Source organism: Macaca mulatta, chromosome 8, assembly GCF_049350105.2.
Source record: "Macaca mulatta isolate MMU2019108-1 chromosome 8, T2T-MMU8v2.0, whole genome shotgun sequence".
In the NCBI taxonomy this organism is placed as follows: Eukaryota; Metazoa; Chordata; class Mammalia; order Primates; family Cercopithecidae; genus Macaca; species Macaca mulatta.
In genome coordinates this window covers 13,103,859-13,175,947 of record NC_133413.1, presented here as the reverse complement: position 1 = coordinate 13,175,947, position 72,089 = coordinate 13,103,859, and the positions used below count along the sequence as shown (strand labels likewise).

General features: G+C 41.8%; 1 long non-coding RNA gene across 1 annotated transcript; it reads right to left on the bottom strand.

Moving 5' to 3' along the window:
• Positions 1 to 43,632: 43,632 nt before the first annotated feature.
• LOC144330712 (uncharacterized) lies at positions 43,633 to 71,163 on the bottom strand. Its single transcript, XR_013397097.1, has 2 exons — positions 70,986 to 71,163; positions 43,633 to 43,971 (listed from the first exon to the last, which is right to left on the bottom strand). It is a non-coding gene; the product is annotated as an uncharacterized LOC144330712 (long non-coding RNA).
• Positions 71,164 to 72,089: the final 926 nt, after the last annotated feature.

Here is a 72,089-nt window from a genome sequence, read left to right as displayed (position 1 = left end):
CACCTTCCACCATGATTGTGAGGCCTCCCCAGCCACGTGGAACTGTGAGTCCATTAAACCTCTTTTTCTTTATAAATTGCCCAGTCTTGGGTATGTCTTTATCAGCAGTGTGAAAACAGACTAATACAACTACTACTTTTTTTGTTGATGCTAAAAGTAAGTGCTGCTTAAATTTAGCATTTTCATCCTTAAAAGAGAAAGCTAAATCAAATGTTCACCAAACAGAAGAAATTGCAGCTGTTAAGGCCTGGCAAATTATATCCAGAAGAGAATGGTTTAAAATAAATCTAGCAAACATCTTGTAGCTTGATTCAAAACAGCTAAATGGTTCTGAATATGTGAATGAACAGCTAATTCAAGGAATATCAGCTCCATTCTTCTGAGCCAGTGGTGATTTCTCTCAGATCCTCCATGGTAACCAATGGTTCATCTGTCCAACAAGATGGAAATCATCAAGACCCACTGGGCTTTTGAAACCCCAGTATTTCCCAAAACTCACCAGCTAGGACCTTTGAAAATGGGAATATGCTAAAAATATAGACAAGCTGTTATAGGTGTTTCTGTCCATGAATTGGGAACTTCTCAGTATGCTAAAGAGCTGGGAAGGACTTAGGCCATTGACAGGGCTACAGACTCTGTTGGTGATACTGAATTCCAGCTTACAAATCGACAGAATGAATTCCTTTCTCCACATCCTGGGAACCAGAGTGTAGCCATTCAACATTTCATGGGTGAAATTCAAGTAAAATAGGTCCTGATCTTGTACAACGATGGTTAGGGGTAGGAATATATGCATCAGAAGTTTTCAAACTGTTAAAAATAGCAGTTTGTTATTGGTGAACATAATGAAGATTAGTCCCTACCTCTCCTCTCAGAAGAGTTACAGTGACTCTTTTAGTCTACTAAAGTTAAGAGAAACAATGAGAAAAAAATTGGAGAGTGAGTTATATGTGTTTACAATCTACCTTATTCCTAGGTGATGCCGCCTGAACTTCACTTTGAGGAAATAAATCTATGTTTTAATACAACATTATTATATCCTCAAGCTCAGCTTCAATATGAGTTCTTAAGATTTTATGCATAGATTTAACTAAGAGATGTTGTGTTTTTAGAGAACTGATGGGGATGACTATAAAGTCAGATCATAGGCTGGGCACGGTGGTTCAAACCTGTAATCCCAGCACTTTGGGAGGCCGAGACAGGTGGATCACAAGGTCAGGAGATTGAGACCATCCTGGCTAACACGGTGAAACCCAGTCTGTACTAAAAAATACAAAAAACTAGCCGGGCGAGGTGGCGGGTGCCTATAGTCCCAGCTACTTGGGAGACTGAGGCAGGAGAATGGCGTAAACCTGGGAGGCGGAGCTTGCAATGAGCTGAGATCCGGCCACTGCACTCCAGCCTGGGCAACAGAGCAAGACTCCATCTCAAAAAAAAAAAAAAAAAATCAGATCATGAAGGGAACAGGAAGTTTTACTACTAGTGGGTGAATGTGACTCCCAAATTGTTTTCATGTTCAGAAATGCAAGGAGTTTAGCAGTATAAATTACATGTATGAAAACTATCATGCTATTTAAGGGTACAATAGAATGTGGCTGTGTATATTTTTTCTTTAACTGAAAATTACCAGTTTGCAAATGCCCCTGTTGTAAATCTATTTGTGAGTCAAAGAAACTATTGCTCATGACAAGGCCTAGGCAGTTAAGGGCAAGTTAGAAATCATGAAAGGAAACAGAATTATACTGTTAAATATTTCTCCTCTCAAAGACCCAAATGTGGTGGTTTGTGCTGTGCATGTTGAGAATGAATCCCCAAAGATGGTGGGCATTTCTGGACCCCATAGATTGTGACCCATAGAGAAATAAATAGTTTAGGACTTTAAATGTATGCAAGAAAAGGTTCTATACCACAAATTTCATTGATGCTGTATCATTAATCAAAATGGTCTTGAGGTAGAATTAGATAATGCAGAATGTGTTTCAGTGATCTGGATTCTCACAGCCACTGCATTGTGAACTTCTTGTGCATTGCCTATAATTTAAAACGTTGTGACAGCTATTTCATTGTGAGACTACCATTTCTTGTCACATTGATTATTTATATAGGTACGCAAATTTTAAATACTACTGTATGCACTCTTTAAATTTCCTTTAAATGAAAGTGATCAGTAGTAGAATGCAACAGGATTTTCTGAGAGTAAGCTTCATGTATTAGTTTACCAAGGCTGCCATAGCAAAATGCCTCAGACTGGGTGGCTTCAACAACAGAAACTGATTTTCCCCTGGTTCTGGAGGCTAGAAGTCCAAGATCAGGGTACTGGCAGGGTTGAGTTCTTCTGAGGCCTCTCTCCTTTGCTTGCAAATGACTGTTCTCTTGCTGCCTCTTCACCTGGTGGTCCCAATATGCACATGTGCCCCAGTGTCTCTCTGAATATCCCCATCTCCTCTTTTTAGAAAGACATCAGTCAGATTGGATTGGATTAGGACCCATCCATAGGACCTCATTTAACCTTAATTACCTCTTCAAAGCTCCTCTCTCCACATACGGTCACGTTCTAAGGACTTCAACATGAATTTTTTGTGGAGAGGACAGAATTCAGTCAACAACAGCACACTTCTTATATTTAAGCAAACCGTACAGGATAAGAATTCTGTGAGGCCCATGCTGTATCTGAATACAAGGGCTCTGATCACCTGATGCATGTCAACAGGAGTAACTTAGCCAAAAGGTACAAGGAGGAGACACGGAATGACTCTGATCTCCAGGGAGAGTCGCAGCCTTACTCTAAGCAGGTCAAGCATGTCTGGAAGTGCGGTTGTACTTGTACCGCTCAGAGGTTTTGACAGTGATCTCAAAGGTTGTTTTTAAAGAAGAAGAGGGTGACCATATCATGTTCGTGAGTCAAACATTGAACCATACCTGCACAGTACACAGTACACTGGTTTCCATCTACTGACTATACTTAGGTTTGAATCTTCTTTCTCTTTCTTTCTTCTTCTTCTTTTTTTTTTTTTTTTTTTTTTGACAAGGCTTTTCTCTTTTGCCCAGGCTGGAATATAATAGTGTGGTCATAGATCACTGCAAACTTGAACTCCGGGGTTCAAGCAATACTCCCACCTTAGCTTCCTGAGTAGCTGGGTCTACAAGTGCGTGCCACCATGCCTGGCTATTTTTTTTTTTTTTTAGTTTTTGTAGCGATGAGGTCTCACTATGTTGCCCAGGCTGGTCTTGAACCCCTGGGCTCAAATGATCCTCCTACCTCAGCCTCCCAAAATGCTGGGATTACAGGCATGAGCCACTACATCTGGGCTAGGTTCAACTCTTTATCAAATAGTCTGCCAGTTCATTTTTCATCATTGCCAGTGGCCTCATGCCATTCCTCTCTTCCAATGGTTGAGCAATATAGCTGGCCAAGAAGGGTTGTCTGAACAATACCCTGCCAATTGAGGAGAGGCTATGGGCCCCTATTTGGGGACTAAGCTTGCTATGATTGACAGTATGAAGGTCACCTTTGAGTTTATTTTGGTTTTTCCTCAGTTGCCCCATGAGCTACTATGAGAAGGAGCCAAAATCTGAGTCAGGGACTTGTGAGCAGCTTTGCAATAAAACCAAGATCCAATGACACCATCTCCAGAGGTACAAGTTATCTGGGAAGAGGAATGGAAAAGGCAGCTCATGCTACTCTCAGCTCTAGCCTTTTTGGGAATAAAGGACCTGCCAACTCTTGTGACCCCCAGAGATGTCCTTTTTGGCAGTTGTTCAAATGCTATATCTGCAGAAGGTGTCTCAGCCTGGGAAAAAATAGCACCTCTATGACTAGACAAGCTTGTACCTGTTAACAAGAATAGCTCTGTCTCATTGGCTATTGGAAGATTGTTTATAATGGATGTGGTTATATTTTTAACCTGTTTCTGGATGGAATAAAGAAAGCTGTATAAAACAAGGGGGATGTTTTTTTCCATCCTGTCATTCAGGTTTGACAGTAAGTTGAGGTCTTTTCTCTGGTGGGTCCTATTCAGAAAGCATCAGTAGAACTCTCCCTATGGTAGATGCAACAATATGAATCCAGCCTTAACAGGGACCCCAGATGGGAAGCAAAGGATTGCCAAGACATGATAAATAACAGTTTATAAAGTTTTGCATCACACTGTAACTACAACACAGACAGAAGCCTAAGACTCCCAGCTTGGGGTAAGACACCAAATCAGGAAGCCCAATGTATTGAGTTCCATCAACAGAATATACTCCTGTGCAATTGCCTGTATCCTGCCAGGAAGCAGATGGTCAAGTCTGTTTTGAGTTCACTACACAGTAAATTTGCATAACTTTGCAATGTTACCAGCACTACACTGATTAGGAATAGGCAGAGCTGTTTGTGTCTTTCACCTTCCTGAGAAGTTTGTACTGTGACTTCGTGGACAGCGATATAGAAGTCGTATGCTAAAGGTACACTCTCAAATGCTAAGAAAGACACATAGCACCTTCATACCAGCTTTGTCACTGCAGTGACCCCTTGAAACTTTAAAGATACTGTAAAGAGATCATCAACCTGATATTGACTCTAGTTTGCAGCAACAAAGAGAGGAACCTTGTTTCTTCTTTTGGAAAATACCAAAGAGAATTCACAAACAAACCGCCACCTGGGGGGCCCTTTCCAAAGACTGTATTTACTTGTCCCAAATCACACACCGGTAAAACCACAGATGACAAGATGGTGCAGGAAAGAGGCCAAAGCTCAGTTTTAAGAGTATAAACACACTTGTTTTACTACTGCTCAGAGAGGAAGTTAAACCATCTAAGATGGTGTACAGGTGGGGACGTCATTCCTAATACCTATGAGTAGATGTGAATTCCGCCATACCTGACAAACCCGCCTAAAAACTGCTCATTTCATACCAGAGAGGTCTTTTCTGTTCTTAGAAAACTTTGGAAGGTTCTAATAAAGCTAACATTGTGGCTGACTCCATTGGCCAAACACCTGTAACACTCCAGGCATGTGTGAACTTATGCAGAACAAACTAAATGCTTTGCAATCATCTCCAACAAAGGCAAACTGCCCTGTGTGGTGCTTCTGATGATTTTGTTTAGCAATAGCTAAGATCACTCTCAACACACTGAAGATGACACCCTGCTGTCTCCATAATGATGGATCTCCACATTGAAGAGAAGGCACAGGGAGATGGGAGTCACGGTGCCAAAAAGGTCATGCTTAAGATATTCAAGAGAGTGTTGACCAGGCGTGGTGGCTCACGCCTATAATCCCAGCACTTTGGGAGGCTGAGGCGGGTGGATCATGAGGTCAGGAGTTCCAGATCAGCCTGGCCAAGATGGTGAAACCCCATCTCTACTAAAAATACAAACAATTAGCTGGGCATGGTGGTGGGCGCCTGTAATCCCAGCTACTTGGGAGGCTGAGGCAGAAAATTGCTTGAACCTGGGAGGCGGAGGTTGCAGTGAGCTGAGATGAAGCCACTGTACTCCAGCCTGGGCGACAGAGTGAAAGTCTGCTTTTTTTTAAAAAAAAAAAGGAATGTCTGGAGTCTTTTTGAAAAAAAAAAAAACAGTTTCTCCAGTCATTCGACTTTTGGTCAGTTGTTAATGAAGTAAACAGAGAGGCTCTTGCAAGTCCTATGAAGAACATCCCTAATTTGCTGAATAGAACGTCACAGCCATGACTCAGCAATCAGATGCAAGCATGACAGTTGCCTTACACCATTTGGACTTCAAAGATGTTGAGATGATAACGAATTATGTGATTTTGCTTCAGGGATCTCACATATACATGGAAAGGACAGCATAAGGAGGAAGAAACCTCTTCTTCTTGAGGAGGATTGAGCCTGAGCTACTTCACTGGGACCCTAGGAATTATCCATGTGGGATCCTGTCAGCCAAGAAGTCTTGTTCCGTGGGAACCGACACTGTGGAAAGCTAACGAGCCCCCAAATTTGTCCCTAAGTTGAAACAGCTTAAAAATGTGACATCATGACCAGAGGATGGGTCACTTGTGGATAAGACTCTAACCTATCAAACCCAGGGTTTTGCCACCATACTGTTAAGCCCCAGTCTAAAAGACAGAGATCAATATTCCACGTTCTGTCCTCAGGAGACTAGCCCTTGAGTCCTGCTAAGTCAGATGATATTTGGGCTCCCTCAGGGTAAATAAAAGGGATTTTCCAGTCACTGTTTCCCCAGCTAATCCATTAATAAAAAGTGAAATATGGTATTATCTAAACTTACCATTTCAGCCGGGCATGGGGGCTCACGCCTGTAATCCCAGCACTCTGACAGGCCAAGGGGGTGTGGATCGCATGAGGTCAGGAGTTCAAGACCAGCCTGGCCAACATGGTAAAACCCTGTCTTTACTAAAAATACAAAAATTAGCTGGGTGTGGTGGCACATGCCTGTAGTCATAGCTACTTGAGAGGCTGAGGCAGGAGAATCACTTGAATCCAGGAGGCAGAGGTTACAGTGAGCCGAGATCCTACCACTGCATTCCAGCCTGGGCAACAGAGCAAGACTTCATCTCAAATAAACAAACAAACAAACAAACATTTCAGAAAAATGTAAGCTCTAATTGTAAACAAAGGCTAACTGTTCTATTTATTTATTTGCACTTTGGGTGTGGAGGGTTGAGTTAATCATGCCATACATTTTGCATTTCTATCACAATCTTTCAGCTGCTTAACTGGTTCTGAAACCTGTCACCACATCTGTATTGATAAATATTTCCTTGTTACTATTTGCTCATTCTCTTTTACAACTCTCTTCTCTCATTTAGATATTCTTACATGTCACCTAATTTCAATATACAAATTCTAAACCCCTAAAAAATGTGGAACAATTTCATCTATAGGACTTTTGGAGATTGCACAATGGTAGAAAAATTGAGGCTTTTGATTTAAAAAAATTATCAAAATATTCTATTTGTTGATTGTGGTGGTGGTTATATAATTGTACATAAAATGGTTTGTTTATTGTATGTAAATTATACCTCAATAAACCTGAATTTTAAAATAAAGTGAAAATAATTCCTAAATAGGATTATTTCTTGAAAAAATTTGTTATGGTCTAAATAGTCATAAAATTGAATACAGCCCTTAGAGGTGACTATATTTAATATTACCAACCAGTTCTACAAAGGTTAAAATTATCACGTAATCTAAACCTTATTATTATGTTTTGTATTAACATTTACATTTTTATAAATAATTTTTGGTTCAAAAAGGACATAATGTTCTTTGTAAATGTACCTAGCTAATGCACTGTCCCTGCCTATTTATACTAGCTATCCATCTATAGCCTTATTTAACAATTTAACATTTTAAATATTCTTTCGTAAATAAATTTAGTGAATAAAAATAATGGTTTTCACATTCCTCATTAACTTTCACCACATCTTACTCTTGTCATGATAAATACACCTTTATACATCAACTGTCTGATGCATATCAAACTCCGAGTTAGATCTAGAATATCTGCCTGTGTTTGAAGAGAAGAATGACTTGCCTGAATTACCAATGTTACACTATTTGGATATGGTGGTGACCTACATGATTGGCAGACCATGGGTCAGTGATCAGTACTGAAGTTCAGGGATATCAGATGTGATGTTGAAGCAGACATTCTGCTATTTGGTTTTCCAAAAGCCAGATCCAAGTCAAAGCCAAAAAGGCAGGTTTCTGATGCATATCATGGCCAAAGCTGAATTTGGGGCGCAATCCTATTTTATGTTCTTCGTATGTAACTACTGTCAGTACGCAGAGTAATCTTGGGAAGATTCGATGGATTTTTAAAATTCTCATGATGACCATCACCAATGCTAAGCAGGAGTAGGATGGGCCGCCATTTAATCAGCCATTGCACTGGTGATTTTTGGTCCACTAAGAAATCAAAACTAGAACAGCTCCCTGTAGCCATCCCCAAATAACCCTGAAGTGATGTGATGAATTTAGGCTTTCATGAAGCACTGAAACCATTCACTGTATGGCATTGGTCTTCAGGCACTTCAACCTATTCCAGACAGAAAAAAGCAACATGTTAAGGCCCATTTCTTTAAATACGTTTTGGAAAAGTTTGCATGTACATGTATGTGCACATTCATATACAAACTTTAAATTCATATTAAGGTGAAATTCACATAACAAAATGAACTATTTTAAAGTGTACTATTCATTGACATCTAGTACATTGACACTGTGCAAGCACCAGCTCCATCTAGTTCCAAAACATTCTAATCACCCTCAAAATCAGCTACTCGGGAGGCTAAGACACAAGAGACCTCATAACCCGTGAACCAGTCACTCACCATTCCCCTTCTCGGCCATGGCAACCACGAATCTGCTTTTTGTCTCGATGGATTTACCTATTCTGAATTTTTCATGGAAGTGGAGTCATACAATATGTAAACTTTTATCTGATCTTTCACTAAGCATAATGTTTTCAAGGTTCCATATAGGTGCTTTAAAAAAACTAAAGTGAAAACGGAGGACACTTCACTTTGCTGAAACGCACATGGGCTCTGAAGAGTTTTTAATTTTTTTTTTTTGTTTCTGTTTTTTTTTAATTGGCCCTTCAGCCAGACTTCAGGTGTGTTTTCAGACATAACCACATATTTTTGGCAAAAAAAAAATTCAGAAAGATCTCCATGGGTGTCCATTAGCCGTTCCATCACCCGGCTTCTCTGAAATGTCATCAGAAAATTGCAGGGAATGCTTTCAGGAAATGGAGAAAGCCTCACCAAACAGGCATAGGCCTGGTCTTCCGTAAGTTTACTTTTCTCACAACCTGAAACTCACAGAGTTGGTCGAAATATCTCTTTCTCCTCTAGTAACTGTGTGAGCCAGGAGTGGGTTTCCCAGATTCTTTTTCCTGGGAGGATTTCTTGCTGGAGAAGCCTATAGAACACTAAAATGGACTTACTTGTACACCCCAGCCAAGTTAGAAAACTTTTTTTTTTTTTTTTTGAGACAGAGTCTCACTCTCACGCAGACTGGAGTGCAATGGTGTGATCTCGGCTCACTGCAGCCTCCACCTCCCAGGTTCAAGTGACTCTCCTGCCTCAGCCTCCCAAGTAGCTGGGATTACAGGCACCTGCCATCACACCTGGCTAATTTTTGTATTTGTGTAAAGATGGGGTTTCATCATGTTGGCCAACCTATCTCAAACGCCTAACCTCAGGTGATCTGCCCGCCTCGGCCTCCCAAACTGCTAGGATTACAGGCATGAGCTTCATAGGATTTTGTTTTGCTTTTTTGTTTTTAAGAGATGGTATCTTGCTATGTTGTTCAGGCTGGTCTCGAACTCCTGACCTTAAGTGATTTTCCCACCTTGGCCTCCTAAAGTGCTGGAATTTCAGGCATGAACCACCAAGCCCAGGCTGGCCTGCTATTTTTGTGACTTATTTTATTTGAAAACATTGTTTAAAAACGGAGACTAGAGGACTTTAAACAAACGACATTTCTAAAAAGGCCCTCCTTTGTTTTACTCCCTGCTTCAAGCTCAGAAACTTGGTGGAAGGTTTTTGTAAAGAAAAATGTGTTGCTTTTGGACTTTAGTTGGTTAGTTTGTTTCTAACTGGAAACTGAGACTGAGGCTTTAAACATGATATTTTTTTTTAAGTCATGTCTAAATTTTACAGCAGAATCTTTTGCTTCTGATTTTATTCTTTCTTTGTAACAGAGGATTTTAGTTTTCTTAGCTTTTGCCTGTTACTTTGTTTTATATTGGAAACTGCACAAGGAACCTTGAAGCAGTAGCACATATTGGAAAACTTTTTTTTAAAAGCGACTTTAAAATTATATAGACAGGCTTCAGACTGCATATTTCTGCTAATTTTGTTTTACTTTAAAGCCGAAGCTTTTAATTGCTTCTTGTGTATTTATACCATACGGTATTTCAGTGTAGATAGTGGCTACATTCATTCATCCTTTATTTTATTCAAGACATATTTACTGAAATAAATTCTGTCCCAGACACTCCTCTAGGCTTTGGGAAAGAGCAGTGAGAAAACAAAGTTCCTGGCCTGCTGATATTTGGATTCAAGTGGAGTCTCGGTAGAATATTCTATTCGAAAGTAGAGGGCAGGGCCTGTGGCTGGACAGTAGATTTGGAGAATTAAGGGTATGAGAGTCCAGTTACGGGTCCAGCAGGAGCTGGGGGAGGGCACTATGGCTAGGAAGAATGGGCTAGAAACGGGACACTCAGACTGGGGGGAAAAATGGAGGCTGGATTTGGATCAGTGGATTGGAGGCTAATAGGATTAGAACGTTACTGTATGCCATCCAGGGGATGAGGGTGTTAAAAACTTCAGACAAATTAAATTTAACAGACTTTAATTGAACAAAGAACAATGCATGAATCTGGCAGTCCCCTGAACCAGAATAGGCTCAGGGACAGTTTGCTGCTGCTGTGTGGTCAGAGAGGACTTACGGACAGAAAGGGAAAAGTGATGAACAGAAACCGGAAATGAGGTACAGAAGCAGCCGGATGGGTTATGTCCCTGCCTTTGCCTTATTTGAGCATGAACAGTTGGCAGCCTTTGATTGGACAAAACTCTGTGATTGGCACAAGAGTAGGTTGCAGTCTGTTTACACATCCAGTTAGGTTGCAGTTCACTATGTATGGAGAAATCTTTAGGCCAAACTTAAATTATATAAGGAGGCAGCTTTAGGTTAAACTTCATTTAACAAAGGGATAGAATGCACCACCATTTTTCAGATAGTATGCCTGTAATGCTGACTAGACAATCTGAAAAGAGTAGCACTGTAAATATGTAGAAATGCCTTTCCTCCAATACACATATACACACACGCATATGTCAGGGGGTGGATTCTTTCACACATTTTTGTTTCATCTGGCAAATATTTACCCTGTCCCAGGCACTTATCTGGGCTTTGGGATATGGCAGTGAACAAATAACATCCTTGGCCTCATGATGTATTGGTTCAAGTGGGTGTATATCAAACTAAATACTTTAAAAAAATTCATAGGCTGGGCAACATAGAAAGACCCGGTCTCTACAAGAAAATGTTTAAAAATTAGCTGGGTATCGTGGTGTACACCTGTGGTCCCAGCTACTCGGGTGGCTGAGGTGGCAGGATCACTTGAGTGCAGGAGTTCAAGGTTGCAGAGAGCTGTGCTTTCACCACTGCAATCCAGCCTGGGCAATAGAGTGAGACTCCGTCTCTTAAAAAAAGTGCACAGCTGAGCTAGAATCGGGTCTAGACATTCGGACAGAATATTAAGCTAATACCATTGCTTTGCTGGGATGTCGGGCTCAATAGTATGGGGAGTTGATTTTAATGCTTGGGTCAGGGTAGAAGAGAAAACCCTGAGCCCGTGCAAGGAGAGAATTGTAACTGAGACTCCTCTGTAGAGTCATGCCACTTAAATTAGCCCAGAAAAAAATTCACACACTTGCCCAGAAAGACAACAAGGAAGTTTATCTGTCTCAGTGTACACAAAAAACTTTAGCTCTGTGGATTCAAAGCCACAGACCAGAACCTCACCTGAATTTGTGAATTGAAATTGCTACAGCCAAGTCTTCTGGAAAAACATTCAGAACCTTTAGTAGTAGCAAATGTAACTGCTCTAAAATTATGTTCCTACAACCCACACCACAGAAAATTCTCACAAAAAACCAATCCTGACAAAGATGAGCTCATTATATCTATATAATGTAACTTACATGACATGACAAAATGAGGGTGAGTAAACAGAAACAAAGAGTAAATGTACAACTCCCGTAACTAAGTTTAATGGAATATCAATCTGAGAACTGCTCCTTTAAAAAATTAAAGACATGAGAAGCAAACAAAACCCTTAGAAAGAAAAGACCCTGAGATACAAGACAGGCAGATTTGTAAAATCAACCAATCAGAAGTCCCAGAAATAAAGACAGACATTTAAGGTTAATTAAAAAAAAAAAAACAAAAAACAAAAAACGCGGAAAATGAGATTAGGCATAAGCAATGAAAGAACTAGAGAACTGGAAGATTAGTGTGAGGAAATTATCTATAATGCAGCAGAAAGAGAAAAATACATGGAAATATGAGAGGTTAAGAGATATGGCTGTTAAGAGAATGAAAATTAGAGACACAAATAAGTTTTAAGAAGAAATAATAGAATTAGGAGATAATGAGAGAGAATTAGGAGATAATATGCAAGAAGATAATGATTGGGTTCTTTCCAGAATTTAAGAAACATGTGACTCTTCAGATCAAAGAAATAAATGAATTTCTGCTTAGACAACAGTGTTGAAACAAAGACTAAGGGTTCTCATCATAGACAAAGAGTATTATTTCCTTTTTTTTTTTTTACTTTTAAGTTCACGGGTACATGTCCAGATTTATTATATAAACTGTAAACAGGTAAACTTGCGTCATGGGAGTTTGTTGAATACATTATTTTGTCACCCACGTACTAAGCCTAGTATCCACTAGTTATTTTTCCTGATCCTCTTTCTCCTCCCACCCTCCATCCTCAAGTAGACCCCAGTTTTTCCCCTCTATGTGTCCATGTGTTCTCATTATTTAGCTCCCACTTCTAAGTGAGAACATGTGGTATTTGGTTTTCTGTTTCTGCACTAGTTTGCTAAGGATAAAGGTTTCTAGCTCCATCCATATTCCTGTAAGGGACATGGTCTTGTTATTTTCTATGGGTGCATAGTATTCCTATGCAGGAAGTGAATATCATCTACAAAGGAGTGAAAATCAGAATGACAGACCTCTCAGTAACAACCATGGAAGCCAGAAGACAAGGCTTCCATGGTTGCTATATGTTCATCCTAATTCTCACTCAAGATTGAGGTCACAATTTTTTGTTTGTTTGTTTGTTTGTTTGAGACGGAGTCTCACTCTGTCATCCAGGCTGGAGTGCGGTGGTGTGATCTCGGTTCACTGCAAGCTCCGCCTCCCAGGTTCAAGCAAGATTCTCCTCTCTCAGCCATCTCGGTAGCTGGGATTACAGGTGCCCGCCACCATGCCCGGCTAATTTTTTGTATTTTTAGTAGAAATGGGGTTTCACCATGTTGGCCAGGATGGTCTTGATCTCCTGACCTTGTGATCTGCCCGTCACAATTTTTAAAAAATAAATAAACACAGAGATAATTACCAGCCACATCTTCCCAGTTGAAATCACTAAAGGAAACACTTCAGAAAGAACATTAAACACACACAAAAAAGAAAATGAGACACAGAAAAAGAATATTCCAAATGAAAAAGGAAGCATAACTATAAATACTGTAGCAAGTTTTTATCTTTAAAAGACATAAGAAAACACTATGAACAACTTTAGGGAAAATAAATTTTAAAAAGTAGACAAAATGGATTATTTCCCAGAAAGATATGACTTACAAAAATAACTCTAGAAAAAAAATAGCCTCAGTCCAGCTTTGCAGGTATGTTTTATTTAAATGTCTTAAGGAATATTATAATTCTTTAATGAAATGTTTAAGGAATATTATAATTCCAGTATTTTACAAACTGTTACACATCACATAGAAAATCAGATCTCATTTTCTACTCCTTTTATGAGGCAAAATAACCTTAGTGCCAAACTAGGCAAGCACATTAAGAAAGAAAAGTTATTAAGCCATCTCCCTCTTATACGTAGATACAAATAAAATATGTCACAAATCTAAGAATAAAACCATTATATATATTTTTTAAAACCCATCAGAACTAAGTAGATGTCTTCTAAGGAAAGCAACATAATATATCTTTATTTTTAAAAGACATAAGAAAACACTTTAGGGAAATAAAATTCATCATATTAATGAATATGGAGAAAAAAATAGATTCAAAATAATTATTCTGCCGAACTTCAACACCCATTTTGATACAATCTTTAGCACACCAAGAATAGAGGAATATGCCTTAACTTGTTAAAGCATATCTATTAAAAAAAAAAAAAAACCTACAACAAACATCCAAATTAATGCTGAAATTTTTTAAATATTTGCTTTAATGGAAACAAGATGCTCCATCTCTGCTTTTAGTTAACATTTTATTTTAGTTTGTTAGCATGATAAGACAAGGAAAAAAATAAAAGGATAAAGACAAAGAAAAAAACGAAATTATTTTCAAATGCGTATGTTTGGCTACTTAGAAATTCCAAGTGACTATGTTGAAATGAGTTGGAATTTATGAGTTCACCAATGATGACAGAAACAAGATAAATGCACAAATAATTAATAGCATTTTAAAAATACCAACAGCTTGCAGTTATAAAATATAACTCAAAACAGAGTTACAATTTATAATAGGAACAAAAAGTAAAGTATAGAATAAATCTAGCAATATATGTTTTTTAAAAAAGAAAATTGTAAAGATTTTTAAATGCCATAAACACACTAAAAATAAATGAAATTGAAGATTTATTATATAGATCACAGTTGTCCTTACATGAACCCCAGTGACACTCAATAAATTCAGTGAAATTTCCATCATAATCCAACCAGTATTGCTTTTACTTGTTTATTTTGTAGAATTTGATGAGCTGATCCAAAAATTCACATAAAAAATAAAGAAGCAAGACATTAAAGAAAAATAAGAATAGAAAATTCACACTGCCAGACATCTGGATTAACAAATAAGGTTTTTATTTATTACAGCCATGTGATATTGTCATGGGAATAAACATGTAGACCATTGAAAGACAGCGGAGAAACAGAACTCTAATGCTCCTTTGCAAGTGTCTGTAATGACATAGGATATACTATATGAATCAATTGGGAAAGGATGCAACGTTGAATAAATGATGCTAGCCAAATGGAGAAAGCTAAATTAGATACTTACTATAACCCAATCACCAAAACAAAGACAGAGTGAAAAATCATGAAAAACAAAACTGTGAAACTTTCAGAAAAAAAAACATAGAACATCTTCATGACATCAGAGTGTAGAAAGATTCCTTAATACCTCAAAATCACCAGAGTTTCTGTGCAGAGGACCCAGGCTCCAACTGTGGCTACAACATAAGAGTTTCCACACCAAAAATGTAAGGTGAATTAAACCTGCTTAAAAAAAAAAAAAAGAAAAAGGACCTCAAAAGCCCAAGCATAAAAGAAAAGATTTAAAGTTAAACTTCTGATGACAAAAGGTGTTCAAAAGTGAAAAGTCAAAGCATGAACTTGGAGAAGCTATGTGCAATCTAATGACTAACAATAGATTATAGAGGTTGCAAATCACCTTACGTAGCTTTGTCAAAATGTCATCTTCTCAACGCAGTCTTAACTGACCACCCTGTTTAAAATTGTAACCTTCTCACTTTGCTATTTCCTAGTTCCCTTCCTTGCATTATTATTATTATTCGGTTTTTGTTTTTTTTGTTTTTTTTTTTTTGAGACGAAATCTTGTTCTGTCACCAGGCTGAAGTGCAGTGGTGTGATCTCAGCTCACTGCAACCTGGGACTCCCAGAGTTCAAACGAATCTCCTGCCTCAGCCTCCTGAGTAGCTGGGACTACAGACATGTGTCACCACGCCCAGCTAATTTTTGTATTTTTAGTAGAGAGGGGGTTTCACCATGTTGGCCTGGATGGTCTCGATGATCTCAACCTTGTGATCTGCCCAGCTCGACCTCCCAAAGTGTTGGGATTACAGGCGTGAGCCACTGCACCCAGCTTCTTGCACTATTTTTTTCTGTGCTATACAGTTTACTTGTTTATTTATTGTTTCTTTCTCCCTACCAGAACATAAACTCCATGAGGGTAGAGATATTTGTCTGTTTGGTTTACTGCTGTATTCCTGGCCCCCTATGATGGTTTCAGGACCATATACATTCTTAACACATATGTTTTTAAATAAAAAGATGTATTTGTATTTGTATTCAGCAAATTTTTTAAAGTCCTACTAATAAGTAAGAAAAAGTCAAGCAACAACATAAACACACACAAAATACATGAGTAGAAATTCAGAGAAGGAAACCCAAATAGTCAGTAAACATGAAATATTCAGCTTCACTAGAAATTAGAAATTAAACTAGTAAGTAAGAAAATTAGATTCACCAAAAGTAACGCATAAGTTCACATGTTATGCCAATGATGTTAAGGAATAGGAACCCTTAGTACTCGATAGAAGTTTGAACCGATACCACTTTAGGAGATAGCTTGGCAATATCTGATAAACTGAAGATTACACACTAGGCGTTCCAGTAATTTCACTCCTGAGTGTATACTCTAGAGCAGTGATTCTCAGATGGGTAAATTTTACCCCCTAGAAAACATTTGGCAATGTTTGGTGACGTTTTTAACTATCACTCTGCAGGAGTTGGGGATGTTACTCGCATCTAGTGGGCAGAGGCCAAGGATGTTGCCAAACACCCTACTATGCACAAGACAGACCCACAAGAGAGAATTACCTAGTCCAGGCCAGGCTCAATGGCTCATACCTGTAATCCGAGTGCTTTGGGAGGCCGAGGCAGAAGGATCACTTGAGGCCAGGAGTTCAAGACCAGCCTGGAAAACATGGTGAAACCCCAACTCTACCAAAAATTAGCCAGGCATCATGGCACATACCTGTAGTCCCAGCTACCTGGGAGGCCAAGGTGGGAGGATGACCCGAGCCCAGGAGATTGAGGCTGCAGTGAGTTGTGATCACGCCACTGCATTCCAGCCTGGGCAATGGAGTGAGATCCTTTCTGAAAGGAAAAAAAAAAAAGAAAAGTCCAAAATGTCAATAGTGCTGAGGGTGAGAAATCTTCCCCCAGAAGCACGATCAAAAATGTTCATCACAGCACTATTTGTCATAATAATAATAAAACAGAAACAGACATAATTCTTAAGATGGAGTATCATGCAAGATTCAGTTGAACAAATTACAAATTAAGTATCAACATAATACACCTCAAAATAAGATAGGATGGAGAAAAGACAAATTGCTAATGGATATGTACAAACACAATTTTTATAAATTTATAAGCCAATCAATGCCATAGGCAACTCTCACAACAACTTGGCCCATGATCGAATACAATCGGCCATAGACACCTGTCCTTCTCAACAGGCCCTCTTGGTTTCACTAACGTTATGGCAATAAGGCCTCATGTTTTATCCAGATTCATTTTGTTTTTGAGAAATAAAACATGACAAATAAAGTCAGAGAACAATCCATGTTTTTCCATTCCATCCCTCCCAGAAATAACCATACTACTGATGTTGAAGCATATCATTTCCATGTATTTTTCTTTTTTACTCTTATCATATATGTATGTAACAAAAACCAAACCTTGTTTTTTCTTATATTTTTTCATATATTTCTCTGTACTTTAAATTTTTCTCCCACAGTCTTATTTATAGCATTACTCTTTATAATGATAATTTTTTTTCAATTATAAGAAAATGAACGTAGCTTGAAAGATTTTGTTGAATAGTGACTTTTGGGTATTCCGGAGGTGAGAGATAAGATGCCCTGACCTTCTCACTCCATCCCTTCCCTAGCTTCTGGCCCCTGAGTGATCATTCTTTGGCAGCAAAAGCTTTGACAGATAAATAAGCAGTGTCACACACGATGATTCCATCTGTAAATCAAAGAACCATTTTTCTTTTTTTTTTTTTTTTTTTTTTTTGAGACGGAGTCTCACGCTGCTGCCCAGGCTGGAGTGCAGTGGCGCGATCTCGGCTCACTGCAAGCTCCGCCTCCCGGGTTCCCGCCATTCTCCTGCCTCAGCCTCCTGAGTAGCTGGGACTACAGGCACCCGCCACCGCGCCCGGCTAATTTTTGTATTTTTAGTAGAGACGGGGTTTCACTGTGGTCTCGATCTCCTGACCTTGTGATCCGCCCGTCTCGGCCTCCCAAAGTGCTGGGATTACAGGCTTGAGCCACCGCGCCCAGCCCAAAGAACCATTTTTCAATCCTAACTACTAGGGAGGCTGAGGCAGGAGACTGTCTTGAGTCCAGGAACTGGAAATCAGTCTGGGCAACACAGTGAAAACTCCATCTCAAAAAACATTTCTTTAAAAAATTCTTATTAGTTTTTAAAAGAATCATCTTCCCACTGAACACAAATTTCAAAAAAGAAGTAGTTAAATAGAGGCCATGTCAGCCACATCCACAGAAATAAGTACAAAAGGCCTAACACTAGCAGGACAGCCTGGAGCCCAGGTTACAGGATGGCTGTCCTGCCTTGAGCCACTTACTGTAGGATGAGGTCCTTTTGCTCATGGTCTTCCTTGGATGGGCTCCAACCTAGAGCCCTGTTGGACTAAAGTTTTCACTTTGGGCCTAGTGTGTCTTCAGAGAGGCAGTCATGAGAGAGATCATTTAAAATCCCAGGCACAAGTCTGCATTTTAAAGAATGACAAGGAATTTAATCTAAAATCATCTCTTTCTCTTTAAAGAGGGAAACACCCCTTTAAAAGTTTGGTGGGAGGAGGGGGTTGAGAACTGGAGAATGTCTAAAGGCTAAATCATCCAGTTACCCCTGTTCATCGACAAAAAGAATAAATGAAGAGTCAGCACCACGTAGCAGCACAGCTCAATCAAAAACTGTTTTAAGAGTTTACGACGTATAAGATATCATACTAGGAGCTTTGAGACATATACAGAAGAACTAGCTGTGGCACCTGATCTCACAGAGTTTACTCTGTTAGAGAGAAAGACATGTGAAGGTAAAATACCAGTAGCATGCACTAGAGAGAATCAGAAATCGATTTCAACACTTTAAGAGACATCATAGAACAGCTACATACATGATCCATTCTTGACTAACTGGCAGTGATAATAGCTCGATAGTGACCTACTTATTATTTTGATCACTCTTCAATGCTTACTTTGTCCTAGGCATCATATGAAGTGTTTTTCTTCTTCTTTTTTTTTTTTTTTTTTTTCCTTCTTGAGATAGAGTCTCACTCTGTTGCCCAGGCTGGAGTGCAATGGCGTAGTCTCAGCCCACTGTAACCTCCACCTCCTGGATTCAAGCAATTCTCCTGCCTCAGCCTCCCGAGTAGCTGGGATTACAGGTACACATCACCACACCCGACTAACTTTTGTATTTTTAGTAGAGACAGGGTTTCACCATGTTGGCCAGGCTGGTCTCGAACTCCTGACCTCAGGTGATCCACCTGCCTCGGCCTCCCAAAGTGCTGGGATTACAAGCATGAGCCACTACACCTGGCTTGAAGCACTTTTCTAATGTAACCCAGGGGTGTCCAAGTCCTTCAGCTTGCTGTAGGTCTGTTTCCTTTAATATTGACATAAAATATCATGAGCCTCTATTCCTCATGACGTGCAAAGGCCAACATGTCCTACAGTATTTGGGGAGTTTTCTGTGTATGTGCATGAAGGGTTAAACATGGGAGGTGGGTGTTACACTCTCCCCATCTCCTCTCTCCTCTTAAAAAAATTAGTGTACCAAATTCATCTAGTTGGTAAATGACAAAGCTGGAATCCAGACCTATATATACTGACTCTAAAGTCTTATCCACTTGACCACCCTAATTATCTCTGGTACAGAAAGCAAGGGCTATAGGCATTCAAGAAAGGGAAGATGCTGGAAGGGTGGAGAGAAAAGATTTCAGTTGGAAGGAAATACACTTAAATGAAAACTAGTCCAGACAGGAAGAGATAAAGATTCATAATGAGGAGGTAGAGAACTGTGGCTATTTGGTGAGGTGTAAAGAGAATATTAAAAATGACTTCAAGGCTTCTTGTTTGGGTAGCAAGCCTTGTTCATTCAACCAACTGATAGTTATTGATATGTCAGGGACTGTATATGTCAGGTGTTGTGCCAAGTGCTTGCAATAGTAGCAGGAATAGAAAAGTCGGGGATGAGAAGATGGGGAGTCTACAGTCAGACTTAAAGGAGTTGCAGTTCGGAGATGCTTTCCAATGCAATGTCCAACAGGCAGCAGGAAATACCAAACTCATTTACCTGAAAGAGGGAGGCACTCAGAGAACACCAGGGGGCAGCACGTGCCCAGCAACAAAAGTGAAGCAGGCCTAGCTAGTATCAATTAATATTTTGCATCTGAAACATATTAAAACAAAACATCATTTTCTTAGGCCAGTACTTTTAAAAACTGAGAAGTAATGTTAACTCACTAAATGCTTTTTTAAGCACAAACTTTCCCTTTTCTTGGTTTGTTTTGGTAGAAGGTTAAATGTATTAATATTGCTTAGCTTTTACATAACATAATTTATTAAAATAGTGCAAAAATACGCATATGAGTTGGGCAACAGTCTTCCAACTGGACACATATTTCTAACATTATTAAATTGTACCAGCTGGGTGCGATGGCTCACGCCTGTAATCCCAACATTTTGGGAGGCCAAGTCCGGTGTATCACCTGAGGTCAGGAGTTCGAGACCAGCCTGGCCAACATAAAGAAACCCCATCTCTACTAAAAATACAAAAGTTAGCTGGGCGTGGTGGTGTATGCCTGTAGTCCCAGCTACTTGGGAGGCTGAAGCAAGAGAATACTTGAATTTGGGAGGCAGAGGCTGCAGTGAGCCAAGATCATGCCACTGAACTCCAGTCTGGGTGACAGATCAAGACTCCGTCTCAAAAAAAAAAAAAAAAAAAAAAAAGGAAGGAGGAAGGAAGGAAGGGAAAAAAGAAGAAAGAGAAAGAAAGAAGAAAGAGAACGAGAGAGAGAAAGAAAGAGAAAGAAAGAAGAAAGAAAAAGAAAGAAAGAGAAAGAAAGAAAGAAAGAAAGAAAGAAAGAAAGAAAGAAAGAAAGAAAGAAAGAAAGAAAGAAAGAAAGAAGAAAAGAAAAGAAAGAAAAATTGTACATTACCATGTTCACTTTATAAGCTAACAGTTACCCATATGGGCAGGGACAAAAATAATGTAACTGAAAATCTTCAGGTTAGATTATTGTTCCATGAGGTGAATGTTTTGTTACATAATTAGCACTTTATGTTCCTATGTGTTTCATTTAGATTTATTTCTATATTTAGCATAGCCCATATTTCTCTGCCATCTCACCCCACCTTCCCTGACACTAAGTGCTCTTAATAATCCCTTGCTTTCAGGTTGTTACATCTTTCTCTCACAATTAGTTCTCTACCTTCTCACTTCATGTACTCACAAGTCTCATTATAACACCACAGTGCTCTATTATTAGGGAAGGAATCAGTGAGAAAGGTCAACTTTGAACCAACACAATGAAAGAAGACCCACTTAGAACAGAAACAACACCCCCACGCCTCCAAGCTAAGAGTTTTATAGATGCTTTAGGAAGATGCAATTGGTAATTATTGTGAGACTCATACTATGTATATGAGTTTATATGTCTGTGATTTGTGTTTTGATGTATAGATTTGTCAGTGATAGTTAATTTCAAACTGTGAATTAGTTCTTCTCAATAAGTTGATTTATCTTTATATAATTCCAAATTATTGAAATTCTTCAGCTATTGATCCATAGGACATCCATCAAAGTTAATAAAAACAAAAATATTTAGAAGAAACTTATAAACAATCCATCCATCAAAACAGGTGTCTCTTTCTGGAATTTGGTTGAACTCAAGAAGGTAGAAAAAGAAGAGGTTTCTATAATATAAAGGAAAATTGGCAAATAAAAGGGGAAGAGATGAAAGAAAATAATTAGGGAAAACATGATCCTCGAGTGGAAGGACATTTTGTAAAACAACTGTCAATATCAGGAAAGACAAAGAAAGTCTGAGGAACAGTTTCTGTACCAGATTAAGGAGATATGACAAGGAAATGTGAGGTATGGTCCTGGATTGGATCCTGAAGTGGGAAAAAATTGCCATAAAAATTATTGTGATAATTGTGAAAATTTAAATATGGACTGTATATCAGATAAAGTATTATATCAATGTTACATTTCCCAGATTTGATACTTGTACTGTGGTTGTAGAAAAGAATATTCTTATTCTTTGGAGACAGAGATAGAAGTATTTAAATGGAAAGGGGCATGATATCTGCAATTTATTATCAAATAGTGTCAGAAAAAATATATACAGAAAGGGATAGGGTGAAAAATCAAACATAAAATGTTAATGAATGTTGAATCTAGGTGAAGTTTCGAGGTATATGGAAGTTCTTTGGACTATTCGTATAACTTTTCCATGTATTTATTGTTTTTCCATATATTTATATAGAATAAATATATATAGCATATATATTTATATGACTTATAAACCATCATATACATAGTGTGAGTCTCACAGTAATTACCAATTGCATCTTTTGAAAGCATCTGTAAAACTCTTAGCTTGGAGGCATTTATAGGTACTTTAAATTTAAAAGTAATAATGATAATAATAGCAGTAATAATTCAGAGCCACTTGACCAAGAGCTTCACACTAGCTACATTTTTCTGCTTCAAATTAGTCTCCTATGGTTGGACACCCTTGTCTCATCATCTATGATGCCTGTAGACATAAGCATGCCAGTGTCTGTGTACAGAGTTTACGTTAAATATCTTTCATTTTAATTGATTTACATATTTATGTATGTAATATATTATTAAATATTGTTTGCACAGAAAAGTTATCAGTACAGTATGAAGAACTTCTTTTTTGGAATCGTGGAATGTAAGTTTCCAACCTTGATATCCCAGAACTAATGCAAGGCAGGTGAGCCCCACAGTGAGGCTCAGCCCACAAGGGTTCTTGACTTTGCCCAGGAAAGAATTCACGGGCAAACCGGAAGTAGAAGGAAACAGCTTAGTTGAAGTGGCAGTGTCCCAGCTCTGGTGGTGTTACAGCTCCGTGACTGCTCCTGCAGAGCAGGGCAACCCCCTAGGAGAGAACAGCAGCTCAGGGCAGTTTTGCAGTCATATTTATACTCACTTGTAATTGCACGCCAATTAAGGGATTATGCAGAGATTATGGTTTATGCAGAAATTTTTAGGGAAAGAGTAATAACTTTTGGGTCATTGGGCCATTGCCTTGGAAAGGAGTGGTAACGCTGGAGTATTGCCATGGCAATGGTAAATTGACATGGCACACTGGTGGGTGTGTCTGATTGGAAAGCTTCTCCCCGCCCACATCCTGTTTTAGCGAGTCCTCAATCTGGTCTGGCTTCTGAGCCCCACCTTTGAAGTTGAGTCATGTGTCCTACCTCAGAACCTCAGAATACTTTAGTGTGCATTTCCTACAAAACCACAATTCAACCACCAAAAATCAGAGAATTAACGTGGATAAATAATTGCCATCTAATCCTCAGATCCTGTCTCATGAGTTGTCCCAGTAATGCCCTTTACAGCAAATGGATCCACTTTGGAACCATAAGATGGATTTAATTGTAGGTCTGCTCATTCTACTTCGCTCTAGAACTGTCTCTTTGACTTTCTTGATTTTTATGACGTTGGCACTTGCGAAGATTACAAGAGGGTTATTTGGTAGAGTGTGTGCCTCAATTTGAGATTGTCTGTGGTTTCCTCATGATTGGATTTAGGCTGGTGTCTTTGGCAGGAGCGTTACAGATGTGAAACTGTGGTCTTCTTATCACCCACTATTGGTAGGACACTATTTTAACATGTCCTTTTACTGGGAATATTCGCCCTGGTCATTTGACTAAATCTAGTGTCTGCCAGACTTCTCCAAGATAAAGTTATTCTTTTATAATAAGTTTTTTGTGGAGGGGTACTTTGAAAAGAAATATCCCCTTCCTTATCACACTTACAATTTATTAATAACAGTATGGATTCATAGTTATTCAGTAGGTTATAATTCACTAATATTATTATTTATTTTGAAATGCAAATCTTTCCAGATCTGGCCAGTAGGAGCCCCCCTCAAGCTGGTCCTGAGTTCCTTTGACACGTCTTCATCATTCCGAGTACTTTACTTTTTTCGTTTTGTCTTGTTTTGTTTTCTGAGACAGAGTCTCACTGTTGCCCAGGCTGGAGTACAGTGGTGCAATCTCAGCTCACTGCAACCTCTGCCTCCCGAATTGGAGTGATTCTCCTGCCTCAGCCTCCTGAGTAGCTGGGATTACAGGGACCTCCCCCACCACGCTTGGCTAATTTTTGTATTTTTAGTAGAGATGGTTTCGCCATGTTGGCCAGGCTGGTCTCGAACTCCTGACCTCCGGTGACCCACCCACCTCAGCCTCCCAAATAGCTGGGATTATAGGCATAAGCCACCATGCCTGGCATCCCTGAGCACTTTCTTAGTTTCTGACACACACAAGAAGTTTCTCTCTCATCTTATACTTTCTCCACCCAAGCCCTGAAATAAACCAGTTTTATCAGGAAACTGGTTCTTTTTTGGTGGACAATGGTATTGAGATGACCAGATCTGGGTGCTAGTGATATAGGAGGCGGAAGGAAGCTATTTAGGCAGATAGTGAGGGAAAAGAGTCTTTGGCAGAACTTCCATTTTAACAAAAAGCAGCCCAAGAAATCACTTATTTTCTAACAAAGAGCAGCCTAGAAGATCAGGCTGCAAACATAAATAAGGAAGCTGGAAGCTTGCACTGGGAGGACGCCAGCAGCTGTACAGATAGAAAGGGCTACCTGGGGCCAGGCACGTCCACCATGGGGGCTCCTCCTCCTCTTTTTTAGCACATGCACAGTAAGAAAGAAACAAGCAACATGGAGTAGCTCAACCTGGGTACCCACCTGCATAATAAAAGGTTGGGGTGGGGGCTGTCAGAGATTCATGCCCTAGGCAGATGGCACACCTGGTCCTAACAGGTTTCTGTGCCCTGTTTAGATCAGATACCACCTCCCCACTAACTCATCTATAAACACCCCTGCATTTCACTTCAGGCCAGCAGCCCTGCTTCCGGGACCACTCTCTGTAGCAGAAGGCTGCTCTCTTTATTTCTCCTGTTAAATTTCTGCTCTAAGCCTCACCCTTGGCCTGTCCCTGTCCTTGGTTTCCTTGGCTGTAAGAGCAAGAACTCGGGTGTCACCCCAGACAATGAGGCCGCTTCACTAGCAGTCTTGTCCACTGTCTTTGGAGCATCACTTCACCCAGACCCTGTCAGTGGACAGAGCCAGGAATATATGTAGATCTATTTATATGTCTTTATCTACCTCTATGTATATTAAAAATTCATGTGTGGCACACGCCTGTAATCCCAGCACTTTGGGAGACTGAGGTGGGCAGATCACAAGGTCAGGAGTTTGAGACCAGCCTGACCAACATGGTGAAACCCCATCTCTACTAAAAATACAAAAATTAACCAGGCGTGGTGGCGGACTCCTGTAATCCCAGCTACTCGGGAGGCTGAGGCAGGAGAATCACTTGAAACTGGAAGATGGAGGTTGCATAAGCCAAGATCACACCACTGCTCTCCAGCCTGGGTGAAAGAGCGAAATTCCATCTAAAAAATTTTAAAAAAAAATTAAAAATTAAAAAAAAATTTCCATGTGTTCACACTTATACTGCCCATTCCAATCCAAGAGCACTGGGTTCATTTAGTTTTCTCCCCCTCCCTAACAGTAAGAAATCTGTCTCCTGTTACCCTCAGTCTATTTACTTATTTGATCAATTCCCTAGTATGTCAACGCTCTGACTGCTGCCACCACCCACTCCCCCGTAAGAATGTGTCGTTCCTCGCCATACTCGGGCTCCCATGCTCCAGGATTTGGCTGCCATCTCTGCCTCCCTCCATAGACTCCCCTGGATTTTCTTAGGGCTCTGACTCCCCAGGTGGCTAACCTCCTGCACAGATGCCTTCTCACCCAGCCTGGGTTCCAACACTCCCACATCAGGCCACCTGTCTCTGGAGAATTCTTCCCACACTCCTGAAGTTCTAACACCAGTCGGGACATGATCCATGAATGCACTTCCTCCTCCCACTGCCCAAGGGTGAGAGTTCATTCATCTTCCAGCAGGCTTGTTTATTTGTCACCGTTATAAAATCAGGTTAAAATAACAGGGAAACTGATATGTACATGGAGGGAATTCTGCAACTGAAAACACATCAAGGTATTTACTTCAATGCAGCAGTCTTGACTTACTGAGTTATCAATATGATAACCCATGAAGCTTTCAATTCTCTGAGCTCTAATCCTATGACATGTGTTCAAGTAGCGGAGGTTTGGTAGACAGCATGGGATTCTGACGCCAAAAAGACAGAAGCTGCTCTTCCTCCCTTCCCAAGATTGTGGAATGATTTATCAGCGTCCCAGATGATATCAAGAATTCAGAATGTACCTCAAAGCCTCCTCCATGTTAGCAAAGTCATTTGCTGATTCTGTTTTTATTCTTAAACAAGTCTTCAGATGTGCCAGATCTTCTCTTATCACTGAGTGGCTCATGTATTGAGCAGTTCTTTGCCCAGTATTTACTTGAACGATTCGGATCACCCTGGCACAGCGATGATGGCACACTGCATTTGTCTCTGCTGTTTTCTCTGACTTTCAAGAATCTGTAGGCAATTTAAATGGTGTGGAGGATGCCATTGACATGGTGCCTTTCTGGCTTCCACTCTCAGCTCTTGATCCCCGTGTCAACTTTCAGCTTTTCACCAGAGGCAGGATTGTATGCAGGGAAGAACGTGGGTTTTGGAGGCAGTCAGATATAGTTTGAAATCTGTTGAGGTGCAGCTTCATTAACTTATCTGTAGAATAGTGTCAAAAGTTATACGCATTTTGCTAAATTTCTGTAAGGATTTGGGACAACATCAATATAATGGGGAACATAATTTCACCATTTTGTATGTGCTTTTTTTTTTTTTTTTACTTCCCGCTTTCCAAGTACATGGCCTTGATTCTAGTACATTCAAGGCACACATCAGCCTGAGAAAGGGGGATGATTTCTATAAAAGGAACACAAAACAAAATTAACAAAAAACAGTGCAACAGTTAATATTGAATTTCTGTCATTAAAACTATGATTTATGTTCTATCAAAAAGATACAGGCACTACCATGTTCATCACAGCACTATTCACAATAGCAAAGACATGGAATCAACCCAGGTGCCCATCAACGGTGGACTGGACAAAGAAAATGTGGTACATATACACCATGGAATACTATGCAGCCTTTAAAAAGAATGAAATCACGTCCTCTGCAGCAGCATGGATGCAGGTGGAAGCCATTATCCTAAGGGAATGAATCAACCCGGAAACAGAAAACCAAATACTGCATGTTCTCACTTATAAGTGGGAGCTCACGCCTGTAATCCCAGCACTTTGGGGGGCTGAGGCGCACAGATCACCTGAGGTCAGGAGTTCGAGACAAGCCTGGCCAACATGGTGAAACCCCGTCTCTTCTAAAAGTACAAAAAACAAATTAGCCAAGTGTGGTGGCACTTGCCTGTAGTCCCAGCTACTCAGGAGGCTGAGACATGAGAATCACTTGAACCCAGGAGGTGGAGGTTGCAGTGAGCAGAGATCACGACACTGTACTTCCTCCTGGACAAGAGGCAACAGAGTGATACTCGGCCTCAAAAACTAAATAAATAAAGTAAGTGCAAGCTAAACATTGGGTCCTCATGGACATAAAGATGGCAACAATAGACATTGGGGATGATTAAAGGAGGCAGGGTTAAAAAAACTACCAGTTGGGTACTATACTCAGTACCTCACACCACAAAGCTCAGCATCATACAATATACTCAGGTAACAAACCTGCACATGTACCCCATGAATCTTAAATAGCAATTGAAAAATTAAAAAAAAAAACACCTTAGTTGAAAAAGACAAAACATTTAGAAGTTTAAAAACAGAAGAAGTGTACTTTTAAATGGAGCAAAACAAAGGCCTATTGGGTGAGGATTTTGCCCTCAAAAAAGATTAGCTGAATTCATTTTTTTTTTTTTCGTTAGCATTGTGTGTTAAACTGTAGAGTTTTATGTAAGGCACAAACAGCAGAAAGAAGAGGAAAGCAACTTGCCCTTTTCCAGCCCTGAAACAGAAACGTAAAGGAATAGGGAGTAAGAAGGGAGAATTAGATGGAAGGAGAACCACGCCCGATTCTTCCCTGCAAAGTGTGTTGTGCATGCTGAGTTCATGGACTCTTGTCTTGTGGCTTATTGAGTCCCAGGAGGGAGGATACCTCCCAAGCAGCCTCATACCAAACAGAACATCGTCCACCACAGTCAGGCAGAGAAATGCCTGGGAGTTGAGCTCCTCAGCTCCTCTTCCTTTCTACTAGGTAAGGACACTGAGTCCAGGGCCAGTGGGGCTGCTGCAGGGCTGCTCGGATAAGGCAAAGTGATCCACAGCAGAGGCTGAGGATACATCATCTGGCCAGGTGACCACATGGAAGAGAAGGCAGGTTCAGGAGTCAGCAGGCAGTGAGACAGGAGGAGACCCCTGGTCAGCTTGTGGAGGTGACTGGTGCAGCCCAGAAGCATTGCCCAGAAAAATGGCCCACGTGTTCATGAGCCCAAAACAGCAGGGTTGGAAGCAGTTGATCAAGGGACATCACCCTGGTGGCCAGCAGATGTTGCCAGATCACACCTCAAATCCAGCACGAGATCAGGGTCCTCCTTTACCCCAAATCCAAGAGGCTATGTGGTCTCTCCTCAGCGCCTTCTCTGCCAACTGCACCATCTTAGAGAGGAGAGAGGAAGAGAGGGGGTATTTGGAGAGATCCCTTTGCTCTCAGCTTATTTCTTCATTCTCTTACAATTTTTATCTAAATTAGATTTTTTTAGTCCAAAAAGTATTGTGTAATTTTCTTAGGTTGGGTTGTTTAAACCATGATAAAGATTTAACTTTTGCTTCATCCCCCAGAGAGTAGAGGAAAGGTACATCTGTGAAAGGTCTTCCAGTCTATGAAGACTAAAGTTGTTCATACCTGACTTGTTCCCATGACGCTTTTAGGTACAACTCAGTCCCAGTGACTTCCACCAAAATAAACAGCCAAGAAACTGAAAACAGGGCCTGAACACAGCCAAGTCATATTCCAAGAATGGTTATTAACATCCCATCTGTCCCTGCATCTTTCAGCCAACCATGAGTATGCTACTAGTGGCCAAGAATAGGAGTCCGGGGAGGGCCAGTGAGTTCCATTTCCTTCTTTGTTGATCATACCCAGTGAATACACCTGTTTTCCATTTTTAAGGACGTGATGTTAACAGCCTTGAATTTCATTAAAACAAGAGAAAGTATTAGGGAAGTTTTGCATGTGCTAATCTAAGACTTTCTGCTACTCTGGTCATGGTAGGACAGCAATACCAGCCATTTCTCATTCCCATGTGTCCCAGGAGATGACAACAGGGAAAAGCCTATTATATACCATATCTGAGTAGACACTTAGCTTTTGATTTTTTTTATTTATGCATTTATTTTTATTTTATTTATTTTTTTTTTTGTGGTGGGGGGAGCGGTATTACCCTGTTGCCCAGGCTGGAGTGAAGTGGTAGGTCTGGCTCATTGCAACCTCTGCCTCCCGGGCTCAAACCATCCTCCCACCTTAGCCTCCTGAGTATCTGGGACTGCCAGCACATGCTACCACACCCAGCTTATTTTAAAATTTTTTATAAAGATGGGTTTCACCACGTGGCCAGGCTGGTCTCAAACTCCTGGGCTCAAGCAATCCACCTGCCTCGGGCTCCCGAAGTATGGGGATTACAGGCATGATGAGGCACTGCACCCAGTCTACACTTACTTTTTTAAAAGAGCCTTGAGCTCAAGTTTGGATTAAAGGAAGAAAACAAATCATAAGGCAAAACAGGAGAGGAAAGTGCACCACCTGGAACTGTATGATAAAACATCAGTGATTCAGCCTGGGAAGGTGCCCTGCCAAAATTGCGTTTCCAATGTGCTTGGAACATAATTTGTGTTTAATTTTAAATGAAACTGATTAGAAGTGTATCTATATTTTATTTACCAACAAGGCCAAATGACTCACTAGTGTGAGCTGTGTGTCTGCCCAAGCTTTGCAGGTGCCAAAGTCTATATAAAAAGATTCCTAATTCGGAAGAGACAATGGGAATTTTCCGACTGGCAGCTCTCATCTTGGTTAATTAGATGGCATTAAGAAGAAAAAGGTTGGCCACGTTATCTTGAAGAAAGTATTATTAGAGATGGCAGTAGATCCTAAAACATTTAATACCCTGTGTTCTGGTCTCCAACGTGCCATCTGGAGTAGTTACTTAGGGAAAATTACAACAAATTGATAGAAATATTTTAAAAAACTGCCTCAACTAACAAAAATAAAAGCTCTCTTGATGAAAAATAGCATTTTAAGTGTAATTTGTGAATCATGATTTGACAGATGACGAATATAGGTTTTAAAGTGTCACAAGACTTGTGTCTCTCTTTAGAATCACCACCACATATGTACTATTAAAACACAAGGACAGGAAGTGTTGGCTCACGTCTGTAATCCCAACACTTGGGGAGGCTGAGACAGGTGGATCATCTGAGGTCAGGAGTTCGAGACCAGCCTGGCCAACATGGTGAAACCTCATCTCTACTAAAAGTGCAAAAATTAACTGGATATGGTGGCGCATACCTGTAATCCCAGCTACTTGGGAGGCTGAGTCAGGAGAATTGCTTGAACCCAGGAGGCGGAGGTTGTGGTGAGCCAAGATTGCTCCATTGCACTCCAGCCTGGGAGACAAGAGCAAGACTTTGTCTACCAAAAAAAAAAAAAAAAAGTCAAGTAACTTCTCCAAGACCCATTTAAAACACACACAACGTATTCGAATGGCCCACATCAAGAACATTGACAACACCAAGTGCTGGTGACGAAGTGGAGCACCAAGAACTCTCTTTGCTGGTGGGAATGCAACATCGTACAGACCCTCTGGAAGACAGTTTGGAGATTTCTTACAAAACTAACCATACTCATCATATGATCCAGCAATCATGTGCCTTGGTATTTACCCTAAGGAGTTGAAGAGTTGTGTTCACACAAAACCTGCACACAGATATTTATAGCAGCTTTATTCCTAATTACCAAAATGAGGCAGCAAGCAAGATGTCCTTCAGTGGGTGAATGGATACATAAACTGGGTTACATCCAGACAATCGAATATTATTCAGTGCTAAAAAGAAATGAGCGATCAAGCCATGAAAAGAGATGGAGGAAACTTGCATGCCTATTACTAAATGAAAGCAATCAATCTGTAAAGGCTATATACTGTATAATTCCAACTATATGACATTCTGGACAAGGCAAAACTAGAGACAGGAAAAAGATCGGCAGTGTGGTTGCCAGGGTAAGGCAGGAAGGGAGGAATGAACAGGCTGAGCACATTTTTAGGACAGTGAAACTATTCTGTAGGATACTATAATGACAGATACATGTCACAGTCCACAGAATGAACAATACCAAGGGTGAACCATAATGTGAACTACGGACTTTGAGTGATAATGTTGGGTCAATGTGGATTCATCAGTTACAAGAATTGTACTACTCTTGTGGGGGATGCAGATGCTAGGAGAGGTTATGTGGGTCCTAGGGCTGGGAGTCTACAGTTTATCTCTGTACATTTCCCTCTGTTTTACTGTAAGCCTAAAACTGCCCCAAAAAAGTTGTCTTTAAAAAAAAAAAAAAAACCAGCTATCAACTCACAAATCTCGTACATATTTTTCTTTATTTTCTGGCTTAAACAAGGAAGGAATATTCTGATGATTACTTACTTTGGTTTTAAAGTCCCAGATAAAGAAAATTATATTATGACAACCTTGTTTCAGAAAGCTTCTCATGCTCTCTACCAATTAGATTAGGATAAGCAGAAAGACTGAAAGGCGTAAGACATGTTTCTCAGAAATAATAAACAACAGTGAACACACCTGCTATTTACTTACTTCTTGCCGGGTGCTACAAAACACCTGATGGAAAATGAGGGAAAAGTGCTGGTCTCACAAAGGTCATTTCAGCTTCATCTGGGCCCACTGGCAAGTAAATACCAGCAGAATCCTTTTGGACCAAGGACAGAAATATGGTAACTTTATAGTGAAAGCTTTCCATTTTTCCCTTCAGAAATGTCTCTTTTTTTTTTTTTAATAAGTGGGGCAAAATAGAGGTTAGGAGATAAAACTTTCTTGTAACATGATTCATTTCTGGTTTTGCTAACAGAATTGCTCATCATTTTCTGTTTCAGAAAAAGCATTTTATCATTCTGAAGTCTAGAGCGTGCTTGGAAAAGAGGAATAGTTCTAACCTCAGACTCATAATTTTAAGCATAGATTCTTAGTCGTATCTAGTTATGTTTTGAAATTCAGTTCTCTTAGGAGTAAATAAATAGGGTTTGGAATGTTTTGTTGACAAAAAGAAATGGTAATACAGGATCACAGTGTCTTTTAAAGTTAATGATCATGTGACAGCACACTGCAAAGGAAAAAACCCAGATAAAACACAAGAAATAAAGACAATGGAATATATTTTGGCATAGCCAAATTATCTGCTACAAAGAAGAGTTGCTATGCTTTAGGTGGAAAATAAATGAGGAACATTCTGTCCAAAACAAAACTTTTTGAAGAGAATATATTTCATTGAAAAGTTTTTCAAGTGTGGTTGAAGGTATTACCTAACTTTATGGATCCATTTAAAAATGCCTACGAGAGAACCCTGTGGACTCCCTTGCCTTTTCTGTACCATATTTAGGATCATAGATCATTCATTCTGAAGGGGGGAAAAAACCCATACCTAGCTGGTACAGGATAATCCCTTGATCAGGAAGGTAATTAAGCAGCTTCGAGCTGGATTCCATAGTGACGTAGCCCCTAGTGTTTACCCTAACACACCTCCTGGCTCCATTACAGTAGTCATATGCAGAGTCCCCAGGCCTCCGTACTCCCACCTTTGGGCAACTCAGGCACTGTGACACAAATGTTACTCCATAGCCAAAAGCACTCCATAGTTAGTGAGGGTTCTTTTTAGGGCATGGGATGCCATTTAATGCAAAATGTACTTTGATATCTTCAAAGATTAAATGCTCTTTTATCACTGATGTCAAAGTTTGAAGACATTTAAGAGCGCTTATGATCTGGTCTTATCATCTCTTTCCAGCTTTTCTACAACTCCCTCTCCCATTATCCCACACTGTTACACAGCTGGAATACTAGGGTGTGTTTTTGTTTTTTGTTTTTTCTTGTTTGTGTGTTTGCTTAATGCTTCCACATAATTTGTTTCATTTGCAAAAATCTGCTTCTCCTCTAATTCTGACTATTTATGTCTCATCCACCCTTCCTCCAAACAGCATTTAAATGGCATTTCCTCTGTGAAGTCTTCCCTGGATCTCTGTCAGCTCCTGGCTACACATCATCTCTTCTTTCCTTTTGCATTCTTATAGCAGTTAGCTAGTACTTCTCTTATAGACAGATGATCATATTCTAGTTCACATTTGTTATCTGAATGCAACTCTTATTTTCTCTAATAATAATAACAACAATAATAGCATCTACCATTGTTTTGAGGGCTCACTATTGGGCCAGCACTACCTAACTGGTGCTTTATTCCTCACAGTAACTCTATCAAGCAAGTATTACAATATCTGTTTTACAGATGCACAAACTGAGGCTTAGAGAGCTTAAAGCAGTGTCCAAGGCCACAGAGCCACCATGTGCTGGGATTCAATAAGTCCCCAGTCTAACTCTAGAGCCTATTATCTCAGCCACTGCTATATTGCTAGATCCTGAAGTTCTTTCAAGGAAAAGGGAGGAAACTCACATTTACTGAACACCTAATTTCTGCCTGGCACTGCAGCAGGAACTTTCATGCATATTATCTGATTTATCTGTGAGTGAGATGGTATAATCCACATTTCGCAACTGAGAAAACCAAGCTTCACCATAAATACATATGTTTTAAAGGGAGATGACTGGATTAAGATATTTGTGGTGCATATAACTGGTGAAAGATTGATAATCAGAATATATAAACATGTCCTACAAGTTAATGAGGAAAATAATAGCTACCCTGTAGGGAAGTGAGCAAAAGAGATGAACGGGCAATTCATCAAAGAAGGAGGCAGAATGAGCCAAAATCTATGAAATGGTGCTTAGCTTTACTAGAATTAAGGAGAATACAAATTTAAACAATGAGATATAATTTCTTTTTTTTTTTTTTTTTTTTGAGACAGAGTCTTGCTCTGTCGCCCAGGCTGGAGGCAGTGGCGCGATCTCGGCTCACTGCAAGCTCCCCCTCCCGGGTTCACACCATTCTCCTGCCTCAGCCTCCCAAGTAGCTGGGACTACAGGCGCCCACCAACACACTCGGCTAATATTTTGTATTTTTAGTAGAGATGGGGTTTCACTGTGTTAGCCAAGATGGTCTCGATCTCCTGACCTCGTGTTCCTCCCGCCTTGGCCTCCCAAAGTGCTGGGATCACAGGCGTAAGCCACTGCGCCTGGCCAAAATACAATTTTATACTCATCAAAATGACAAAAATTTAAGTATCTAATGGTCCCCAAATGTTAAGGTAATGAGAATTTTCACACACTGGAAGTGGGAATACAAATTGATAAAGCCATTTTTGAGACCAATTTCACTTCCACATACGGAAGAAGTGAAACTGGAGGTTTGAATTGTCCCAGGATAAGTACAAGTGTGTTCGCTCCAGTATTGTTTAGAAAATGGAAAACTATGATATTATAGTATAATGGAATGTTACTAAGACAAAAGAATAACCCATATGCATCAAAAATAGAGAAATCTTGATAGCATAATGTGATGACCCAACTAGAAGGCACTTTCTGTGAACCAGAAAGTGGACTGTCACCAGAAATCAAATCTGCTGGTGGTGTGACCCTGGACTTTCCAGGCTCCAGAACTATGAGAAATAAATTTCTGTTGTTGTTTTTTTTTTAAGTTGCGAAAGTGTTAACCAACCTGGCCAACATGGCAAAACCCTGCGAAAAATACAAAAGAATAGCCAGACATGGTGGCGCATGCCTGTAATCTCAGCCACTCCGGAGGCTGAGGCATGAGAATTGCTTGAACCCAAGAGTCAGAGGTTGCAGTGAACCAAGATGGCGCCACTGCACTCCAGCCTGGGCAACAGAGGGCCACTTTGTCTCAAAAAAAAAAAAAAGAAAGAAAAAATCCACCACAACCCACAACAAAAACCCACTTATGGAAGCAGAAGAGGAGAAAGCAGGGAGAAGCCAGTCCTGAAGACATCATCGCTCTGTATTTACACCTGGTTCTCAGAGTCCCAGAGAAACATCCTGATTATTTGGGGGCCTATTTTTAAAACAAATGAACTCATGGATTCAATGTCTGTTCTTCATGCCCACTTAACAAAATGCATCTGTGTTATGTTTTCATTTGATGAAACAGGAGATGAGTTCCCTTGGCTCCCAACTGTTGATGTTTGTAACTGGATGGCATCTGGCTTAGTCTCACCATTGCCATCTAAGAGCTACTGCAAATCCAAGAACCTGGTGCCCAGAATTGTGAAGCAAATTTTCAGTCCACATTCCTTCAAAAAGAAAATTTGCCCCACCTCCCATCACTTGACTAAGTGACAGAAATTGATGGTATCAGGCAAACATCTAGTGAAATGCAGTTTAAGTCTATGGCCTAAACTACAAAACTGCACTGACTTTGTATTAGGAGTTAGCAAAGCACAACAAGTTTTAACAAGATCTGAACAGAGTGGAGGTTTGAATTGTATAAACATATTTTGGTGCCAAAAGAAAACACTGTCAAGTGGTTTGAGCACCTCAAAGAATAGACGGTTTGAGTATATATTTAAGCGGGAAAGGAGAACCTAGTACCTCTCCTGAGGGGTAGGGTTGGGGAAGGTAGTAACACCTGGTTTAACATTTTCAAACTCTTTTAAATTCGTTTGCCATTTTATTTGTATTTGATTTAAATTTATGTTTGTTTGTTCTACCTCTTTCAGTAAAATTCAGTACAAATAAACATAGAGAAAAATTGGAAGGTCCTTCTGGAAAGTACTTATTTCAACCCTCTCTCAGCCCATCCCTGTGAAGGTTCAGGGGATTAAAGTCTTCCATCTCTAGCCAAGAAGAGGACCCATCAAAAATTATACTATGTAAGCCTCTCTACTGATTTCTGTATGATATAGACTTAATTTGAACAAGGACTGGATTAATTGAAAAAAAAAGTTGCATTCTGGTGGCAGGGAAAAGACTATATATGGAAGCTGCAATCTGATCTGATCTGCTCAAAGTTAGTAAGAGTTAAATGGATTTTACATTAACTGTGTATCTATGAGCCTCAGTGCTTTACCCAAAATGGCAGAGATACTTTCTCTTCTCATATTCCTATCTTTGCTGAATTATTACCCTAATACCACTGTATGTTGTCTATTACTCTGTTAAAAAAAAAAAAAAAAAAAAACCTCAAAATTTAGCAGTATAAAACCACAGACCTTTATTACACATAGTTTCAAAGGGTCAGGAATCCATGAGTAGCTTAATTGAGTGGCTCTGGCTCAAAGACTCTCATGAGGCTGTCATCAAGGTATAGTCCATGGCTGCAGTCTCATCTGAAGACTTGACTGGGGATGTAGGTTCTGCTTTCAAGATGGCACAGTCACATGGCTATTGGAAGAAAGCTTTAGCTCCTTGCTGACAGGTGGCAGAAAGCCTCAGTTCCTTGCTCCATTAGGCACTCTATGGGCTGCTTGAGTGTCTTCATGATATGATAGCTGGCTTCCCATAGAGGGAGTGAACTGAGGGAGAAAGCAAGGCTGAATCACAATGTCTTTTACAATCTAGCCTAAGGAGTCACATGGCATCACTTCTGCAGTGTTCCACTGATCATTCAGACCAATCCTGATATCGTCTGGGAGGGGATTACACGGAGTGTGACAGACAGGAGGCAGAGATCATTGCAAGCCATCTTAAAGGCAGGCTACCACAACTACACCTCCAGGTAATGAACTATTAATATTTGCTTTAAAACTCTGAATCCCTGTTTCAAGTAACCTCTTTTCCCTAATGCATTCAAGTTTATATTACCCTTGGGAATTAAAAAAATTAAAAATGTATAAATATTAGTGCTGGACTTTGTGTTGCCCCTCCAGAAGTATGTTCAAAAGGATAGTTTCTTTTGGAGGGCAGGGGAGATACTCTGGAATCAGACTGTGATGATACTTGCATAACATTGTGAATATATAATACTAAAACCATTGAACTGTGTGCCTTAAAATACTTAAAATATGTTATGTGAATTTTATATAAAAAAAAATGACTTAAAAGAGAGGACATGAATAGTATTATTAATAAATTGGCTGGTTTAGAAAGACTTAGGGTTGCTTTTAGCTCTTTCTGTTCTGTTTGTTCTGTTAGCTTAAAATTTTAAGTATGATTAACCGACACTATTAGGTCCTGGGAAAATGGATTCATGGAAATAAAGCTCATGGTAGGTTGGAATGTGCTGGTGCAGCATAATGACAAGGGTTTTCAGAGCACATTGGCCTACATTCTTGTGATCTGACTCCCATGATCCTTCCACTAAAACAATAATTATAGCATATTTTATTCTGACCTAACGAGTGTTGAAAATGTTATTAACGGACTTATGTATTGTTTGAGCAGTTCTCCCAAATGCCTTTTGTCAGGGCATTTTTCACGATTTGTGATTTCAGTTGGCAATTGTTTTGCATTGTGTTGTAGTGTGTTGTCAATTATTCAGAGAGACACCACAATTTTTTGTCTTACATTTAATACTACTTATGGCTATGAGACCTGGGTCTGCCAAAGCTCCTTGAGCAGTTTTAGCTGCAATATAAGCATCATCCTTATCAGCAATCAGGAAACAAAGTCAATATCAACTGGCACTGATTGGCTCCATATGCCAGGAATCATGTATATTGCATCATTTAATATTAAGCAACTGTCCTGAATAGTTGTTAGTCTTGCCATTGAGCTTCAGATTCATTGCATGACTTTCCCAGAGGTCATATAACCATTTAAAAATATATCACCAAAACTACAATGCTCAAACACAAGGTATCTATCCACTTTGAAGCAATTCAATGTATCATAATCAAATTGAACTGAAACTAATAACATTGAATTAATTCAACTAGAAATGTACAAAGATTGTGTGTTAGCTGGACCTCTCCAAGAAGCCATTGTAGGATAAGCTGAAATGGCACAACTACTTAGAAAACGGAGAGAAATAAACAAACAATTTTAGGTGCCCTAAATCACATTTCAAAATCATTTAGCTTAGTAAGAGGAGCTCTTTGAAACAGCAACTATAGATATATTACTTTGGAATATTGCTAACCGGAAAACATCAATTATGGAGAATCACCTCACAGGAATACTGAAGTTTCATAGTAGTTAAAAAAGATTTAATCTTGAAAAGTAACCAGGGGAATTGTAAATATAAGCTTATTTTATCTTTTTTCTTTTTTCTTTTTTTTTTTTTGAGATGGAGTCTCGCTCTGTCGCCCAGGCTGGAGTGCAGTGGCTTGATCTCCGCTCACTGCAAGCTCCGCCTCTTGGGTTCACGCCATTCTCCTGCCTCAGCCTCCCGAGTAGCTGGGACTACAGGCAGCCGCCACCATGCCCAGCTAATTTTTTGTATTTTTAGTAGAGACAGGGTTTCATGGTGTTAGCCGGGATGGTCTTGATCTCCTGACCTCGTGATCTGCCTGCCTCGGCCTCCCAAAGTGCTGGGATTACAGGCGTGAGCCACCGTGCCCAGCCTATTTTATCTTATATTTAATAAAATGTTGGTTTTTGTTGCATCTATATGTTAATACTTTAAAATGAACAAAGAATAAATGAAATGTTTATGTACAGAGTTTTGGAGGACATTGTCTTTCTAAAAATGTAGGCTGGCCCTTTTACACACCTTTCCTTTATGTGCCTCACTGATGCAGTGTAATTGTACAGAGGATTATTTTACTTAAAAATTCTAGGATTTGACCCGTTTCCCAGGGGCCAGTCTTAATTCTCTGATACTGAAATCACACCGTGCAATCATTGGCTGTCTCTTCCTCGGTTGTAAACTGCTGTTACTTTGTCAGGTCCTCATTATCAACAGATTTGTGTATGATTCGAGCAGTTTCCCAAAAATCTCTTTTTTCAAGGCAACTTTTGCATGACTGCTGATTTCACTTGTCAATGGTTTTCCATTATGCAGCATTGTGATAACAATTTTATTTCCAAAATCAAAAAAGAAAATCAGCGACAATCCACCTAAGTGGATAGACAGTTCATTCGTGAGTGCTTTTGTTCAGTTGACATTTGCTTCCCTCTACAACCTTGTAACTCAAATAATAAATACTGTGATATTGAGGCCATCCTCTTGGTAAAAGATGATGTGGCTTCCTGGCTTCTCACAACCCCGGTGGTATCCACCTCAACCATGGTACTCACCTCTTTTTAAGGGAATTATTCCTTACCACCCCCATTCCATTGCTGATGTGGTTTATAAAACAGCTGCCTTACCTGTCTGGCCTCAATGATTTGTTTACCTGCAGACACCTTTCTCAGCATGGCCCATCATAATATCGTATCTTCCCAGCCGTTTTGATTTTGCAGGGAAGTGGTCTTATATCCAAGGTCATGACAATCAAAATTTCCCTTAGAGATTGTTTTTAGAGAAGAGCATGAAAGAGAATCCCTTTCCTCTCAGAGTTGATGAGCTGTCACCCATGGTGTCTGCTGCAGCTTGGAGAAAGGAGAGGTGAAGTAAGAGACAAGCTACCATGCCCAGCAAAGCAGAGGCAGTAAATGAAGAGGAAAGTGGATGACATTTGAGTCCCCTGTCATAATCATTACCAACGCCATCTCCACTCTGATACGGAAGTGCTGAGAAGGGAAGGGCGTGGTCCCTTTGAATAATATGGAAAGGGGGAAGGGAAGTGCTGGGCAGAGGAGGGCATGGTCCCTGGCTAGCGCTCCACCCCCATGGACCTAGGTGAGGACAGGCACCTCTGCCTTCCCACCCAAATGTTGCATTTCCCAAGACCACCCTGGCCCACCATGTCCCCATCCTGGGCCTGTAAAAACCCCAGACCCTAGCAAGGCGGAGACACAGGCGGCCAGACACGGAGAGAAGCACATCAGAAGACAGGCAAGCAGCAGGCAGGCAGAAGAGCACACCAACAGACGGCGGCATGCCGCAGGCCATCGACTGGTGGGACAAGGTAGAGTTTGGCCAGGGCGGTCAGAGGAGAGCTGGGGCACCCAGTGGCCCAACTCCAAGGGAAAACCATCTCCCTTATGGCTCTCCCATTGGCAGAGAGCTATTTCCACTCAAAATTTTGCACTCATTCTCCAAGCCCACTAGTTCTCCAAGCCCACTAATAATTCTTCCAGTACACCAAGGCAAGAACCGGGAATACAAAAAGCCCTCTGTCCTTGCAACCAGGTAGACGGTCTAATTGAGCTGGTTAACAAAAGCCGCCTATACACGCAAACTCAGAGCACCTGTAACACACGCCCACTGGGGCTTCAGAAGCTGTAAACATTCACCCCTAGAGAGTGTGTGGAGGCGTCGGAGCCCCACAGCTTGCCTGTCTGCATGCTTCCCGAGAGGTGTGAGCCGCGGGGCACTGAAGAAGCTAGCCACTCCCCCTGTCTCATGCCCTGCAAAGGGGACAAGGGAACTTTTCCCGTTTCAACTCCATCCAATAAATTTCACTCCTTGTCTCCCGCTACTCAATCTAGTGTGAGTTGAATTCTCTGCCTCTTATAATCTAAAATTAATTATGGGTCCAAGTGTTAAGGCCCGTTAGTTGCATTGCAGTCAACAGAATAAACAGAATAAGGGAAACTCCCAACTTCACTGTGGTGTCTTCTGGTATCTAGTATCACTAGTATCACTACTAATAATAAAATAGCCACCAGGAGTGATAGAGTAAAGAGGACTTGCCTGGGAGTTAAGAATTTGTTTCTGGATCCAGGTAACTCTTCTACTAACTCACTTGGGCTCTTAAGAAGGTCACTTTTGCCGGGCGCGGTGGCTCAAGCCTGTAATCCCAGCACTTTGGGAGGCCGAGATGGGCGGATCACGAGGTCAGGAGATCGAGACCATCCTGGCTAACACGGTGAAACCCCATCTCTACTAAAAAATACAAAAAACTAGCTGGGCGAGGTGGCGGGCACCTGTAGTCCCAGCTACACGGGAGGCTGAGGCAGGAGAATGGCGTAAACCTGGGAGGCGGAGCTTGCAGTGAGCTGAGATCCGGCCACTGCACTCCAGCCTGGGCGACAGAGCAAGACTCCGTACCAAAAAAAAAAAAAAGAAAAAGAAAAAAGAAGGTCACTTTTTCCCTCTAAGGTTCATGTTCTTGATGTGTAAAATTAAGCCAATGCCTTCTTACTTTATTAAAGATCAATGCACCTCAAAGTGTCATGAACACTATTCTAATATGTGCCGCAGTGATTAAATGCCGACTCAATAATTTGAACAGATTGTAACCTAAGAGATTATTTTTTCAAGCCACGTCATTATACTGATCAGGTCATTAGAGACACAACAACCACCCTTCCCTTTTACCAAATTCTCCCTTATCATTCTGTGATCCACTGCTCACTTTGGCAGCACATGTATCATTCTATGGTCCAGACAAAGAAGGAAGTGAGGAAAGATTCACAGTAAATGGGAGTGAGGAAGCATGCAACTTTCAGACAGGTCCTGATCATCTCATCTCGTCTGTGCCTCTGCCCACTGTTTTTTCTTTTCCTCGCTCTTACCAAGTGCTATGGTCGAACATGTCCCCTAAAATTCATGTGTTGGAAATTTAATCCCCAATGCAACAGTTCTGGGAGGTGGGGGCTTTTGGGAGGTGTTTAGATCATAAGAGCTCCATCCTCATGAACAGATTAATGCCATTTAAAAAAAAAAAAAAAAAGCTTGATGGAGGGAAAAACTTGACCCCCTTTTGCCCTCCTGTTCTTCCTGCCATGTGAAGACCCAGCATTCCTCCCTTGGGAGGATGCAGCATCAAGCTGCCATCTTTGAAGCAGAGACCACACCCTCATCAGACATGGAATCTACTGGCACCTTGATTTTGGACTTCCCAGATTCCAGAACTGTAATAGAATAAATCTCTACTGTTTATAAATTACCCAACCTCACGTGTTTTGCTATAGCAGCCCAAACAGACTAAGACATTACATCCCGAGCAGAATTGTTGGTATGAGATCAAAGCATGACTCCACTTGTACATATTGCTCAAAACTGGAGTGTCAGCACAGCAGATCTCCTCAATCCTCCTGAAGCCTGGTTAGTAATTTCAGTCTCTTGAAGACCTCTCAGATGCCTCTTACAGGCTCTGTTTTTCAGGTTTTCTGTGGTGACTGGTTAAAATAAGGAAGGCATTGACTGTTGAGATTGGACATCTCTACCATAAATTAGATTAAATGCTTTTGTTGTTTTTGTTCTGTATTAATATCTTCTATTTGTCAGAATCCTGAAGTATCAGGCTGCGTGTGGTGGCTCATGCCTGTAATCCCAACATGCTAGGGTATCGAGGTGGGCAGATTGCTTGAGTCCAGGAGTTCAAGACCAGCCTGGGCAACATGGCGAAGCCCCATCTCTACTAAAAATACAAAAAATTAGCTGGGTATGGTAGCACATGCCTGTAGTCCCAGTTGTTTGGGAGGCTGAGGTGGGAGAGTCACCTGAGCCCGGGGGGTCAAGGCTGCAGTAAGCCAAGACAGAGCCACTGCACTTCAGCCTGGGCAACCAGAATGAGACTGTCTCAAAAAAATAAAAGTAAATAAAAATAAAATATCTTAGGTAGAATCATAAATTAAGCAGCAATAATAAAATGTTCATTAATCAAACAGATGTTAGTCAAATGTAGTAAAATAGGAAACAACTAGTTTTGAGTATTATTGTTTAAAAATTATTTTACTTAATGGTAAGTTTACATGACTTAATTTTCAGTTGTGGCTATATTTAACAATTGGATTGCAAAAACTGGGCTGTCATGAGCCAGTACAAGCCTGCATAGGCACACGACTATTTGTGACCCAGATATTACACGTCTAGGTATATATCCACAGAAATAGGTACATGTGCTCTCAGAAGACGTGCATAACAATTCTTATTGCAGCATTTTTCATTATGGGCAAATATTAGAATCTGAAGGCCCATCAGTAGTAGAATGGAAAAATAAATTGTTACATTTTCATAGCACAGAATATGAGTCAGCAATAAAATTGAAGAAATGACTGCTTCAGCAGACTCGAGGAACAGGCTATTGAGCCAGGTACCAAAGAGTGTGTACTGTCCGATTCCATTTACGGAAGTTCAGAATAGCGGCAAATTAATCTACAGTGATAGAAGTCAGAAAATGAACTTGTTATGTTCTGGGGTGGGGTAGGGGAGGGGAGTGACTGCAAGGTGGCTTATAGGAGCTTCTGGGGTGCTGGCAAAATCCTATTTCCTGTTCTAGTTGTGGTTCCATGAGTGAGTGTCTGCATAAAATTACATGGAGTTGCACCCTTTATGTTGGCACGTGTGTATGTTATGCTTCCTAACAAAGTTTACATTAAAAAAATCGCTTCGGGAGTTACCATTCTTTGTTCTCACTTCATATCCCACCCCCCACCCCTGACTAGAGAATGTAATGTGATATCCGGTCCTGCAAAAAAATACACTGATTTTAAGAAAATTGTTGGGAAAAGTGAAGATGAGAGGCTGCTTATGGTGGAATCACTGGATGGAAGGGAAAACACGGCCTGGCCCTTATGTGGAAACCTCTTTCCCAGAGGGTGAAAAACGCTTCGTTACAATGACCTACTGTCTAAGAGAAATGCCTAAGTAAGATCATATTAAATTAAAGCTTAGGGAAGACAACACCACATAAACCACCACTTCCCTAAAGTTTAGGGAAGAAACCACCAACAAAAGTCGGGGGATGCAGTTTTTATTGACATTCCGGGAAGGCCGGAGAGCTTGGTAAAACCATGTGGGATTACGAGACTACAAGGGAGAGGAGGCTGCTTTAGCAAATGTCCTCAAACGCTGTTGTCTTCTGTAGTACACTCTGATTTCCAGCTTGAGATTTTTCAGGGTCGCTGATTCTGTCCTTCGAGGCTTCGTCTGATTTTAATGTACTGCATTATGAAAGCATTCTGCCCTGTCTGAGGTTTTCTTGAATGCATAAACGTATTCTCCAGTGTTTTGGCTTCGTTACTCATTGTGCTGAGAACAAAGTCACACACCACAGTCATTAAAATGATACAGGACATTCTGAAATGGTAAAGAAATCAATCAGGCAACTTCATTTTAAACAGTGGAAGATTGTACAGGAAATTCTAGAAGGTCAGAGTTAAAAGGCATTTAAGTCAAGTAATGAGTTGAAGTACAAATAGAACAGAGTGTTTGGAAGCCTGCCTTGTTTTTCCAATGTTCATTAAAGCGGAATCATGTGATCAGTATTCACCCTCAACTTCACTCTTTTCTCAATATTTTAACCATCAAGAATCCCTGTTTAACATCTCAACTCCCTTTATCCCCATGCTTTATAAGATTTTGCACATCAAAAAATTGCTCATTATAAGTAACTTTTTTTTTATTTATTCGGATTGATATATGATTGCCAAAGAGAACATTTACCCAACATGAGATAACCAGTATTACTACTGATAAACGATGTAATAAATTCTATCCAAAGAAAAAGGATGAACATTTGAGTTACCCTGCACTAAGTAAATGAAAATATGATCTGGGAAACTTCTGCAAAACTCAACTAGCCTGCAAATTCCCATTACTATCACCAGTGCTTCTAGAGACGAAGACACTAGTTTATGAACCATGGCCCTACTGTTCCCTTATTATCATGTTAAAGGCACATACAACTGAAGCTGAGTAATTTTAGATTAATTAATAGGTAGTTGCTTTTTTTGTTTAGAAAAAGACTTCTGCTGGCATTTTTCAGTCTCTTACCCCAAGTTGAAACTCCATTAAAGAATTATTATTAAAGCAATGTGGACATTTTCCCATTACTGGATGCTTCAGATTCAATTTGAGAATTGGCTGCACCAACAAGGACTTTCCTCATCATCTAACATCCTTTAGTAGAGAGTGCAAGGGCAGCAATATAAACAAAATTATGTCCTTGTCTAGTACAGAGATGAATGAGGTAAGGTCGAAATGATTGTCTAAAGTAAGGTGTGAGATCATATGCCAAATTTCAATTACCCACATTAGCCATGTTTCTCTTTGAAGACAATAACACTTCTATCATCATTGAAAGGCTACAGAGCACTTTTCTATATCTTTGTTACAACCCTTACAGCAAAGTCAAGGAGTGTATTGTTATCCTTGTTTATGTATATAGATATGTAGCCTAGAGATTTGCTAAGGGCCCACTCAGGCCTTCGGACTCCTAATTCAGAGCTCTGTCCATCATGACATTATGCTGCCCTACAGAAAATTAAGGAGTCTTTCGTATTACTATGGATTGAATTGTGCCCCCTCCAAAAAGTATGTTGCATTCCTAACACCTGTAAAGAGGAAAATGCCATGTGAGGAAAGAGGCAGAGACTGAAGTGGTGCAGTTGCAAGCCAAGAAATGCCAAGAATCAATGGCCACCTCCGGAAGGTAGGAGGAGGCAAGGACTGCTGACACCTTGGCTTTGAACTTCCAGTCGCCAGCGCTGTGAAAAAATAGATTTCTGCCAGAATTAGTCACACGGCCTTCCTTAGCTGCTGGGGAACTTGAGAAAGGTAGGGTACATGCAGCCATGCAGTTTATGATACTTTCTTACAGAAACCCTGGAAGATGAATACAGGTGTAAATGCTTAAATTTCAGTTAAAGACAAGAAGCCTGGTGTCAATTATTTTCCTGTAATGAAAATGTGGCTCACATAAATGAGCCTGGAGGTTTCTCCAAGCACTGATATCAGCACAGAAATGGGTCCTTTCTGCAGAACTATGTCTGCATTGTGGTTGTAGCTTTCTGTAGCCCACCATCAAAGATCTTCCTCATGGGAGATGAAACCTCAGTGTGACTCCAACTCCCTTGAACTCACACCCTTCCCCCCACGGGTGATCTAACATGTTGTACATGTCACTCTTAGCTTTTGTTGGAGACCTGAGAGATGCACCAGTGTCAATGCAGAAATGACAATATTGCTGGAATCAATGCTTACTGAACAGCAAACTCCAGACAGGGAGCAATTTTAAACAATTAAATCAGGAAGAAAAATCACCTTCTTCCACTAATGCTACAAAAACAAAAAACGTAGTTTCCCCCAAGAGATAGTCAATAAATATTTACTGCTGATATCATGAAAGTGCTTTCAAATCATGCTTCACAAAAGTATAACCCACAAACTACTTAAAAAGGGGGTTTGGTGGTCTAATACTTTTAGGAAATACAGCTTTCTCTTGTGATGGGATATTCACTAGGCACATTCTCACATTGCTTTCTCTGAGAAATACTGTAGTTAAAAACATAGACAAAAATATATTAGCTAATATTATATTTTTCTGTTACTCTTTCTTCTTATAACAATTATTAATATCTAGGAATGTACTTTGAGAAACAATGGGCTGTGCTATTCCTAAATGTCACCAAGTAGATGATCTGAAGCAGGAGAAACTGTGAACTATTGACTGTGCTCCATGCCCCACGCAAGAGGCACACGTGAAAAGACTTACTGGCTTATCGTGGATGAGGTGTGAGGTTTATGCAATTGAGGAACTCTTTAAAGAGAAGAGTATAAGATGACCATGTGACCCCAATGTCAGGGTTCCTCCTCAGGCTTTGGAGTCATCCTGGAAAGCGAGGGTTTCTTTTTTTGGTTTTTGTTGTTTTTTTAAGATGGAGTTTTGCTCTTGTTGCCCAGGCTGGAGTGCAATGGTGCGGTCTTGTCTCACTACAACCTCTGCCTCCCATGTTCAAGCAGTTCTCCTGCCTCAGCCTCCCCAGTACCTGGGATTACAGGCACACACCAACACACCCACGCCCACCCAATTTTTGTATTTTTGTAGAGATGGGGTTTCACCCTGTTGGCCAGGCTGATCTCGAACTCCTGACCTCAGGTGATCCATCCGCCTCAGCCGCCCAGAGTGCTAGGATCACAGGCATGAGCCACCACACCTGACACAACTGAGGGTTTCTAAAGTTCTGCTCCATTAGCTTTGTGGAAAATCCACCTTGGCTTAAAGTATGACTGGGTTCATGAAATAAAATTGAAACTCAAATTAACAGTGGTATAAACAAGATAGAAATGTATTGCTCTTTTACCCCAGAGTCCAGAGATAGGGTCTCCAGGGCTGATATTGTCACTGTGTTGCATGAGGTTTCTTCTGAGACATTGCCTTTGACACCAAGTCCCTGGTCCAGACAGCAGGGTTGAGGAAAGGCTGGAAGAATGGGTGTGTTCCTAACTTGCTCTGTGAAATGCACTTTGAATTTCTTACATCCCATTCGCCAGAATTAGTCACATGGCCTTCCTTAGCTGCTGGGGAACTTGAGAAGGGTAGGGTACATTAGTTAAATACCAAGGGCTTGTAGAAGAGGAAAATCAGTATTCAGGCAGCTAGCGTTTTTCTGCTGTCTCTCTCCCCTCACTCCTCACTCTTTGGACTTTTAAATGTACGAACTCAGGGCTTTATTATCTAGCATTAATATCTTTGCATTGAGGAATAGATGTTCCTAAAGTCATCAGAATGGGCTTATGTTGTATGTGCTTTTAGAAAATAAAAGGCTTTTGAGAAGAAAGTAAAATAGAAATAAAAATTCATGGACTGCAGGGATTCCCACATTCTTCGTAAGCGAACAGTATTCTTCATTTCCCTGTATGGTCCTGGAAGACCTGATTGAGCGTGAGGCCAGGGAGATACCAAGTGAGAGGAGATCGGGAGGGGGTGGCTGCCAACTGCTGGCCCTCCCTGCCCACCCCTTGGAATCAGCAGAACTTGAGGGCTGAAGGGAGGGGAAGTGACTCCATTTGCCTTAAAGCACCTTAAGCCTTTTATTTTGTCACCCCCAAGGGGAAGCAGGAACGCAGACATTTTCTGGGAGGAAGGTTTTTAAAAGAAAATCTGTACTTGGATAGTTAAAAAGAGAGAAACGAAGGAGAGAATGGTCTGAGAAATTTGAGTAGGTTGATTTCTGACTATCTGAGCTATATATTCCTATCAACAGCCTGAGCTCTCAGCTCAAGAGCCTGTCAACACTTCAGCGGCAGCAGAAGATTCCCGGGAAGCATCTCTGGGTATTTGGCAGGCTCCCCCGGGGCCAACTGCCTGGCCCTTCACACTGATGGGCTTGGAACTGCTCTTTAAGGAGTGCACTCCTGGAACAAAGGGGCCTTGTTTGTCTCCTCTGTTCTGGAGTAATCGCTGCCTTTAAAGACGTTGTAGAGTGAATGTGATGCAAACTTCCTATACTCACAGGAATTTTTTTTTAAATTTTATTTTTTTAAAGGGAGCTTAAGAGGCATGTGGTTGAAACAAATACACACTTACAAAAGGGGTCTGTCTGCTCCACGGGGGTGTTAGATGCCATTCCTAACCCTCCTGGGGCATAAACTTGCCCCAGTAAAACAGAAGGCATGAGATATGGCCTATAAAGAACTGTTGTTACCTTTTGTTATGAATGATACTTCGACAACCTCTTACTGGTTTGTTGAGTCTATTCAACTACGTTGATTAGATGTGATCTACAATAGAAAAACCCAGATTAAATCCAAAGAAAACCGTTCTTAACCAGGTGGAGGAAAAAAATGTGGAGAGAACTGAACTTCCAGGAAAGGCTAAGCACAAGTTAAGATGAATGATTAATAGTTTATAATACTTTACTAAAGTGAAGCATTAATTTTAAAAATACATGTGACATATACATCAAGTTAGGTTATCTGGTATTTTGACTAAATACATGTAGTGTCCTACAATGCTAATTATATGGTTCTCGTTTTTTAGATAAGTAGGAATTAATAATTTAGCATTAGGGTTGGTGCAAAAGTTATTGCGGTTTTTGCCATCTATGAGCTGAAGCAGCATCGTTGGTCTGTAATACCCGAGGTTTGTGGCCTCACACCAAGGAAATTAAGGACGCAGACACACAAACAGTGAGGTTAAGAGTGGAGGTTTGGCCGGGCGCGGTGGCTCAAGCCTGTAATCCCAGCACTTTGGGAGGCCGAGACGGGCGGATCACGAGGTCACGAGATGGAAACCATCCTGGCTAACACGGTGAAACCCCGTCTCTATTAAGAAATACAAAAAACTAGCCGGGCGAGGTGGCGGGCGCCTGTAGTCCCAGCTACTCGGGAGGCTGAGGCCGGAGAATGGCGTGAACCCGGGAGGCGGAGCTTGCAGTGAGCTGAGATCCGGCCACTGCACTCCAGCCTGGGCGACAGAGCGAGACTCCGTCTCAAAAAAAAAAAAAAAAAAAAAAAAAAAAAAAAAAAAAAAAAGAGTGGAGGTTTAATTGGCAAAAGAAAAGGAAGAGTTCTCTCTCCTGCAAAGTGAGAGGGCCTCCCCAGCATGTTTTCTGGTCCACAGCCAAGTGTATAAGATTTTATAGATGAGATAGAGGAGGTGGTATCTGATTTACATAGGGCATGAGAGATTGGTGAGACCAGGTGAGCCATTTGCATAGCTGGCCACCCCACCCTAATCTTTTATTATGCAGATGACTCTCTACCTGGCCAGTTCCATGTTGCCTGTTCCTTTACTGCACACATGGTGACAAAGAAAAGAGAAGATGGAGCCTCCATGTTGAACATGCCTGGCCGCCAGGTAGGCTTCTCCTATTGCAATGCACAGCCGCTGTCATTCATCCATGCAAGCTTCCAGCTTGCTTATCTGTGTTTACAGCTAGATTTTACAGGCTGCTCTTTGTTAGAAAAGAAATCATTTGGGGCTGCTTTTTGTTAGAAGGGAAGCCTTGCCAAGGACTCCCTAACTCTCACTCTCTGCCTAAATAATTTCTTTTTAGCTCCTGTATCATTGATAGAGAGTCAAGTCTGTTTTGGCACATTAAGTCCACTCCGTTGATCAGACATGTATTGACTGTATATATTGTGCAAGACAGCTGGGTGGGGATGGAAGAGATAAAAAATGGGCAGCTATTGTTGCAGCATCAGCAAGTGAATAATCAATGGGAATGGATAACTTAGGTCTACAAATAGATATAATTTACCATATTTTGTCATCAGTGCTAAAATATAGCTAAAGGCAGTAATAGTAGGCTCACTTTTTGGTGACCAATGGATACTTGCCATTATCCTATTTAATTTATATTATGTCCATTAATACAACATGACAACTCCCTGTATGATATTTTAGGAAACTGAGTGACAACAACAAAAAAATAAGTAATTTGCTCAAGGTCAGAGCTAAGAAGCCAAGGAGCCAGGTTTCAAATGCAGATTGCCAGATCCTTGCTCTGGGGCACATTTTGGACACACAAATGAAAGCTTAACTGTTTCTGGCACAGAAACAGAGTGTCTCATAGAAATGGCATCTGAGCTGGGTCTTGAGGGGTACATATGTTAATGATGGAGTGAGGAAAGGGAATAAAGTCATCAAAGACACAGAGATGGAAAAGTACAGAGATTGTTTAAGGACCTGAAAAGAAGTCTGATTTGGTAGCAGCAGAGTGAGAGTAGAGGGAGATCAAACAGAGAGGCTGAAGCCGGCTGGGAGTCAGGTGACCGTGCAATGATGACAAGTCATGGGTTTCTAGAATTGTGGGAAGGCCCAGGGCAAATCACAACTCTGTGGACTGGTTTCCTCTGTAAAATAGAAATAGAATAAGATCATAAACTCACATTCCAATTCTGGATCTATGCTTTCCTGTCCAGGAACATTTAGTCTCCCCTTCCCACTTCCTCCCTCTGTCCATCAGGGAAGCAAAATGTGTCCATTTTTCTGCCCACGCCCAGTCCTCCACTAACTCCTCCCCAAAGCAGAGCAAGTGGTTTCCTGGTTGGTGAGAACATGAGAGTGTCACCGCACTGGGTTTTACCCATGGTCGGAATTCCTGAAATTCCTGAGTGGTTAAGGACAAACCCACACTAGTCACTCTACTGCTGTTTCCTGTGTCCACATGGTAAACTCTCTGCTTCTGGCCAAAGACCTTGGTGGACCCTGCTGACTTGCTGTAAGATCTTTTTTTTTTTTTTTTTTGAGGCGGAGTTTCACTGTCTTGTCCAGGCCAGTGTGCAGTGGCACGATCTCGGCTCACTGCAACCTCCGCCTTCTGGGGTCAAGCAATTCTCATGCCTTAGTCTCCTGAGTAGCTGGGATTACAGGCGTGCACCACCACATCCGGCTACTTTTTGTATTTTTAGTAGAGACGGGATTTCACCGTGTTGGCCAGGCTGGTCTCAAACTCCTGACCTCAAGTGATCTGCGCACCTCAACCTCCCAAAGTACTGGGATTACAGGCATGAGCCACCATGCCCGGCCTTCTTATATCCTTTTTGATGTGTTTTGGAGCATAGGTGGACTCCCTGATAATCTTAGAGTCAGGCACAGGGACTTAGGCTTCCTTACTTCAACTTTATTCTCCAAATTCCTCTTGCTAGAGAATGTTACATTGGGATGATTGAGTCCTTGCCTAGCTCTTAATAAAGTGATACCTTGTTTTCCCATTGGCAGTTGTTCTTTGTGTGTATAGATTTCTTGGTTAGAAACTTCTAGGTTAGGGAAGAGGAGAAAGGGAAGGAACAGGAGCGGATAGGGGAGAAAGAGGAGGGAGGAGCAGGAAGAGCAAAGGAAGAAGAAGGATGGGGAGGGAAGACAGGATACTCACTCCCCAGCCCAGTAAAGGCAGATGCTTGAGAGGCTGATGTCTGTGGGTGTTTGTGGGGAAGACTGGTAAAACTTCCTGGCTTCATATTTTTTTAGCTTCATTTTCAAAAGAAGGAAAAAAATTCCCAAATTCGATTTAATTCTACAATTGTGGGGCACTCACTACATACAAGAAACTGTTCTAGAAGTTGGGAGTAGGTTGGACATAGATAGGAAAGAGATAAAATAGGTTCCCTCAATTTAGTTTCTCAAGAAACTAAAGTACAAAATAGTTTGTCATTGAAGTTAAGTAGAGGAATTCACGTCTTCCAATTTACTGCAAACTCTACAAAATATCAAATGACAAACTGACTCATGAGAGCTCTTAGAAGTGAGAACTGGGTGTCTTCCAGGGGGTTATATAAGACAATAGCATTTATAAAAATGAGCTTCTTTTGTAGTTTTTCTTGATTCTGGAAACTTCAGTTACCCTTCTCACTTCTGCTAACTTTTAAAAATCATGCAGAGGTGTTACCCAACAAATGCCTGTTTAAGCCAAGGGAGGTCACCCCTGAAGCCACCGTCCAACAGACCTGCTCTTTTCAAATCTCTTCACAGATAACAGAAAGCAAATGTTCAAAATAATTATAAACAAAGGAACAAGTATGAGATTTCCAGAAGTGAACACTTTTTAAATTAGATCTGAGAAAACACTATTTCAATAGTTAAGATTTATCTCCATCTAGGAACATTAATCCTTAAAACAGCCTGCCTCTGATAAAGCTTTTCTTTCCCACTGAAAAAGAGAACATGCAATGTTCTTTCTCACGGTTCAACAGCATTTTGGCCTCCTTCTGGGTATACTATGCTGTAGGATATAAACGTCATTCTTTTTATTACAGAAAATTTTTCTAAACTTCTACAGGCATATTCTTAATATTTTTTTTTCTGGTTTTAATGTTTTCTATGGTAATTAAGAGATTAATTTGTTGTTTTCCAAGTAGCTCTGGTGTTCTGTTGACTCTAGCCCAAATTAATTATCCCAAGAAGAAACTAAAACCGAAGCATTTTGATAAGATAACTTTGAGAGAGAGTCACACATATGCAAGACTGCGGACAATAAAGTTTGGAGAAGGCAAAGGCAGATTTGCAGATTTCACTGCTGAGTTTAGTTTTTGGTTTTTGTTTTGTTTTGAGACAGGGTCTCACTCCTGTCACCAAGGCTGGAGCGCAATGGCATAGTCATGGCTCCCTGCAGCCTCAACCTCCTGGGCTTAAGCAGTCCTCCCACCTCAGCCTCCTGAGTAGCTGGGTCCACAGGAGTGCACCATCATGCCCGGCTCATTTTTTATGGTTTTAGTAGAGGTGGGTTTTTGCCATGTTACCTGGGATGGTCTCAAACTCCTGAGCTCAAGCAAACCTCCTGCCTTGGCCTACCAAAGTCCTGGGATTACAGGCATGAGCCACCACAGCTGGCATACTGCTAAGTTTTTGAGGGTGGACTTCAAGATACACCCATCCACACTTTTTTTCTCCATTTTTTAACTCCTCTCAGAAGCCAAATCTCCTAGCAAATAAGAAAAAACAAGGTAAACACTTAAGTGCAACTGCCACAACTTCTGTACCCTGTGTGCGGAAACACAGTAGACACAGAAAGGGAGCAAATGGATTCTAGTGGAAGAGCATCGAGATATGTGAGTTTTTCCAAATCATGCCTTTACTGGTTTGCATGGTGGAGATAATCAGTGACATTGTACCCTGTGCTGCCGGAAGAAAATGGCCTTTTGTACTCACAACCCCCTCCCTCATCAGAGGAGCAGATACAGAGGGACTCTTGCAGTTTTCCTGGGTGCAAATGATGGCACCAATGACGTAGTAGGATCTGGTTCTTACAGGGGTGAAAGAAAACGCTGAAGTGGAAAAGAGGGCCTGGCGTGGTGGCTCACACTTGTTCTCACAGCACTTTGGAAGGCTGAGACAGGAGGACCACTTGAGGCCAGGAGTTTGACACCAGCCTGGGCAACATAGTGAGACCCCATTGTCATGCACGTCCGTGTGAAGAGACCACCAAACAGGCTTTGTGTGACCAATAAAGTTTTTAATCACCTGGGTGCAGGTGGGCTGAGTCCGAAAAGAGAGTCAGCAAAGGGAGATAAGGGTGGGGCCATTTTATAGGATTTGGGTAGGTAAAGGAAAATTACAAAGGGGGGTTGTTCTCTGGCGGGCAGGGGTGGGGGTCACGAGGTGCTCAGTGGGGGAGCTTTTTGAGCCAGGATGAGCCAGGAAAAGGAATTTCACAAGATAATGTCATCTGCTTAAGGCAAGGACCGGCCATTTTCACTTCTTTTGTGGTGGAATGTCATCAGTTAAGGCAGGGCAGGGCATTTGCACTTCTTTTGTGATTCTTCAGTTACTTCAGGCCATCTGGGCTTATATGTGCAAGTCACAGGGTGTGCGATGGCTTGGCTTGGGCTCAGAGGCCTGACATTCCTGCCTTCTTACATTAATAAGAAAAATAAAACAAAATAGTGTTGAAGTGTTGGGGCAGCGAGAATTTTTTTGGGGGGTGGTATGGAGAGAGAATGGGCGATGTTTCTCAGGGCTGCTTCAAGCGGGATTAGGGGCGGTGTGGGAACCTAAAAGTGGAAGAGATTAAGCTGAAGGAAGATTTTGTGGTAAGGGGTGATATCGTGGGGTCATTAGAAGGAACATTTGTTGTACAGAACGATTGGTGATGGCCTGGATATGGTTTTGTATGAATTGAAAAACTAAATGGAAGACACAAGGTCTGAATAAGAAAAGGAGAGAAAACAGGTATTAAAGGACTAAGAATTGGGAGGACCTAGGACATCTAATTAGGGAGTGCTTAAGGAGGCTCAGCACAGCCTTGCTAGCAAAGATTATTTATTTACTTTAAGAGGGAATTTAGAGTGGCGGTTTGGGATAGCACTAGGAGATACCAGCTGTGATGGCTTGGAGAAACAATGTAAACTAGCAGTGTAAACACGAGCAGGGCATTTACGAGTAGTTGAGAAAGCTGAATAGGAGTATGACTAGACAGAAGACAGTAGGGATGAAAGTTTTTTGGGGTGCAGTCTAAGTTGATCTGGTGTCTGGAATGAGACTGGGACCTGATAAAAAGGAGTGTCCGCACAGGATCTCAAATGGACTGGAACCTGTAGCATTCCGAGGACAGGCCTGAATTCTGAGAAGGGAAAGTGGTAAAAGTATTGTCTAGTCCTTTTTAAGTTGGTGACTGAGCTTGGTGAGGTGTGTTTTTAAAAGACCATTAGTCCGTTCTACCTTTCCTGAAGATTGAGGACGGTAAAGGATATAAAGGTTTAACTGAATACCAAGAGCCTGAGAAACTGCTCGGGTCATTTGACTATTAAAGGCTGGTTCGTTATCAGACTGTATAGAGGTGGGAAGGCCAAACCGAGGAATTATGTCTGACAGAAGGGAAGAAATGACTGCGGTGGCCTTCTCAGACCCTGTGGGAAAGGCCTCTACTTATCTAGTGAAAGTGTCTACCTAGACCAAGAGGTATTTTAGTTTTCTGACATGTGAGTAAAGTCAATTTGCTAGTCCTGGGCAGGGGCAAATCCCCGAGCTTGATGTGTAGGGAAGGGAGGGGGCCTGAACAATCCCTGAGGGGTAGTAGAATAGCAGATGGAACACTGAGAAGTGATCTCCTTGAGGACAGATTTCCATGATGGACAGGAAATGAGAGGTTCTAAGAGACGGGCTAGCGGCTTGTAACCTACATGGAAGAGGTTATGAAATGACGACAGAATAGAATGGGCCTGTGAGACTGGAAGAAGATATTTTCCTTGGTCTAGAACTGTTTACCTTGTGTGGGAAGAGATTGATAGGTGGAAGTTTCAGCTGGGGAGTAGGTGGGAGTGGCCGAAGTGAAGGAGGAAAACTGCCGTGAGGGATGGAAATTGGAATGCTAGCTGCTTTTTTAGCTAACTTATCAGCATAAGCATTGTCCTGAGAGACGGGATCTGATGCCTTTTGATGGCTGCTTTTTTAGATAAGTTAACAGCGTAAGCATTGTCCTGAGCGATGGTTGGGGGGAGAAAATAGATTTTGGAAGTTATGAGAACTGTAGAGAGTTGAGCATAGTTTGTGATTTTTAGGGCCCCTAACAGTATTAAAGCAGTGGCAGCCACTGCGTGCAGATGTGAGGGCTAGGCTGAAACAGTAAGGTTAAGTTGTTCAGACAGAAAGGCTACAGGACACGGTCCTGCCCTTGTATAAGAATTCTGACCGTACTAACCATGCCTAGGAAGGAAAGGAGTTGTTGTTTTGTACAAGGGATTGGGGTTTGGGAGATTAGCTGGACACGATCAGCAGGGAGAGCACGTGTGTTTTTATACGAGAATTATGCCGAGATATAGGTAACAGATGAGGAAGAAATTTGGGCTTGACTGAAGTAATGGGGGCTGTCTGTGAAGCCTTGTGGCTGTACAGCCCAGATAATTTGCTGAGCGTGATGGGTGTCAGGGTCAGTCTAAGTGAAAGCGAGGAGAGGCTGGGATGAAGGGTGCAAAGGAATAGTAAAGAAAGCATGTTTGAGATCCAGAACAGAATAATGGGTTGTGGAGGGAGGTATTGAGGATAGGAGAGTATATGGGTGTGGCACCACGGGGTGGATAGGCAAGACAATTTGGTTGATAAGGTGCAGATCCTGAACTAACCTGTAAGACTTGTCCAGTTTTGGGACAGGTGAAATGGAGGAATTGTAAGGGGAGTTTATAGGTTTTAAAAGCCCATGCTGTAGCCGGCAAGTGGTAACAGGCTTTAATCATTTTAAAGCGTGCTGCAGGATGGATATTGGCGTTGAGTGGGGTAAGGGTGATTAGGTTTTAATGAGATGGTAAGGGGTGCATGATCAGTCGCCAAGGAGGGAGTAGAGGTGTCCCATACTTGTGGGTTAAGGTGGGGGGATACGAGGGGAGGATGTGAAGGAGGCTTTGAACTGGGGGAAAAGGCGGCAATGAGGTGTGGTTGTAGCCTAGGAATAGTCAGGGAAGCAGATAATTTAGTTAAAATGTCTTGGCCTAATAAGGGAACTGGACAGGTGGGGATAACCAAAAAGGAGTGCATAAAAGAATGTTTCCCAAGTTGGCACCAGAGTTGGGGAGTTTTAAGAGGTTTAGAAGCCTGGCTGTCAATACCCACAACAGTTATGGAGGCAAGGGAAATGGGCCCTTGAACAGCAGGTAATGTGGAGTGGGTAGCCTCCGTATTGATTAAGAAGGGACGGACTTACCCTGCCTGTAAGAGTTACCCAAAGCATCTGTGATGGTCCACGAGGCTTCCGAGGAGGTGTGGCAGCATCAATCTTCAGCCGCTAAGCTGAGGAGGTCTGGAAAGGAGTCAGTCAGAGAGCCTCGGGCCAGAGCTCCAGCCAGGGGCTCTGGGAGTGGCTGCCGGGCGAGTTGGACAGTCCGATTTCTAGTGGGGTCCCGCACAGATGGGACACGGCTTAGGAGCCGGGCTGCGGGCATTCTTTGGCCCAGTGGCCAGATTTCCGGCACTTGTAGCAAGCTCCTGGGGGAGGAGGTTCTGGAGGAACATCTGGCAGCTGCGGTTCAGGCGTTTGGAGTTCTTGTGTGCTGGAGATGTGGCTGGGGTTTGTCTCACGGTGGAGGCAAGGAATTTGCAACTCAGAAATAAGTTACTACTTGGCTGCCTCTACTCTATTATTGCACACCTTGAAGGCGAGGTTCATTAAGTCCTGTTGTGGGGTTTGAGGGCTGGAATTTAATTTTTGGAGCTTTATTTAATGTCAGGAGCAGACTGGGTAATAAAATGTATATTGAGAATAAGATGGCCTTATGACCTTTTAGGGTCTAGGGCTGAAAAGCATCTCAGGGTTGCTGCCAAACGGGCCATGAACTGAGCTAAGTTTTTTATATTTGATGAAAAAGAGCTTAAACGCTAACTGATTTGGGAGAGGTCAGATAAAGAAAAAGGAACATTAATCTTGACTATGCCTTTAGCTCTAGCCACTTTTTTAAGAGGAAATTTCTGGACAGGTGGGGGAGGGCTAGTCGGCGAACGAAACTATAAGCCAGACTGGGTGTGATGAGGGGAGGTGATAAAAGGATTATAGGGTGGGGGAGCAGAGACTGAGAAAAAATTGGGACCTAGCTCAGCCTGGCGAGGAGGGGAGAGGTCAGATGGGTCTGTAGAAAAGGAAGAGTGGAAAGACTCAGCGACGCTTGGGGTTGGGACTGAGGGAACAGGTGGGAGGGAAAGAAGGAAGATTTGGGACAAGTTGTGTTGGGAACAGAGACTAGGGAGGGACCGATGTGTAAAAGAATGCCTGGACGTCAGGCACCTCAGACCAGTTGCCCATTTTACGACAAGAATTATTTAGATCTTGTAGGATGGAAAAATCGAAAGTGCCGTTTTCTGGCTATTTGGAACTACGGTCGAGTTTGTATTGGGGTTAAGCGGCATTGTAGAAGAAAATAAGGCATTTAGATTTTAGGTCAGGTGTAAGTTGAAGAGGTTTTAAGTTCTTGAGAACACAGGCTAAGGGAGAAGGAGGAGGAATGGAGGGTGGAATGTTGCCCATAGTGAAGGAGGCAAGCCCAGATAAAAGAGAGAGTAGAGCCACAGAGAGAAGGATTTCGGGGGTTCTTGCCCTCCAGAAAAGCGGGAAAGGGATCAGGGCGTGGAAGTAAGGAATTGGGGCGCAAAAATAAGAGCTTGGGGCACAAAAATAAGAGGTCAGGGTTCTTGCCCTTCCCCCAGAAAAGCAGAGAAGGGGCAGAGACAGGGAGAGAAGGGGTCGGGGTGCTTGCCCCTCCCCCAGAAATGCGGAACTTACCGCTTAGGGTGAAGGACCAAGGCAGACGTCCCCGCAGCGTGGTCAGACACCCCTGAAACGTGGGTGAGTAATCAGAGGCGTCCCTGCCATGATTAAACACCACAGGAAGGCTGCCTTCCCCAGTCCGTGACCGGCGCCAGCGTTTTGGGTCCACAGATAAAACGTGTCTCCTTTGTCTCTACCAGAAAATGAAAGGAATTGAAATTAAGAGAAGGGAGATTGAAGGGTGGTGCCAAGATTGAAAGGAGAAAGAGGTTGAGGGATAGTGAGAGAGGTTGGAGAAGAGAGTAAAAAAGGGGCCGCTTACCCGATTTAACATTGGTGAGATGTTCCTTGCACTGGTGGGTCTGAGGACTAGAGGTCATAGGTGGATCTTTCTTACGGAGCAAAGAGCAGGAGGACAGGGGATTGATCTCCCAAGGCAGGTCCCCCGATCCGAGTCACGGCACCAAAATGTCATGCGTGTCCGTGTGAAGAGACCACCAAACAGGCTTTGTGTGACCAATAAAGCTTTTTAATCACCTGGGTGCAGGCGGGGAGTCCGAAAAGAGAGTCAGCGAAGGGAGATAAGGGTGGGGCCATTTTATAGGATTTGGGTAGGTAAAGGAAAATTACAGTCAGAGGGGGGTTGTTCTCTGGTGGGCAGGAGTGGGGGTCACAAGGTGCTCAGTGGGGGAGCTTTCTGAGCCAGGATGAGCCAGGAAAAGGAATTTCACAAGATAATGTCATCGCTTAAGGCAAGGACCAGCCATTTTCACTACTTTTGTGGTAGAATGTCATCAGTTAAGGCAGGCCATCTGAGTGTACACGTGCAAGTCACAGGGGATGCGATGGCTTGGCTTGGGCTCAGAGGCCTGATACCCATCTCTACAAAAAAAAGTTCTCAAAAAAACTAGCTGGGAGTGCACACAGTGGCTCAAGCCTGTAATCCCAGCACTTTGAGAGGCCAAGGTGGGCATATCACTTGAGGTCAGGAGTTTGAGACCAGCCTGAGCAACATGTTGAAACCCCGTCTCTACTAAAAATAAAAAAATTAGCCAGGTGTGGTGGCACACACCTGTAGTCCCAGCTACTCAGGAGGCTGAGTCAGGAGAATTGCTTGAACCTGAGAAGTGGAGGTTGCAGTGAGCTGAGACAGCACCACCGCACTCCAGCCTGGGTGACATACTGAGACACCATCTCAAAAAAAAAAAGAAAAAGCCGGACATGGTGGTATATGCCTGTAGTCCTAATTATGGGAGGATTGCTTGAGCCCAGGAGTTCGAGATTACAGTGAGCTATGATTGCATCAGTGTACTTTAGCCTGGGTGACAGAGCGAGACTCTGTCTCTAAAAAATACATAAATAAAAATGAATAAAATGAGAATAATAAAAAATATTAAATGGAAAAGAGAATCATCTTCCACTGCTATCAGAGAACACCTGTGGTTCAGAGTGTGTCTGTGCCAATTGGGGTGATGAAAATCTCTGGTTAACTCTGATTATGCCTTTAGGTAGAGAAAGAGAAGCTTGAGAGAATAAGGTTACTATCCTTGCTACCTTCCAAGGTACCACGGCCCTAGTCCATGTCTATCCATGGCAAGTAAGGGCTCTGGCACCCTGATCTTTTTCAGCAGCCCCCAGGGAGAGATATGATTCATGTTGATTCCCGCAGGGCCACTCTTTCTACTAAGATTGCACACCAAGTGGCCTCACCCTCTTTAAAGACTGAACTGAGCTTTTTCTTGCTCCGAGTCCTCACGCCTACCAGCTGGCACCTCATTGTTCCTTAAGGGAACTCTAAGGACTCTGAGGGAGCTGCTCTCTTGCTCAGCAATGAGTCGGTCATGCACTGAGCTCACGTGCCGCTGCATACTGAGCCCATCCTTGACTTTCTTCTTGACGCCCTAGCTCTTCAGTGGCCTGGCTCCTATATTGTCCTCCCAGAGACTTTCTTGTTCTGCGCTGCAGTCTCCTTCGTGGCTGGATGGTTCTGTTGATGACCTCTTTCCTTGCAGTGACCCCTATCCTGTTAGTGCCCAACTGCCCACCTATAAGGGCTCTTTATGAATGTCTGGCCCACTTTTAGTTTGCCAAATACTGTGAACTTTTACTTTGTATATTGCCTGGTTTTCTTCTGAGGGCTAACTCTTCATTTCTAAGCACTCCCTTTAAACTGATATCTCTGGGTACCAATTGTTCCTAAAATAGCTGGCCCTTGACCCTACTTGCTTGTTCAGAAGCATAGCCTTCTATAGTGCTGTGGGTCTAATTGGATACTTAGTCTTTTCTTGTTTCACTTTGGCTCATTTTACAGCCTCTAAAGTCTGGTTCGAGAAGACTAAATCCAATAACTGAAACGAGCACTTAAAACTGATTAATTGGGGATCTGTCTACAACTGTGTTGTCACGTGTATCATACTCTTCTGCTTTCTCTAAAATTAACATTGCTTCTCATGAATCTATTCAAATACATAAACATTTGTTTATGTTTGATTTTAGTAAGTCTTACATTTTCAAGCAGTTGGTATTTTTTTAATAATGACACCGTCAGATAAAGCTTGAGACCATCCTTGAACTAATAAGTTAGTTATTAGCTTACAACTGAGCTCTCCGTAGGATTCTTATTCTTTAATTTCCTAATGGCCTATCATAAGAACATAGGATTTGAACTGAGTCATACCGGGATTAATCCATATCAGTGTTCAGCTATGAATAGTTACCTCAAATAACATGCAGTGAGAAGATGCAACTGTTCTTCCTAATATACTTTAAAAATAATTATATCTCAGAATGCTAGTAGCAATTGATGTCTCTATTAGTCATAAGTTAGTCCTTACCTTTTATTATTCTATTTGTGTTTCCTAAGAGAACTACTTCTGCTGTAGACAATAGTCACTCTCTTCTGTTGTATCAAATAAAGAGAAATAGGTACAGAGAATGACGCAGAAAAAATTGTATTCTTTATGCTAATAAAATGTAATAAATGTATGGCTTAATCTAGAAAAGCAGACATAGATAAAATTTTTAAGCATTTTTATCTGTTTGGTAGTTTTGGTGTGATGTAGTGGAAAAAATATAGACTTCAAAGTCAGACTGGTCTAGGTTTAAATTCCAGCTCTATCCTGTACTATCTTCATGACCTCTCTGAACTTCAACTTCATTGTGTAAAAAAAATTCATATTTATCTTGAAGGTCTGTTGTTAGAATTAAAAGTAATAATAAGACCAGGCGCAGTGACTCATACCTGTAATCCCAGCACTTTAGGAGGCCAAAGCAGTGGATTACTTGAGCCCTGAGCCCAGGAGTTCAAGACCAGCCTGGACAACACAGGGAGACTCTTGTCTCTTAAAAAAAAAAAAAAAAAAATAGAGTTTTGTTTGGTTTTGGCAATATGTAGACAAAACTATCATAGGGAACGTGGTCCCGACCTGTACTCTCTGGTGGCCACTAGCCACCTGGGGTTATTTATATTTACACATTTACATTAAAAAACTCAGCTCCTCACTTGTACTAGCCACAGTTTATACGCTCAATAGCCACATGTGGCCAGTGGTTACCATGTTGGGTAGAGTGGATGGAAGTCATTTCCATCATTGCAGACCATTCTGCTGGGCAGTGCAGTTCTAGACCTGGAGATTCTTTATAGGCTTTACTGGTAATGTCACAAAGGTCATAAAATGTCTAGGATCAGGCAGCCCTTCCGGGTGCTGGGAATGAGACAGTGTCTATTTCTGGGTCCCTTTCCCCACCAAGTCAATTGTCTTCCCAGTCCCTGCCCCTTTACCTCATTTTACAAAACACCAAGGTAAATTTTCCATTCCTAAGCCATCTGGCAGTAACCTGTCTTGTTTCAAGGTATCTGTTCATTAAGCCCATTTGAGATAGCCTTTGGGGGCATAATATAAAACTCTTTATGGGAATAACCGAGTTTCAAATTCAAAGTAATGACTGGGATGCCTCTCCTTATGGAATTTCAGGGGGAAAACTGGGGGTGAGGATTGCTATGTGCTGAATGTTTGTGTCCTTCTAAAATTCGTATGTTGAAACCTGAACTCCAAGGAGATAGTATTAAGAAGTAGAGCCTTTGGGGGTGATTCAGTCATGAGGGCTCTGCCCTCATGAACGGGATTAGTGTCCTTATAAAAGAGGCCCGAGGGAGCTTTTCTGCCCCCTCTGCCATGTGAGGACACACAGAAGGCACCGTCCATGTGGAATGGGCCCTCACTGAACAGTGAATCTACTGGTGCCTTGACCGTGGACTTCCCAGTCTCCAGACCTGTGAGCAATAAAATTCTGTTGTTTATAAATGACCCAGTCTAAGGTGTTTTGTGGGTTTTTTTTTGTTTTGTTTTGTTTTGTTTTTGAGATGGAGTCTCACTCTGTCACCCAGGCTGGAGTGCAATGGCATGATCTCAGCTCACTGCAACCTCCGCCTCCTGGGTTTAAGCGATTCTCCTGCCTCAGCCTCCAGAGTAACTGAGATTACAGGCATCTCCTACCATGCCCGGCTAATTTTGTATTTTTAGTAGAGACAGGGTTTCACTGTGTTGGTCAGGCTGGTCTTGAACCCTTGACCTCAGGTGATCCACCCACCTCGGCCTCCCAAAGTGCTGGGATTGCAGGCGTGAGCTACCATGCCTGGCCAAGTGTTTTGTTATAGCAGCCTTAACAAACTAAGACAGGGATCTGCCTAGTATTGGGGTGGCTATCCAGTTCCCTTAATGTCTGTGGCTAGTTCTGTTCTGGCTGACTGATTGGCTAGGTTAAAACAAAATATTTCTTAGAAGGATCATATTTTTGGGGATAGAAAAACATGGCAGTTATATTAAAGTAGTATATTGTTTGGGGAGTTTTTGTTTATTTTTTCAGCTTGTACAATACTAGTTCAGTCCTCATACTAGTAGTGAATGATTAAACAATGAAACCTTGAGGTTCTGCTGCTTGGTAAAGCATTTAATGATGTTTGACTTGAGTGTCGGTCAAACATCAAGTGTTAATTGACTTACAGAAGTTAAAGGGTCATAATCTGCTCAGATCCCATCAGGAAATTACTCTTTCTGACTGAAGTTGCTAAGTTTAAATGCTTCTATTGCCATAATAGGGCAGAAGTTTGAGTCAGAGAGAGAAATCCAAGGTCACCTAATAGAAGAGACTTTCCCATTGTGTGGCATGCATTTCAGAGGGATCCTTTGAGGAAATCAACCCCTATAAATACCCCTGGCAAAGACTGTATCTAAACCCAGCACCTTGAACATTTATAACACAACAGACGGTTTTCTGCACTTAATACATAAGAGTGACAATCTTGGTATAAAACAGCCTGAGACCAGAATTGCACAGAAGACACATAAAAAAGATCAATAGAACTTGGATATGAGAGTTCTGATCAGACTAGAACAGAAACAATTCTATTTGTCACACCGAAGGGAGAAAGTTAACAAGTCAACATTTATTAGAAAGGAAGGATTATAAATTGGTGATGATGCCAGTGATACTGCATTGGGATGGACCCTTCAACCAAGGAGATCAAGAGAGCCAGAGCTCTAGATCAGCAATCTTGGTTCTTGTGACAGTGAGCAAAGAATTGCAAAATAACACCAAAATGCAAGCTCAAAGCAAAGTTCATTGAAGCACAATAATGCACTCTCAGAGGGAGAGTGGGCTGATCCCTGCAAAGTGAAATCAGCCCCATATTTTTTTTATTTTTTTAATTTACTTTTATTTTTACTTATTTTTTATTTTTTATTATTTTGTGTGTGTGTGTGTGAGACAGAGTCTCGCTCTGTTGCCCAGGCTGGAGTGCAGTGGCGCGATCTTGGCTCGCTGCAAGCTCCGCCTCCTGGGTTCACGCCATTCTCCTGCCTCAGCCTCCCGAGTAGCTGGTACTACAGGCGCCCCCCACCACGCCCGGCTAATTTTTTTATTCTTTTAGTAGAGACGGGGTTTCACTGTGTTAGCCAGGATGGTCTCCATCTCCTGACTTCGTGATCCGCCCGCATCAGCCTCCCAAAGTGCTGGGATTACAGGCCTGAGCCACCGTGAATCAGCCCCTTTTACAGAGCTCAGCTGCTTTTTCGGGTTTATGGGGAGGAGTCGAGGCTTGGGCTGTGTTTGGCTGACAGGATGGTGTCATTTAATTGGCAGTTTGTGGTTATATCACTGAAGTTAACCTGTGCATTTTTTTTTTACCCATAATTCATTTAGGAACTCTCACTCGGGGGCAAACACACATGTAAATTTTATTGTAATGACTGTATAGTCAGGATGAAGTTACCTGGGTTACAGCCTAGATGGACTGGGCATTCATGACTTTAAGGGATCTTTATCTGTGCCCAGCTCTTCTTCCTCCAGGATGTGCTGGCCACAGACTTTACCACAGACTCCATCCATTCGGGTAGAGTTAGGGTGGTCTTGGGAGCTGAACATAGGTGGATCAGGGCCTGTCTTAGTGACAGCCCTTCTGCTGTCCTCTCTCACCCCTTCCCAGCTGCACCTAACAATATCTAACCACCTAACAATATTAGAATTCTTCCTGCATATTAAAGATTGCTCAATTAAATTATTTAATTGAATTTTATGATTAAAGGTACATAGCTCATGATCTATAGTGTGAATTAGTCTTTTTTCAATTAATTATTTGTTTATTTATTTATTTTTTTGAGACGGAGTCTCACTCTGTCACTCAGGCTGGAGTGCAGTGGCCTGATCTGGGCTCACTGCAACCTCCATCTCCCAGGTTCACGCCATTCTCCTGCCTCAGCCTCCCGTGTAGCTGGGACTACAGGCGCCTGCCACTGCGCCTGGCTAATTTTTTGTATTTTTAGTAGAGACGGGGTTTTACCGTGTTAGCCAGGATGGTCTCGATCTCCTGACCTCATGATCTGCCCGCCTCAGCCTCCCAAAGTGTTGGGATTACAGGCATGAGCCACCGCGCCCGGCCTTATTTGTTTCTTTAAATCCTAGTTAACAGTTACATCATATTCAAAGATAAATACAACTCCTATTCATCATTTCTATTTATAGACAGATATTTGGATTGGCTAGACTGAAGTGATACTTGGATTTGAGATTGTGTGCCCTAAATTGCAATGGAAATGGGCACTGTCCCAAATGTATCTTAGTGGGGCTCATTGCTGTTTCACCAGCAAATACAACGAATAAGCTGTTGGAGAGAATACAGAGATGTGATACACTTCCAGAAGTTAGCAGTCTAGAGAAGGGGACTTACATAGAAAGACTTGCCTACAATAAAATTATTCCAATTTTCTATAAGGACAGTAGCTGCTATTCTAAAGCAAATCTATTTTGTTAAGCAGCGAATTCACAAAAAGCCATTTCAGCAAAAGTCAATTCACTGTGATCCACTGTTACATTACTGAGGGTTTTTCCTTTTATTTTAGTTTCTCAGCATCACAGAGTCATCTCATCATGAATTTCTAAGCTCAGCTCAGTTGGATGTGAATTTCAAGTGGTTCAGTTGGTTTTAAATTTCAGACCCTAGAAAACGTCTCTTAAGGTACAATGGTGATGGGAGCAGCAGCCCATCTAGAGTGGCCACTGCCATGACACCGACTGTAGTGGGGAGGCACTGCCAGGGCAGGGCTGCACACTCCAGGGAGCCAGCGGGAGCCTCCTGGGCACAGCTGCGGCTGCCCAAGCTCTGGCTGTAAACCTGGGCATCTCTGCACTCTTGGGGGCCTGGGAAGGCCCACCAAGCCCTGTGGTCAGGGGTGTCTGCTCCCGCAGCCTGGCCTTTCCCTGCTCCTGGCACCCACTCCAATTTTGAAGCAAGGTTGGGGCCAAGCTTGGGTGCTGTTGCAGCCTGGCCAGGTGTGTGCATACTTAGGGCAGCGCTGACATGCCAGCCCCCTGCCACCTCGGCCCCCTCTGGACTTTGGGCACCAACAAGCACAGGAGGGAGGCCAAGGGAGGCTGAGGGCAGTTTGGGGCTGGCCTGCAGATGCCCCTTGACATGAGCAGCCTGGGCATCATGAATGGTAGCAGGAGGCAGAGAAGCTTCTGGGCAGAAGGAGGTGGGTCGCCAGTGAAGCCCCACCTTCAAGCTGGGGAGGACCTGAAGCCTGGGGGCCAGGCTGCCGGTCCCATGGACCGGAGTGGGAACTTGTGGTGCTTTTTCCGGACCCTCCCGTGGCTGCCCATAGACCAATCAACATGCACTTCCTGCCCTCTAAAGACCATAAAAACCCCAGACTCAGCCAGACTTGGGAAGATGATAGGACAACCAGCTGCAGAAAGGAGCTACCCAATGTTGGTCTCCTTGAGTTGTTCTGTCACTCAATAAAGCTCTTCTCCACCTTTCTCACCCTCCACTTGTTCACGTACCTCATTTTTCCTGGATGCAAGACAAGAACTTGGAACCCTCCAAATGGCAAGGCTAAAAGAGCGGTAACACAAACAGGGCTAAAACACGCCCCTTGCTCATTGCGGGCGACAGAGAAGAGAGAAGGAGAGAAGAGCTGTGGCCCTTCAGGGAGTCCGGACCTAAGAGCTCCCCACACCAGGACTGTGACACCTCTTTTGGGGCTCTGGAGTTCCTGCTGTCTCCAAGCTTCTGGGTGCCACCATGTTCCCCAGTGTCAGCTGTGGAAGCTGCTTGTGGTACACCTGGTCCAGCTATAGCCTTGCAGGGAGCCAGTGCCCATGCTAGCACCTGGAGCTGCCTGCCCCACTGCAGCTGGTGTGCCTGGCTGTGCGCAGTGGCCAGACCCCTTGCTTGCTCACACACCCCTTGCCGCTGCATGCCTGACTCGCCCTTGCTAGGCCTGGGGGATCCAGGCTGGTACCATGAGCTGAATGCAGCCTGTCAGGCCAAGTGGTGGAATGAGCCCAGAGGGCCCCAAGCAAAACTCAGACACAGGCACCACTGGCCACAGAGGTTTCCAGCTGGCAAAGCGACACCTCAAGGATCCTGTAATGGTGGGACAAGATGAGCCCAACTTCACTGCAACTTACTCTCTTCTTTATTTTTGAGAATTTATGTCCTTTCCTGTGCATTTTCTTCCACTTCTCAAAGCAAAACACTAAAAGATCTGTTTTAAGATATCTGTCTGTCAGTATTCTTTGGGTCGATTGGTTAGTCAGTTATTCAGTGAACTGGCTTTTAGCAAATGGGTGATCCAGTGAGATGGCCATTGGTAAAATGATGACTTAGCGAATCGAATAGAGTCAGTTTCACTTGTTTCTCGTCTTGAAAGTGATGTATGGGCCATCACCAAGAATAATATAGATCAACCATGACTTGTTCACGCCAGCACATTGATTTCCCCATGTCCTGTTTCCTAAGTGTCAATCTCATGCCAACTTCATGATTTTTGCAGTATCCTCATAGTACCTATACTATTACGTATTTAATATTTTTCTTGAATCTGACACACCTGTAAGTTTTCATTCATTATTTTAAAGGGAACTTTCATACTGAAAACTGCCAGACTACGCCACTCCAAAATGTGCCAGTGTGACATGAGGATTATTTTGAGCTGTAGACACTTGAAAAAATAGTAGGTATGAGAAGGACCATCTGATCTTTGCTTTTTCTTCCTAAAGGAAGGCATAAATCCCCATATGGAAGATGTCCTTCGTATACCACAAAGAAAGTAACACTCTTATCACTAGAAATGGGGAGTCAAAATTCAGACCAATCTGCAGAAACTTTGTTAAACTAATCCTTATCTTCCTAGTTACTTTTCCACCATAACTGACCCAGCCCAAGCCCCTTCCATTTGTCACACTTTAATAATTTACTCCTCTTTGTCCAATTCAATATATGTGTTCTACCCCAACTGCCTGTTTGGGTCTTATGAGGGCTTCTGTGTCATGGAAAACTTATATTAAATAAATGTGTATGCATTTCTCCTGTTAATCTGTCTTTGGTCAATTAAATCCTCAAGCCTAGCCAAAAACCCTGAAGGCAGAGATACAATTTCGCCTCTCCTTCAGTATTGAGCAAAATATTTGTGCATTCATAAGTTTGACATGCCAGTTATATATAATGTGTATATATAATATATAATTTTTATTTATTTATTTATTTATTTATTTGAGACGGAGTCTCGCTCTGTTGCCCAGGCTGGAATGCAGTGGCACCATCTCGGCTCGCTGCAAGCTCCGCCTCCTAGGTTCATGCCATTCTCCTGCCTCGGCCTCCCGAGTAGCTGGGGGGCGCCTGCCACCACACCCAGCTAATTTTTTGTATTTTTAGTAGAGACAGGGTTTCACCGTGTTAGCCAGGATGGTCTCGATCTCTTGACCTTGTGATCTGCCTGCCTCAGCCTCCCAAAGTGCTGGGATTACAGGCGTGACCCACCACGCCCGGCTGCCAGTTACATATTTTTAAGTGCACATAAAAAATATTCAACTATTTGGATAAAAAATGTTCATCTTTGAACTACATGAACTCATCTCCCATGTGAATATACGCTGGGAAAATAGCTGGCATAAAGAAATAAAGAATATGATCACATAACACCTTGCATAGCAGCTGTCTGCCCCACAGTAATATTTCTCGGACCAGTAGTTCTTGACCACAGCTGCACCCTGCCTCCTCCCCAGGCCAAGTGAATAAGGATCCCTGGGAGAGTGGGACCCAGACATGAGATTTATAAAAGCTTCCAGTTGATTCTAATTGCGGCCAGAGTTGAGAATCACTGTGCTAAACCATATCATTCTGGTAAGTTCCATCAAGGCATGAACCCAGACAGCTTAATACTCTATCCCCTGCCTTTAGAACAATAGCTGCCCAAGTCAGTGTTAAGCTAGTTTATATTATAGACAGGCAAAAAGGAGCCAATATCTCCATCTGGAGAGCAAAATGATCACTTATAGTTCTGCATTAAGGTGGGGATACACTGCTAAGACAAAGAATAAGAGGGCTCTCCGAGAAGGCTGTGCTCTGAATGAAGGGGTTAGGAGTTTCCTTCAATTGTATCTTTTGATTTTTTTTTATGTTTCCTCTTTGCTACTCTTCACTTTTGTGGTCCAAACAGGATCTTTGAGACCTAACCTCTGTTTCGAACTTTCTCTTTGTCCTGAAGCATAGTGGCTTAACTTTTCGCTGCCTCAATTCCCTCATTAAAAAAAAGAAAAATCAAATCACTGAGCCAGTTAGTAGATGTGTTAGCTATGCTGGAGTTATGGTCTACAGAAGGCCTGGTGAATAATAGCTTACTTTAAAAGCGTATCCAGGGCCGGGCGCAGTGGCTCACGCCTGTAATCCCAGCACTTTGGGAGGCCGAAGCGGGTGGATCACGAGGTCAGGAGATCCAGACCATCCTGGCTAACACGGTGAAATCCTGTCTCACAAAAAATTTAGCTGGGCGCGGTGGCGGGCGCCTGTACTCCCAGCTACTCGGGAGGCTAAGGCAGGAGAATGGCGTGAACTCAGGAGTCGGAGCTTGCAGTGAGCCGAGATCGTGCCACTGCACTCCAGCCTGGGCAACAGAGCGAGACTCCGTCTCAAAAAAAGTGCATGTATATGTTTTCAGGAAAGATTCAGAAAATAGTGTTCATGATAGAGAAACTCTCCCTCCCTTTCCCCTACACAACCCAGGCTAAGCATACTTGCAGGAACACAATGTGAGCTTTCACTGTGTTGGCAAGGATGTTTATAAATGTAAATGTGTGTGTGTTTACCCAAGTAATTTAAAAATAACCGAAGTGAACTAAGTAAGTACATGCCATGCTTACCAAGAATATTAGGAAGCAAAGGTCCTTAAATATCTGAATTAGCTCTGACACTGATTCAGGAAAGAACTGGCTCACAAGTCTTGCATAAGACTTATGTAAGAGCTTAGATGTGGTGCCCGAACTATTCCAGTTATCTACAGCATGAGGAAAAAGCAAAGTATGCTACATTGTTGATACTTGCTCAGTTCTTTCCATTTCAACAGCTTCCTTGCTTAGAGAAGTAAAGCATCTCTGTTTCTTTTTTAAAAAAATGCTTAAGTATTCTAGTGTTTGCTACACACAGGTAGAAGTAAACTAAAAGAACAAAGCTATGGTATAGGTAGTAAGTAATTTCGAAATTAGGTAGAGATTTAAATTTGTTCATATATAGGCAGTAACAAGAGTTGTCATTGTGATAAAACTTGAAATTCCAAGGCCACATTCTGCACGTAGGTATTACAGATTTTCCCACATCTTAGAAAATAGCTTCTCAACATTTAGATCACAATTCATCATCTTAATCATTATATTCTGAAAGTGATTTTTGTCAAATCTGATTTCCAGATATTTTGACCAGAATAGTAATGATGATCATACATGACTCAGATAGCCTGGTCTCTACCATAAGCTTCTGCTTGGTTCTCATTTAAAATACACACACACGCGCACACGCACACACACACACAGATGTAGAGATATATAGATATTCCTCATGGGGCTATTTGATATAGAGAAAAGAAGAATTTTAGAGTCAAACCATTCAATATAAGTACAAATACCAGTACCATCACTTACTTGCTGTAAGACCGAAGAAAATTAATTACTCTGAGCTTATTTTCTCTATTATAAGATGGGAATACTAATATGTACCTCTTAGGGCGGTTGTGAGGATTTAGATTTAAATAATCAGCGTGTGTTAAGTGCTTACTATGTAACAAGCATGTTCTCAGCACTTTAAAAAATTATTGAATCCTTATATCAAGAAGTAGGTATTATTGTTACCGGGGATTCTGAGTTGGGATGGGCCCTTCAACCAAGGAGATCAACAGAGCCAGAGCTCTAGGTCAGCAGTCTCGGTTCTTGTGATAGTGAGCAAAGAAATGCAAACTAACACCAAAATGCAAGCTGGAAACAAAGCTTACTGAAACACAGTTACACACTCTCAAAGGGAGGGCGGGCTGATCTCTGTGAAGTGAAATCGGCTCCTCTTTACAGAGCTCAGGGCTTTTCTGGGGTTTGTGGGGAGGAGTTGAGCCTGGGCTGTGTTTGAGTGACAGGATGATGTTATTCGATTGGCATTTATAGTTATATCATTGAAATTAAACTATGCATGTTTTTACCCATAATTCGTAATTCATTAAGGAAAGCCCACTCCGGGGGGCAAAATCACATGTAAATTTTATTATAATGACTGCATAATGAGGCTGGGGTTACCCGGGTTTATGGCCTAGATGGACTGGGCATGCTCCTCGTTAGGGGATTTTTATCTGTGCCCAGTTCTTTCTCCAGGGTGTGCTGGCCACAGACTTTACCACAAGCTCCGTTCATCAGGGTGGAGTTACGGTGGTCTCGGGGGCTGAACGTGGGTGAGTCAAGGACCCATCTTAGTGACAGCACTTCTGCTGTCTTTTCTCACCCCCTGACGGAGCCTGGGAGTCACACTGTCAGCTGCCCTGGTTCTCAGGGCTTTGTCTTCAGACTGAATTACACCACCAGATTTCCTGTTCTCCAGCTTGCAGACAGCAGATCATGAGACTTCTCAGCCTCTGTAATTATGTGAACCGATTCTCATAATACATCTCCTCTTATAGATCTCTATATATCTTATTGTTTATGTCTCTCTGGAGAACTCTGACTAAAACAGATGACACCAGTGTCAACCTGTCCGTTAAGTATATGTAAAGCTTTCTTCCCATCTTGTTTTTAGATGAAAAATAAACATAAATCAATGTTCTCCAGTGAATCTTCTCATGTACACCCAGAGGAGCATGTACTCCACTTTGGACACAACCACCCTAAGGCAAAATTAAAGTTAGAGAACGTTAAAACTAAAGCTCCTCCAAACCCATTATTTTAAGAATTAGCATGGATAAAGTCAGCATCCTT